The 72,089-nt window shown below is 43.6% G+C and overlaps 1 protein-coding gene across 1 annotated transcript; it reads right to left on the minus strand.

Moving 5' to 3' along the window:
- Positions 1-8,932: 8,932 nt before the first annotated feature.
- On the minus strand, positions 8,933-40,282 carry pax2a (paired box 2a). Its single transcript, XM_037124988.1, has 13 exons — positions 39,443-40,282; positions 37,865-38,030; positions 36,551-36,748; positions 32,878-32,963; positions 32,623-32,742; positions 31,604-31,648; positions 24,146-24,321; positions 21,599-21,719; positions 14,915-15,130; positions 13,332-13,433; positions 11,874-11,960; positions 10,867-11,665; positions 8,933-9,531 (listed from the first exon to the last, which is right to left on the minus strand). The coding sequence occupies exons 1-12, from the start codon at positions 39,483-39,485 to the stop codon at positions 11,544-11,546; spliced, it is 1,482 nt and encodes a 493-aa protein (XP_036980883.1). The 5' UTR covers positions 39,486-40,282; the 3' UTR covers positions 8,933-9,531; positions 10,867-11,543.
- Between the last annotated feature and the right edge of the window lie 31,807 nt (positions 40,283-72,089).

Genomic DNA, 72,089 nt, shown 5'->3' on the forward strand with positions numbered 1-72,089 from the left:
GTGTTGCATTGACAAGCCGCACTAAGGCTAGATATTGAGCTGTCCGCTTCGCAGAGCGCTGGCTGCAGGGCCGCGTTCTGAATGCTGTTGTGTTGTGTGTTTTCCGGGGAGAAAGTTAGATATAGATTCTCGGTGTTTGGCTCTGATTGACGGCAGAAAAGTTTCATCATGCTCTTACTGTCAAAATGGCTCGTTCTCTTTGTCTTACTCAAGCCAAACAGCTGCTTTTGTGCTATACTACCGGTTCTAGTCACGGAGAGAGAAGAATTTTCCTTTTGCTAAGCTTTAGAAATGACTGACTTCCAGCTGGAAGTCTTGAAGGAACTGGGGATTATTAAATCTCCCTAATACACTGTGAACACTTCGAGCAGTTTGACTTATGGAGAATCAACCCAGTTGCTAGAATAAATGTCAGTGATGTACATCTCTGCAAACCATGAATATGCAGTCCGCTGAAACTGCATGTTTCGCGCTTACAAATGTTGAAACACAGTCTGGGATGGCGGCCTCTCATTTGGCAGCTGTGTAAATTCAAGCACCATGCCCTCCACCATCCGACAATGATGTTCGGCTGTTGTCTGAACGTGATAAGACGCCTACTGTAGAAGTCTTGATAAGGAAGAATCCATTGATATACATGACACATATATATGAAACCGAATGTGTCCGCGGTCTGCAGATATGTAAAATGTGAACATTTTAGCTGGCTTAACTGTGAAGAAATGAGGTTCACAAATGGTTTTGTTCACTGAAAAATACAGCAAAAGATGAACAGGCTAACCAAGGGAATCTATGGTGGATCTGACGTGTCTTTGTGTGGCTTTGTTTTGCTGTGCGGTGCAGAAGCTCACTCACTTTGTAAGCCTTGACACTGACATGGGTTTTTTAGTTGGCGGGGACAAGTGACATTTTTATTTCTGGCACTGTGCAAAGAATTACTTAACCTCATTGTCGAGAGCAGGCAGTGAGAGCAAGTACAAGCTCTTTATTCGTCTCTGAACGGTGTGTTTGGCCCTTTTGGTCTTTTTGGCCTACTTTCTCTCTAAAAGAACACAGTGATGAGGAAAATGGACAATACATTCTAGATGCTCCACTAAAGTACAGGATGTAATCCATCTGACTATCAAAACTTTGTGATATGATTCACTATAATTTCATTTTTGATTTATCTACTGACTTATTTAGCATTCAGTTACAGACAGCTCGCAATTAGCTGTAACTCCAAGTGGCTACACCCTGAGTGAGTTAAATGATAAAAATGTACCCCCTGGTACATTTGTCACAGAGGAATAAATAGGTACAGAGGCTAAAACCATCTTTTGTACCAGGTTGTTAACAATTATTTTTCTGCTGTGAAAGGTGGGTATTTCAACATGGGACTTCATGGGGAGCCTCAAATGGCAATTAGAGGAACTGCAGATTTTTTCCCTTCCTCATTTTCCTCCTCTCCCAGTCCCAGAAGTTGGTTTTGCTTGAAAGAAATCCAAGTTAATGTCCTCTTGTTTCTTCCTCAGTCTGACCAGAGGTTCAAAACTCAACTCAAAAAGGTCCGATTAACAATAATCTAAAATACAGGAAACAGCAATTCTTCACATCTGAGAGGCTGGAACCAGCAAATGTTTCAAAAATGTATAGCCGCCTATATTCTGTCAAACAAATATTTGTTCTGGTTCTACTTTATTTCTCAGTTGGATGACTACATACACTACAGAAAAGAAGAAAAAAAAATTCTATAATTTTGTGTTACATTTTATCCATAACACTGATACAAGTCTCTGTTTTTGCCACATAACAAATGATAATAAATTAAGTTTATTTATTTCATTAAGTCTTTAGCATTATCGACAACTCTTATCGTCCCCGTTACATCAAATTCAAAGTTATGGATACATTATGTGTCCAAATTCAGTTTTATCGGCAAAATAACTGGATTTATTACGTTATTTCCAGTTAAAAAACATTTATTCATACAAGAAACTTTTTCCAATCCATTTCTGCCATATCAGATTAAAATTCATCCTTTTAAATGCCCCCTGTCGAGCAGCTCTAGAATGAGGAGCATTTTCAGAGGTCTGAGAGGAGGAAAAGCGCGCTGCGATTTTTTTTTTTTTTTTTTTTACACTGCTGGCAGTCTCGAGCAAGTGCTGAAATAATTAGGGGAAGAAATCTTTGGCTTGTGCAAACTTCCTTCCACCATTGCAGAACAAAATAATAAAGAGAATGTGTGTGAGACAAAGGCAAGAGACCCCCACGGTGCCTGGGTCTCTGCTTCCTGTCAGGAGTATTCCTGCGGGGTTTCACATGACAAAACGCAGAAAGTTGTTTTGTCCCCGTGCCTGTCACGATACACCCTCGTAACCGCAGCTGTGTGTTTGTGTGCATGTGTGTGAGTGTGTGTGTGTGTGCGCGCACACACGCGCGCCCGTGTGTGTCTGGTTGTGCACTTGCACGTGTGTGTGCGTGTGTATGGCTGTGCTTTTCTTTTTTTTTTTTGTGCTGGCATGTTGTCTCGCTGTCTTCCCTGTCAGCTCGTAGCCTGGCACCTGCTCTCATGTTCCTAATTAGTCCCATTTAATTAATTATATTCTACAGCACATCTCCTCTCTGTTCCTATGCAGTTTCTTTCTGTAGGTGCCTCTCTGCTCCTCTATTTCCTTACTCTTAACATGTGTGGAGTGTTTAGAGTCTTTGCATGTGTGCAGTGGCAGTGGGATGGGAGTTTGTTTAGAGGCAGAGGAGCTGGTTAATAAGCTGTCGTCCGAGGCGCTCTCCGAACGCCTTTCCCGTCGACGGAAGCAAAAAAAAAAAGAATAGAAATTGATGCTTACATTAGATGACCGTCAAAGCTGCACTTTCGCTACCTTCCCAATTGCATGCGCGTTTTTTTTTTTTGCTGGCGAGACGCGCAGACAGCCAGCTGACTCACAGACAGAATCTCTTCGGTAAGCTGCAGGAAAACAAGTCAAGTTTCCAGCGTGGTGAGTAAACAGAAATCAGGAAAGCACTTTACCTGTGACAGTTGGCCTAAGCACCTCTTTCTTCTCTGTTAGCTTTTCTGTTCCATTTGTCAGGTTCACTTGGCTTGTATGCCAGTGGTGTCTATTAGGTTTATTTTCACAGTGCTTAGCACTACAGTAAAGGACTGAAATGGGAGGAACGAGAGAGGGAGAAGAAATGAGTTTATTAGCCTCAGAGTCACTTGAGTAATTGCTCATCATCTGGCCGCAAGAAATGTGCCGGCTGTCAAGATATAAATACGCGATATCTGTCGGTCTAAAATCACCTTTGTGCTGAATGAGGTGTGATAATTCTTTTAAACACAGTGACACTAAGAAGGGGGCATCCAAGGTACACGAGTCCATCAATGAACGACAGTGGAAACAGCGTTGAATTTCACTTCCTGATGTCAGAGAAGTCGCAGGCAGCCTCCCAGCTGCCCCTCATCCCGTTTTTTTTCCACTAGAGGATCCTGCGCTTAAAGAAAAGATGCCGTTAATAATTCAGAGCCCCGATGAACGCCGCCCAACCCCACCACAAAAGACAAGATCAAACTTTTGGCAGAGCCAGCGCCGCAGCGGGCCGATAGTGTTTCCCTGCGTCGCGAGCTGTACGTTGACCATATGGACATCATAATCACCCGTGGGATGAATCAGCAGATTCTTGATCTGGAGCCCAAAATCACACGACACCTTAATTAGCTGGTGTTGATATCGCCCTTCACAGTGCTAATTTGTCACCGCCAGCAAAACAGCCCCTGGCATGCACGGTTCTGTTGCGCTTTTTGTCGACGGCGCCGAGGAAACAGAGACGGAGCGTTTGAGGTGACAAACGCTCGAGGTGCAACAAAGATTTCACATTGAACCATGTTACATATCAACAGTCAATTATGAGGAAATCAGCGTGAGTTTGTCCCGGCTATTTCCTGAATAATAAACGCGGCCGTCATTAAATTATTTGGGCCCGTGTTTGTTCCCGGTGACATGCAGCGTCCAATAAGGTGTAAATAATTGCTGCCCTCCTCGGGAGGCGTAGCCACCATGAAGCAGTGAGTTGAAAAGGTCAGACGTGTTCTGCACGCTAGCTCCAAAGTGGTTTATTAGCATCCCGACGACATATTCAGGAGATCGTCTGAGACATAATTACCTGGATAAGGTACAGATGAATACTGTATTTGGGGGAGAAGGCAAGGTTGGTTGGATATTGGCTTTGTCTCCATTAACCTGGAGCACGGTGTTAAAGGATCTGTTTGTGGAGAGAAAATGACAGGGAGTCGGGCTGACGGGGCTGGACTGAGACAGTTAAAGGCCCCTCACTGCATAGGATAATTAATAAATAAAATACCAGGGGAGCCCCTGCCATGCCTTCGTCTATGACAGGGGCTGTCTCCAGTGCGCTAAAGCATTAAATGACCAATTTCTGTCAGACTAACTTCCACCACGCTTCTCTCTCTCTCTCTCTCTCTCTCTCTCTCTCTCCCTTTCTTTCTCCCTCTCTCTTTAGCTTGCCCTCTCGTCTCCACTGCGCTCACCCCTCTCTCCCTCCCATTCCCTCCCTCGCTTCCTCGTTTTCCTGAAGTGGGGCTACTTTGCTCTCTTTGCACTGAGTTTTTCAGCGACTGATGGCTCTAGTTCATTTCTGCTGAATTAATTGGTCCCTGAATGAATTCTGTTGACAGGGCAATTCATCATGTGTTTGGCCTGACAGTGACTGGGTGTTGGGTAGGGGAGGAGGGGGTGGAGGCGTCGGGGAGTGTGTGTGCGTGTGTGTGTGTGTGTGATGGAGGGGGGGTGAAGCGGTGTGTGGGGAGCCAGTCAGAGGTGGTGGGGGTTGGTGATTGTGGCCTCCCACTTTTCTTTCTCCCCTCTTTGCCTCGTCTCTTCTTCTGGAGCTGCAGAAGCCCTGGATGCTCTTGTTGTGCCATATTTTACCCAAACAGCTCCGACTCAAACAAATCAACCCCCCCCCCCCCCCCACCCCCCCATCAGGCTGAGCTTCTGTCAGACAGACGACCCTCTCTCAGCTTGAAGGGGGCACGCAGGTCAGTGCTGCCCCATTTTACACATTTTGGCCTTTTGTACACACTTCCTCCCCAGCCTCAAATCCCTCCCCAGCACTTGATGTGAGCGCCGTCCCTCGCCCCACAGCTCCTCATCCCTTTTGGAGAGTGACATAATCAGGTAGCGAGGCATATTTAGTGCTTAATTACACAATGTGTCGCACAATGGCCATTCAAAACGATAATTTAGCTCCTGAAGGGGAATCGCTCTGCACTGCTGACGGATCTAACCGGAATGGGAATGGTATAATAGCATATAGTTGGCAGACGAGGCCTGGGTTGGGACACGCTGCATTTCTCCAGACGGCTCTTCCGCCGCTCATTACTCTAATTGTGAACCACGCTACAGTACAGGATGCAGCCCGAGCATCCTCTTGTGCTTGAACATGGAGGAAACCTCTTTAGGCTGCTTCGAGTCAATCAATGCTCACTCATTACAAACATCACAAAGTCATGTTCTTGTCGCCTGGATGGTCTCCCCCGCCGACAGTGAAAATAACCTCATAATCATTGTTCTGTCAGGATCGGGATCATCGGAGACCAGGCTTGAACCCTCTGACTCCCCCCCACCCCGCCACACTGATATAATCTTACTATGAAATGATTTATTTCCACCAAGACGTTTTCGCAAACCTTTGTTTTGTCCCCGTGCCTGTCACGATACACCCTCGTAACCGCAGCTGTGTGTTTGTGTGCATGTGTGTGAGTGTGTGTGTGTGTTTCATCCTTGGGCCAGGGTGATAGACACGCAGTGGCTTCCTCAAGGACACTCAACACAAACACATTCACTTACAAGATATAACCAAGAGAAGAAACAGCTCCGCATTATACCTCTGGAAGTGCTGCCTCTTGTCAACCCAAATCCATTTGGGATTAACGGAGTTAACGAAGGCGCCGTTGTGAACAATACATGCGCCCGTGCAGCCACTAATTAAAGCCGCTTCTAATGAGGGCTCGTTGATTGACACAGCGGGGTTGGCCTCTCCCCCTCGCCAGCATCAACTATGACAGCCACATGATGAGGCTGATGACAGGCTCCCATGCAGGCAGATGACAGGACGTCACCGCCAGACCACCACCGCTCCTCGTCTGTGAACAATACGGCGCTCGTGTCACACCTCGAGATTCGTCCAGTCCCGCTCTCTGGTCGTCTGCTGGATGTTTACACAAAGAGAGATGATTAAATATTGAGCTGTTCGCGCTGTAGTTTGTTCCCGTAGCTCTGTTGAGAAGAATCGCCACTGGTGTTTGACCGCTGGTGCACAAGCACTTAAAAGTTTTACTAAAAGTAGCAATCTGAAAATACTCTAGAACAGAGCATTGCATTGAAAAGTTAAGCAAAATTACACGTTTTATGAGGAAAAGTTTAAATGGCTGATAAGTGATCATGTATGACATTTTTGGATTGTCGATGCAAGTAGCATTTTACTTTTCTAATTTGGTATAATTATTTTGTTTGGTATTGTCCAGTGTTTCCTAGTCGAAAAGATAAATCTGTGGGACGAGAGGGTGCCACACAGATTTGTTTTCATTTTTTCTCCAATTCTCTCTCTTTTTTGCAAAATATTGAAAATGTTATTATTTCACCTGTTTGGCCTTTAAAAGTTAGTTATAGTCATCTGAGTCATCTGATGAGATTACAGGGCAAACATCTCTTTGGTGGGACTGCTAACATCTGAAACCTGTGACAAAAGGCCCATAGTAAACACTGAATTGTATTTAATAAGCCCAAGCATATATTGGAACATCTTTGACCATGAACCATAACTATCAAATATATATATGGAAATATATAAACTACAATATTCCCCTCTGAAGTGTAAAGCGGCAGGGAAATACTCAAGTAAAGAAAACGATGATCTTAACAAACATTGTACATATTAAAAGTGTACTTGCGTGTGCAACTGAAGGGGTCTCTCAATCAAAACTTAACAAAAGATGTAAGTAGGATCATGGGAGTTGTTGTCTTCATTTTCAACCAACCAACATTCCCAGTGAAAATCTACTTGTGTGACTCAGGCAGAATTGTTCAATGATGAGGTTATAACTGTATGTTTTAACCAGGTTACGTTTAATCATGTTTGCCGACTGCCTCTCTCACTCTCTGACTCTTTCCTGGAAGTTACAGGGACGGGTCGACCAAAAGACACACACCTTTACCTTGAATAAAGCTAGAGATTTATTTGGGTCATGTAAAGGGAATACTTAATCAGGATGCAAAATAAAGGTGACTGCATTTTGAAAAGAGATACATTTATTCAAAAATAATATTGCACTTCTTAAATTAAGAATGATATACTTGCCTGTAACCATGAACATGTGCTCACATGATAACATACACAACATCACTTGAGACCAAATACTCAGATAAACTTAGATGCCACGCTTGTTCTTAAGATGTCTTTATTTGCGTATGTTTGGTGTTGATCTAATCCAAAAGTAATGGAAAGTAATCAAGTTACATTGTTTTAATGAATTTGATTATGTTAACAGCAGTAACCCTCCAAACCCTAAGTACACAACTCAACAAAATATTTAATAAAGGTCTAGTTGTTTTAAGACATTCTAATGTTACATACTGTATCACATCTTTAAGTAGTCAAAGTTTTTTAAAAAAATGACACAAATACATATATAGATATAGATATAATTGAATCCAATGTGTTGATGTCTGAATAAAACTTTAAGTTTGCAGGGGATTGCTTCAGACTGTGTCCGTCCACCAGCTCTTTAAAATGGGCTTACTTCACTGTATATATTACCAGTGACAGACATGAATCATGCCACAGAAGCCTAGCTGTAGGGCATCAGCAAAGCCAAGTTGACAATGAGGGTGAAGTGTTTGAGTAAATCTTTGCATGAGGCCCGTTGGCCCCCGTGGCAGGGCCTCTCCGCGCCACGTTTGAGAAGCCCCGAGGATGACAGGTGCTTTTCGTAATGCCTAACTGATGAGAGCCAATCAGCGCGCCCCATTCTGCTGGTGTGTGTCTCTTCTCCTGTTGTTGTCATCTGGCCCGCTAAAGTAAAGATGAGCTTGACTGACAGATGCATCCGGGGTTCACAGTTTATTGGTTTCTACGAGAGAGCCAGATATGCCAATTTAGACAGGGTAGTGACAAAAAAGTTCCCATCTAAATGGAATAATTTTACCACTGGGAATTCTCAGCTGGGAGAAGAAGGGGTGTGTGTGTGTGCGCGCCTGTGTGTATGTGTGTGTGTGTGTGTGTGTGTGTGGTTTTTTTCTTATCTTTTAACAAGGCCTGAATGACAAACACATAGGACAGTTAGGGGGCTGACAGAAACAGCAGCTTTTGATGCTTCACAGGGGATCCATGAAATAAACAATAGGCAGAGGAAGCAGGGAAATTGAATTACAACTGGCTGGGTTTGTGTGTTTCAGAGTCGAGAGTGTAGAGAGGAGGTGAGGCGGCGGCAGCAGTGTGGTATAGCAGGACGGAACCAATGCATCATTAAATATACTGGAGTCGGAAGCTGGGGCAACGCTCTCCTGCCTCTCCGACTGTCCTGCCTCTTTGTTTCACCCTCTTCTCTCTCCTTTCCTTTTTTTTTTTTTTTTACTTTCTCCCTTTCTCCCACTCCCCTTGTTAACATAATGCGTTCTTTTTTATTGTACACTCAGGCTACTTTTAACAGGAATCGTAATATACATGCGTTTCCTACACTCACAGAACGTAGCTCTGCAGCCTTCATGGATTTCATATCTGCGAGCTGTAACCCGTACGGGTGCGCTCGGTAGTCCTGACTGTTCATAAAACCAAACATCAATACACCGGCAGCGGCACTGCTCACCGGGAACCTTGAACTCTGAATCATTTTCTTATGGGGTTAATAATGAGGGGACACCGAGTCAACGACTGACATATAAAAGAATTTATTTCTCATGTGCACAAAAAGAATTGGAACAGAACTGAAACAGAACAATGATTGAGGCCACAAGGCTTTCCGTATAGATTTTCATCAGAAACCCTTTTTATGTCCATGACACACATCCTGTATCATCTTTACAACAGCAGAAGACCCATTCCTTCACAGGTGCTCGAGCCCGAATGACGGTTGGCTTGCAGTCCACGTGTGCCAGCGTTTCGTTTTCAGATAGCTACGTGTAGACGGAAATAGGCAAATCCCAAGTGCAATTTGTAGAGGATAGCTTCTCCCGGAGAGCAGGACCGCGGTCTGTGTTCTCTGTTATCTGACAGTTAACCCTGGTACCAGATGACGCGTTTTGCTTGTGTAGAGTCAAAGTAAACTTCATCGTAAAGAGCGGGGGGGGGGGCAGACGGGTGGATCTATACATGGAGGCACGGATGACTGTAATTTGGGTTAACATAATGATCACAACATCTACTAACAGCAAACAGGACAGTATCTTTGATTGTTGCCAAGGACTTCAGTTTGAAAGAGAGACCGCTTCACGCTGGAGGTCTGTACGCCGTTCTCCGTGGGGATTACCGGTTCTGAGCCCAACAACAAAAGATGATACAGAAAGCCATTTAACTCATTGCATAGTGACATAAAACATCATCGTGACAGTATCATGAAAACAAAAATAAAATGACAAAGACAACCTATGTGATGTTAGCATCTGAAACCTGCCGCCACAGCGCCTGTAGCCGCAGGTCAAAACAGTAGTTGTGCCTTTCTTCTCAGAGCACAACATTACATTAAGACACAAATGTAATGCATGTATTTTTTCTGTCTGTATATCTACAAAGGGAGCCAGTACATTAGAATGATACTGCAGTGGTGCGTGTGATATTATTTACAGAGAAGAATTGTCTTCACATTATTCACAAATCATTCTACGAAGCAGCATTTTGTTGCAACCGATGGATTATTGACTCACTGAATTTCACCTTTTTCCCCCACGCAGGCGCTCTGGTCGCGCGCCCGTCGCAAAAAGCCACGGCACACATGTTCAGTGTTGACTACTTATTTAAAAGATAATACTGCTTTATTTATGCATACATATACTGTAAATAAAATATTAAATATCCAACTAAGTCTTTGGCAAATGTAGTTAAAAGTACATTCACAAAATATTTTCCAAAAAAAAAAAAAAAAAGCAAAATCAAATCAGTATTTCCTTTCAGTTCCGATGGAGAGTGAAATCAAGGAGGGTGGTGGATGCGTGTCGGTAAAGGCAATTAATTTTGCCGAACAGGCATGAATTCACGTTGATAAAACAGGTTTGTAAGGCAATTGTTGAAGCTAATTTACAGTTGGTTCGCTCAACTGCGTACAGCTTTCTAAACTGTGTAGGCATCTAGTGGTATGACTAAGTAGCTGAATGAAGTGTAACCCAGGAGAATGTGTAGCCACAGGGCTATGGCTTGCAAACTGCTCCAAAGATGTTCACACAAAAACACGTCTGTCTGTCTGTCTGTCTGTCTGTCTGCTTTGTGTTTTTCTACGCCTACATTATGCAACATAAATAGTTTCCACTTGCGTTCAATTAAAATCGGTTGGTTAATCAAACTTAATTTGAAGTGAATGTACTGAATAAATTAAAAACAAAAAAAAAAAGCGGAGGTTATAGTGCAAAGAAAGAGCAAAGGATGATCATGCTGGGACACGGACGCGACTGGAAGATGAGGGAAATGAGACCGAACTACTCTGACGTGAAGAAAAATCTTTGATCGCCTTTTTTTTTTTGTTTTTACAGTAAAAAATTGAGACAGAAAAAAAACAAAAAAAACCTCCCAATAATTTAAAGTATTTAAAATTCTGGCGAGACCATTTTCCGGGGGGGGGGGGCACCATGCTTTTTAATACTTTGCAAAATGATTTACATTTTTACATCTGATTGTTTGCCACAGGGAGTGTGATGTTGCCGCTGGTCTATAGGGTCAGTAAACGTTGTGGGACATGCTGCGCGTGTCTGATGATGTGGGTGGGACTGGAGACATGGGAGCAGAAGACGTAGCCAAAGCACCAGAGTAAAGCCCCGCCCTACAGCGTGGAGTCTCGCTGAGAGGCCCCACAGCACTGCTTCAAAGTCGCTGCACCATCAAGCCATTGTCGCCTCCCCTGGACTTCTCTCGTTAGAGCAGAAAAATACTGCAGTTCGTCACGTAAAAGGAATGTGAGGATCCATGAATAAAATAACAACAACAACAACAGCAACGAAGAAACCAAAAATAAAAACCCACAACATTTTTTTTTCCACATGGAATTCTTCACACTGTTTTTCTTCAATTTATATTTTATAATATATATATTTATATAATCTCTTAAAAGTCATTCTGGAAATGTTCAGGCCTGTGAGAGATTGAGGGCATGATGGGTGAGTTCTGAACGCCCAGCGGGCCCTTTTGTTTTTTTTTTTTTTTTAGACCCCAAAGTGTGTGACGCCGCAGCTGGGCTAGGTGCGCCGGCGACGACCTCGCCAATCCTTCCTCCACGTCACGTAACATCACGGGCTTTTCCTTTAGGATTCCACCTCGCTTCCCTTTGACCTCAGAGTTTCTCAGACGGGGACAATATGGAGGCCGAAGCCATGGCCCTGCAGTTTGAGCTGGTCTCCATGGTAACTAGTGGCGGTCGTAGGCAGTGGCAGCAGTGGGAGGCGCGGAGCCACGGGATGCGGCACTATAATAATAAGGGGAACCTGAAAGTTAACAGAAGAGCGAGTTGTTGGAAACCATGAGGTCAAATGTCGTGCAAAACACAGATAGAGCCTTGAGATTATTTATTATTGTTTTTTTAAAATCATTTTATTTGCGGAACATGTCTAGGTGAGGCTGAAGTTCATTCATGAAAACAGTATGTTTGACAGCTTCAAGAGAGAGTTGCTTACTTAGTAACGCTGGATTGCTGAACCGCCATGCTTCGTTGTAAGTGGTGTATTGTGGATGAGAGTACGGGTTTCCGGAAAAGTCCCCTCCTGGTGAACAAATCAACACGAACAAACATGAGCAAAGAGCTGCCAGAGTGAAATGACTGACAGCCTCCGAAAAATATCAAGCTGCTCCGTATTGTCTCCACAGTCTCTTCAGGAGAATTGATTGTTTTATTAATCCTCTGTTAGTCTTTAGGATTTCCTCTATTCTCTCCTTAACTGCTATTTTCCCCTGCTTTTAAAGCGATGATGCCTCGCTTCAAAACTCCTTAATAGGTTCTCGCAGATGCTCGTTCGCTCTTTGTGCTCCCCGTTGCAGGTCGTGGAGGAGAGGACGGGAGGGCGGAGGGGGTGTCAGAGAGCGATGCTGTGGGTCCACAGGTTTCCTTCTTTTACGAGACTATAAAGGCCGGGTTTTATATGAAGCTGCTGAAGAATGGCCTTTGCTTTAACAGTGTTTGGGGCCAGTCACTAAATCTCAGTCATTCACCACCAGATGAGAAAAAACCCCCCCACTACAACCTCTGGATTATGGAGGCGGCTGTGCTCGTGTGCTTTGCGTTCGGGTGAGTTTATCGGCGCACACTCGCACCCGTCCGATAAAGTGATCTTCTTAATTTGAGACATCAGCTCTCCCCGTCCTAAAATGTCGCGTGCACACCGAGCTCGCTTGTAAATACCCGACGCCTGCTGTGATTATTGGTCAGCGTGAAAGGTACACGTCTCCGAGCAATAAAGGGAATTGCGCTTTCAGTTGTGCGGAGGAGAGATCTACACAACGCTGGCAGCTATAGCATCCTCACTGCTGGTCGTGTAACTCGAGCTCATCCCTGAGAGAGATAGTGATTTAAATATTTACAGGCCCTCCACGCCTCTGTGTTTTGACCCTTAACTGTTTGCTGTGAACCTGAACTGCAGGTTAAGTAGAGGGGAAAGAGATACGCTCTGCAGCCCTGGGTGTCCGGGGAGGCGAGGAGAGGCGCAAAAGCAGTGTTTATCGACGGGGGCTGGTGAGAGTGCGCTGTGTGGACACGGCGAGGGTAATGAGCGCTGGGAGCTGGAGTGTAACTGAGAGGAACTGTCCTATCTCACGGCCACTGATTGTGGTGATCGCCTATCGAGTTCATCTAATGTCCTCGCCCGCACACGCTAACCACAAGCTAACCACAGTCTAACAAAGCTATAACAAGCTCGCTTTCAATCCTATGGGTCAGGAGCAACGCTTTAAGCATCCGTCGGTCTCTCAATATTGAGTGTGCAACACATACGCTCAGAAAAGCCTCGCCGCGCGTTTGGCGCGGCTCCTTCAAAGACGATGAACCGAAGGGAACCGTCTGGTGAACAATACAACCCGTGAAAGTAAAATGAATGGCGTCGTTAAAAAAAAAGAAAAAAAAAGGGAGTAGTGTCACCTACCAGGAACCATTCCAGCGAGCGTGGAGGTGGGGTAGCTACCTTGCCCTGTGGGGGGCACATGAGGCGGGTAGCCAGGTAAGGTGGTGCTGGCCATGTCTCGACCTGCAGGAACACAGCGGGGGGGGGGGAAAGTCTTACAAGGATGTTCGAATGCAGAAAAGAGAAATTGTTACGTTTCCTTGTTATGTTGATAAAAAAACCTTTTCATTACGTATAGACACGTATAGAAATCATCATCAGTACGACTGAATAGAGGCCCTTTTGTTCCACTTCACGCCGTGGATGTTTATCATTGTAGTAAAAGTGTCACTGTGCTTTTGTATTTTCCTCCCCTGCACCGTAAATGCTGCAATTATGATCTGTCATAAACAGGGTAAACACAAGTGAAGTGATGCGTACGGTCAGTGAGAGTGACGTTCGCTCACAATGCTTCAGAATCTTTGTTTTCTTACAGGAAAAAACATCTTTTTGCAAGATTCTAAAGAGAACTTTCTAAATCCTAAAAATTGACTGCCGAATCGTAAAATGTTGCAGCATGTCTCTTGAAATCGCAAGTTGTCTGTTTATCTTAAATCACGGGTGAAAGCCAGGTGATGGATACGTTTTTGATCTAAAATATCCTTATGAATTAAAGACTGATTTTGCAACAAGGGCTATAGGAAAAATGGCACCGTTGGCGTTTAAACTGGTTTCCTATAAACCCTGCTTCCTCTCTGCTATTTCATCTGCCATCGGGTATGACATCTTCTGGGAAAATGAGGGCAGAATGGTGATTCAGCCAGGCTGGCAGCTTGGCACCACTTCGGTCTGTTTTCACATCTCCATTATCAGCTAAATGAATGAATAAACTCAGGTTTTGTCCTGTGTTGTTTGTAGCTGCTACTCTGAGGAAAAGCAGAAAGCAACCTGCTTATCTTCGAGACAGCGGTGCCAACAATCGTACCACTTGGAAATGTTTTTTTTTTTTTTAAACTGATCTCATCAGAGACAACAACTGCTGTGGCATTATTATATCAACATAATAAGCAGCTTTAAAACTGACATCAGCATCAAGAGCTCTCTCTGTTCTCCGCTCCACATTCAGTCCTGTAATTAACAGTGACAGTATCGGGCCTGGCTGGGTGAAGGGGGCACACAGGACGAGGAGGTGTGGGTCCAAAGCAGGCCCCGGCATCAGCCCTAATGTCTCTGCCTCTGCCTCTGCCCCCCCCCCCCGCCCCCTCCCCCCTCTCAGACCTTTTGGGCCTAGCTGTCACGAGGCTGGAAGGACCTGGAGGCCTTTTGTTAACCTGAGAGAGGAGCAAGGGTTCAAAGCTGGTGAAAAGCCGGGTGAAAAGGGGGACAGAGAAGTCGCTGTTAATGAGGGGCAAACAGTCCCCCGCTGTATATGCTCCCGTGTACACAACAGCAGGGCCACAAAGCCTGATGGGAGCGCAGGATTTGCGGCGTAAGAAGTGGACGCTTTGAATTTAAAAATCATCAAAAGTGAACACAGTGGTAAATCAACTGAACACAGAGAGCGTGATTGGATTTTTTTTTTTTTTTAGATTTTTCTACGCGGCCTCATGGGCCTTAAGTTGTACCTGCTATAAAGGGCTGGCTGGCATACTGGCTGTAGCAGGGGCCATGGGCATGGGCAGGGTAGCTGGGAGTAGAGGCATCTACAGAGAGGCTGGACTGGTGGGGCAAGATGTCAGCTAGAGCAGAGTCCCCAACAGAGGAGGGGGTGAAGGGGGCAAAGGATGCCTCATGGGGCTCACGCTTTACACACATGGAGGGTGGATATGACGGGTGAGAGTCTGCCAGGTGGGGAAAAAAAAAAAAAGAAGAAAAAAAAAGAACTCGATATGATGTAGTCAATGCAACTCCACACGTACTGTACATACAATCACTTCAGTCACACAGATGTATGGTGGGATGGATTTAAATGTACAGATGAGCATGAGGTGAAACTACTGTGCGGAAGCAAAACAAATTAAAGAGAAGTTTTTTAGCTTTGTCACGCAAGCAGCCGGACTCCAAATCCTGAGCAGATTCGTGGTATGAAGTGAGGAAAGTGCGATCGCTGCCGCACACCAACTCCTTATCTTTTGCCGACTTCCAGCCAGACGTTTGGTATGAATTCTGAATTAATAAGCAGCCTTTAGAAGTTGATTTGTTCATTTACATAGCTCATAATAATAATCTCATACGCACCCGGCAGTAATTCACTCAACTAAGTGGAAACATACACCAGTGAAATGTTGCAACAACACATCGCGCCTGATCAATCAAGCTCAAATGCGTAAAAAATTTCCCCAAGGTTTTGGGGAAAACAAACAACATAATCTCACGGCTGCTTTCTCACAACAAAATCACTCCGGCAAATAAAGCAAACAGTCGGCTCGCAGACAGTTCAGAACTCCACACTTTGATCTAATTTGGCTGATGAGTCTTGGCATCTTTCGTTTCAACCGGCTCTGCCTCTTGAACCTATGCAATCAATGTGAGCTCTGTCTCCGGCCTCTCCACGTCTGCCGCAGAGGCTGCTCTGTTCGCTGGGGCCTGTGGGGAGAGATGGCTCTTTCCCGACACCATGATAGCCTCATTAGCTGCTTTCCCCCATCATTGTTATTTTACAACAGGACTGTGTGTTGCGATTCCTCATTAAGATAAGGTCTGTTCTATGGAAGGGGGTTGCAACCCTGTCAGCCAGGGAATCAGGCAACCTAACTGACTGCTTTCCCATAAAAGCAGGTTCTCCAAATCTCTTTGTCTTCGTGACAGCTGTAAATGTGGATTTAGACAGAGGTACCGCAATTACACCGACCGCTTTCATCTTATTGAGACAAATACCGCTGTCACAGAGGGAAACGACACGATTTTTTTTTTAACAATGCCAGCTTTTAACTTATGATCAAATCATTAAAAAGATGGTTGACACGAATCTCCGGCGTGAACAGGGATATTCTAACGAGTGGGCTCTGCATTTAATTGGACGGACCGAAAGTTTGTCACATGCAGCGCACAAGTATGTCATAAACTTAGTGGAAGCAGGGTCCGACTGTAGGAATGAGTGCAAATGACTGGCGCTCAGTTCTGCTCTTCAATTAATTAAATCGAACATGTAGTCTTTAAAGTTAAAACAGCCTGCAGAAGTCTAGTTAGCGTGAGTTTGACTTTAGTGCATAACAACCACCACCCAGCCCAGAGACAGGAGGCACTCCGAGGGGTTTAGCTCGGAAACGGCTGTATTCTAGAGCTCCAGCTATTATGATAAAGTGATTAATCAGTTGAATCCAGCTTCTTAAATGTGAGTATTTTCTGATTCTTTGATGGTAAACAGAATGTCTTTGGGCTGTGGACAAAACAAGACATCTGAGGACGTCATCTTTGGCTTTGGTTAACACCGATTGACATTTTTCAACATTCTTAGACATTTTTGCAAGAAAATAGTCAACAGAATAATGGACAAGAAAAACATTTGTTTGCTGCAGTTGCACCATATTCAACATCCGCCTCTCTCAGCGCCATTGCCGTTTTTAACTCAGTTTTATGGTAGAAAATGCGCTAGAACTTCCAGTGTGTGCCAGAAATATATATATGTATATAAAAAAAAACAGGCATGTTCACCAGATTACTTGTTCAAGATGCAATATGTGACATTGCCCTAAATGTTTCTGACAGTGATCCACATTAGAGAAATCCATTTCTGCCTCAGTCACGTAGATAGACGCAGCTTTTTTGAACAGTGAATACCACAACTCCCATGATTCAGTGCTATTTATCTCTTTTGTTTTGTTTTGACTGAGAGATCGAAGTCTGTGTTGAAGCAATCCTTGCTCATGCTGGTAGAGTATTATTATTGATAAGCGGGAATTGCACTGTTAAGTGGGTTGACACTAACCTATTGCACATTAACCTGAACTTCAGGATAAGACTGAGCGGGTTCACACTGTATCCAAGGCTTCCGGCAGACTGCTGTAGGCTTCTGTTTTCTCAGCGCCTGAGTAACCGTTGTCAAACAGACAAGGGGTTACGACGCAACAACAACCGATACAACCGCTGCGTTCAAGACCACTGAACTCTGAAACTAATCAGACATGGTGTTGCTTATTGTCCTGGAGACGAGGCAGAGCCCGGGTAAAGGGAGCCTGTCAAATCACGGGCCCTGATGATGGAGATGGAAGATAAACTCGGGGTCCTTGGGGACTCTTCTCCCCGGCAAACACATCTCTGAGAGAGTGGAGACGCTATAGAGTTCTCCAACATCTGTCTGTGCTCCACCACTGATGCCACGTCTGCAGACCCCATCAACCATAGAAATGAACTGTTAAGAACCTACAACAGCCCTCGGAGCGATGCGTCCAAATATAGCTGCAACAGCCTTCTCTCAAGTGAGCATTTCAGTTTTAAACGCACACCGAGGAACTCGGCGCGCAGGCCATTTATTGTTGTTTTCAAAGGCTGACGTTCAATCTTCGGAGAACTTTTTCATTCCGACAGATCAGGGCAAAACTTCCATCCTCCGTCAGGCTGGGCCAGTTAAACCTCTGCCCTTCAGTCTTCTGCATTGTAAAAAGTGGTCATTTTATAAGCGTTCACACCAGACGGGCACGAATCGCCAACAGCTACATCCCATTGTGAGCGAGCAAAGGATATATGCAGGGCCAAATAGCTCAAATTCCCCATACACGAGGTTTAAAGTCATTCATTATCTGATGTGTGCTCAAAGGTTAGTGTGCTATCGTGGGGGGTGATATAAACATTAATTTCCGAGCTCTGGGCTGCGGGCGTTAAACGAGCTGAGACGAGCCGTTTGTCACACCGGGCATGGCAGGTTAGGTGGCTGCTTGTTGTCCGCCACCCGGCAGAGAGAGAAGCTGGCACTGCCCAGTCGTAAACCGGGGGTTCGGAGTGTGGTGTACATTTCACCCCCCACACACACACTTCTGCTCTCTTTTCTCACTCATCGGAGAGGGACACAGGGAGGTAAGAAGGTAGATAGATAGACGTAAAGAACGATGGATTTTCACATCTGCTATAGTCGTAGAGGTGAGAGGGGTGCCCATTTACACCCAGTCTCCCCACAGACTCTGGTGAGAGTGACTATCGAGCCCAGCCTGCACGGAGACTTCGGCACTCTCGTTGGGCGTAACCTTATTTAACTTCTGATAAATAGCTACAATATTATACTATCATTTGTTCCACTTAAAAAAAAGAAAGCATAGATAAGATTAGCAAACCTTGCTGGACGCTGCGTGTTGCTTACTCTGACCAGGTATAATCGGAAAACTCTACAGACACCAGCGACCGGGGTTATTCCTGACACGCTGTTCTCTCCATTGACTGCGCTGAGCAGATTACAGTGTTTGTCTACCACACGTACAGCAGCTTCTCGACAGCTCGTTCACACCGGAAATAAACCCTTCTCTTCTCCAAATCAGACATTCTTCATATAATCTACTCACCAGAATTCGCACGAGGCTAGATTTGTTATGTATCGATGAATTTAGACACGATGGTAACGTTCTTTTACGGAGAATCTAAAGACAAGTCATGTTGAAGGAAGGGAAACCATTTTGCAGATGATTGGTGCGTCTTACTGAATCCCAGCGGCGCGTTTCAGTGCCCTAATTCTCTCTCTGTGTTATTTGGCTGCCGCCCTCCTTCCTAGGTAACCGTCTCTTTCACACATCAGGGTAAACAGAGGACACAAAAGATGGCCGACATTGCTTTCGCTATGGCGCCCTTGGAACGCAAAACTGAGCACTTCATTAATCATTCATCTTTAATAGATTATGCAAATTCCAGGACATAAAAATCAACAAGATCAATAACTGTATGAATTTTAATTGGGAGCAGAAAACATTTAAGGAGTGAATATAATCTCGTGGCTCCATCCAGTATGAGAGCGTAATTTATTGATAATTGGATCCCGGCCTAAATGAGGAAGGTAATTTAGCATTTTTTTTTCAGCCTTGGCATACATTCCTATTTACAGGGTCTTGCTAATGGCAGAAAAAATAATATTATGCACTGACAAGCTACACCCAATCAAACGCTTCATGCATTACTTTGCATAGTCGTTAAAATTAAATAATAAAAGTTTACTGGATATTACTTCTGGGTTGATTCGGTGCTCAAAATACTCACATTTTTTTTATTGCTTACAAAGTGCTAAAGTATGTTGTCATATTTAAGAAAAGTTTGCTTCGCGCGCCTCCTCATTATGCAATCCGTGGCCCTCACACATATCGCTTTAGGAGGGCCCCCCCCCACCCCCCAGGCCCCCAGGTGGCTTGAAGGCCACCTGCTATGAGTGTGCTCCCCAGAGCGAGACCGCTTTCATAGGAGGAGCCCAGCGTTAAAAAAAAAAAAAAAAAAGGGACAAAAACACACCTTTCTTCTCCTGAGGCCCAACTTTCTGGGGCAAATCTACCTCCCACATATTCAGGAATAAAAAAGGGGTCTTTCTTTTCCCATAGCTCTCTCTATGCCTGGGTCCGGGGCTGGACTACAGGGATCATTTGAGAAGGGCTGCTGCAGTTTTCAATCATGCTGTCCTCCTCCTTACTCTCGCTCTCTCTCTCACACACACACACACACACACACACACACACACACACACACACACACACACACAGTGGACTCATTGACTTTGATGCACACGGCATAATTATGGGTGTTTTATTAAAAGGCTGGTATATTATTCTCCGGTCAGTGTGGCCGTCAGTAAACCTAACCTCTCCTGGGAAAGAGCCTCAGAAGCCACACTGAAACAATATTTCAATTAAGCGGGCGGCCATCAAGCTCGACAGCAGAGCAAAAGAAGCCTCAGTGCAACACAGGGCGGGCTGATGCGTGTTATATGATACAGATAGTTAATACTACAAGATATTCAATACGCAGCACCTGCCATTACCTGTTGGCTCTCACTGGAAGTTGCTATTTGGACAGCAGCCAGCTCACAGGCTGGAATAAAACCCTGTAATTTCAGTGTTTCTTTCATTGTCTCATCTGTTTCAGGGTCTCTCTCTCTCTCTCTCTCTCTCTCCGTCTCCGCAACGCGAGGCAGCCAGCCAGCCACGGCTGCCATTCCAGCCACTGTCAATCAACAGGCTATCATAGCCTTTGATGACAACGTCGTGTCGCGGCGAGAACAGCAGCTGTCTCTTATGAGAAGTGCTCCCAGTCAATCTGTTAGCGGGCCAATCCAGGCTAACACAATAGCCAGTTAGGAGCAGCGTGTGAAAGGCCTGCAGGATTTAATGGGCTCAGATGATATATGGCCTCGCACAGTCCATCTGAAATAAACACCACCAAAAGTGTCTCGGAAGAGCTTTGCTTCTGTCATTTGGTGACGAGAAGTTATCATAGTGGCAGACAAATCTTAACGAGTCAATGATGATGCAATTTCAAGATGTATTTTTTTGCTCCCAGGTGAAAAAGTGTATTTAACTCTGCAGAGTTTTGGATTTTAATACTTTGATCCACCAGGAAAGTCACGCTACAAACATCTTGCTGTTTATCAGTGTTTCCACTTTGCATTCTTAAGTGAAGTAAGTGTAATCAACGTGTAAAATGACAGCAGGAAGTGTCTTTACAGTGAGTTCAATAATGCAATATTGTCAAGATTTGTCAGCTGCTGCCATTTTCACCAACTACAATGGTATCGATCATGGGATTTAGTTCAAATGACTACAGTAGAGCTCCAACGGTGGACTGATTACTTTCCATAGCCAACTTTTTTTAACAATCGATTTTCGAAAGGAAAACTCAACATTCTGCAACTCCAGCCAATCTGAATACTTTCCGAGTTTCTTCACCACTCGACGACAATAAATCGAATGACTTTGGAATGTGGACAAAATAAGATTTGAGGACATTTTTCACCACTTTCGGACATTTTATAGACTAAACAACTAATTGACTAATCAACAATGAAAATAATCATTAGTTGTGCCCCTGAGCAGGTGGATAAGGAATGAGAAAAACTTGGAACACTGGTTGAACAGATTCAGTTGGCTGCTGAGGGGCAGCAAAGGGGAGTTTGTGAAAAAAAAAGGGATACATTAAATGTTATAATCATGAATAAATTTATGCCTGGTTTTATTCTAAACTTTAAGACAGTTGCCATGCCATGGAACAATATGAAAATGCGCCGTAGCAGGAGCAGCGTGAGCACACTGTGTTTGTGTTCGACCACCTCGCTGCAGATGTCTCTCGACCTGCTGCAGCTGTGTGTATTCCTTTTAGGGATCAATCTAGCGTGAGTCAGATTGTACCTGTCACAACAGAGTAGCTCTGGGAGACGCTGGAGGCGAGGTCGGAGCTGGCGCTGGTGGACAGGCTCGGCTTCACGTCTTCCAGGCCGGGGTTCAGGGGTGGGAGCGAGTACTCATTCGCCTGCAGACACACACACACACACACAGCAAATGAGGAGAACGTTGTCAGTGGAGTCGAAAAAAAAAATAAATATGTATTTTCACATTCCGCTAGATTGCGTCACGATCTGGTTAGCATCTCCTGTGAGCTCACTTTGGGTGCAAGAGTGAGAGCGGGCATCCCACTTCAGAAGAGAACACACAAAATATGTGTGAAGGAAACCCCTGGTGGATCTGAGGAAGCTCTCTGTGATCCTTTCCTTCTGAATATTTCCTGTGAGCACCACCAAACACCCGCACACACACCCCCCCCCTTTCCTCTGCCTCACCAACCCGTCCCGTCCCCGCTCCCCATGCTTTACCAAGACCTATGATGTATGCATGCATTAGGGCTTGTCTGAGGAGAAGGCAGAAAGGGAGAGAGGGATGAGAGAGGGATTGGGAGAGGAGTGAAAGGACGGGGTGTCAGCTGGCTCTTTGTGCTCCACTGCAGTCATCCCTGTGACCAGTCAAGGGAGGAGACATTCAGGGCTTTGTTACAGGAGAGACATGTGGTGTGGTTTTTTAAAGGGGAGTACAACCTCAAAATCAACCTTTGTGCTCTGCCTCAAGGATGAACACATAAAACGGGGTTAATAAAATGATAAATATAAATACACGTTTTGCTGCAATTTTTTCGCCTCATGTCGCAGGTTTTTTTCGTCGCATTTCGTCTCGGTGGTGCAGCTGCAGCCATCTTGCACGATTGATTTCTCGTTCACGAAAAAAAAACAAAAAAAAACAAAAATGCAGCGCCGGAAAACTTCACGTACGGATCGACCACCAACTTGTTCTCTTTGGTATTTATTCTCTTTAATCTGAGCCGGGGACTCTTCCAGCAGCTGTGATGAATCCTGTTTGTTAATGAGATGACACTTCCTGACCCGACTCGTCTTCTTTAAAAGGATAAGTGTGTGCGCACCCATTTTGTTTGGACCCCGGGTGCGTGTGTGCATCTGTTTGTCTCAATGGGACGAGGGGGTCCCACAGGGGCGAGCTGGTGACCCCAGTCTTGTCTGCCTCTATCCCAGATAAACTCTAATTGTCTGCTTACAACTGTTCCCTGGCACTAGGCTGGATGTTCCTCTCTATTCCGCTGGGCCTCCGCAGCACAAGAGCCATTTTGTCATGCAGATGGGCTGTGGGCAGGGCTGGGCAGGGCTGGGCGGAGGGCGAGTGGCGAAGCACAGAGGGGCCTGAATGACCTGACCACATGGCTGCCAGAAGTGTGGGAGGGATGAGGCCTATTCAGCCTGGCCTCTTCAAAATGGCTTTTTAATGCCCTGACGCAGACACCAGACAAGCCCCTAATAGCCTAATATCCCACCTTTTCACCAGTTTAAGAAAAGGAGGGGGTGTTGGAAACGGGGAGAAGAAAAGGCGGCGCGCAGAACGAGTGGAAAGCGGCCTGATTAATATTACATTAAATTAAAACTGATTTTTCTGGACCATTCTGATGCCGTTTTTCTTCCCCCCCTCCTCCACCTTTCCTCGCCTTTTTAATACCTTCTCCTCCACTCTTTGTGATTGCAAGTCATTTCCAATTCGTTTTGGTATTGATCTTGCCGTAGAAATCACTTTGGTAATTAGCTGCATTAGGGGCCGTATAGCAGGCTGAGGGGCTGTCCCTCTGATTTATCGCCGCTGTAATTCCCCGTGATCGCGCAGAGATGAAAATGAACTCAATTAGGCACTGCTAAGGCTGCATGGGCACCCACATAGAGTTCCAATGGAAAAATTAATAGTCTCTTGTTGTTTAACAGTGTAATGAATGTAAATAAAGGTTATCCGCTGTAATAGGCTGTAGGCTTGTAGGTTGCTTCGAGGCAGAAGTTGCACGGAGCTTTTTGTCACCAGTGTCAGTATATGTACCAGTTAATTCAGTATACGCTGCTACAAATCAATGTAAATCATTGCACGGTTGACAACCACAGTTTTAAGGTGCGATATAAGTTGCCTCTCGATCAAAACGGTGAAAACAAAAGCAGTTTGTTGCATCGCGAAGTAGTGTTGGAGCATGGGTGTTGTCAGCCATCATCGCCAATGACCTAGCTAGCTGCAAGGCAGCAATGCTCACAGGCGAGGTGATGTTTTTCACGTTTCACTCACGTTACGCTCCTCCCTCACTCTCTGACTCATGTCGGTGTTTTCCTGAAAGTTACGGCGACAGGAGACTAAAGGAAACGCGCCCTTACTTTGAGTAAGATTATGATTTCTTTCTGTATTCGAACATGGTCGGAAACACTTGGGATAACACATGCACACGACTCAAAAAAACACATGACAATGACCTAGTTGTTTTTAGACAGAAATGTTGCGTGTCATCCCTTTAAATGACAGACGGGAAGAAAGAAAAAGAAGCTTGAGCTCTAAACATCAAGGGTGCGAAAGAAATCTTTGTGGCCAAACCTGTTCGGGTTTGATGTGTTCTGAAGTGGGGAAGACATCGGGGTAGGAAGGACGTTCAAACACACGGTCCAGGGCCTCCAGCTGCTGCTGGGTGAAGGCGTCTGCTCGCAGGTGCTTCCTTAAACTCTCCACGCTGCCCTGAGAGTCGCTGCCGGGGCCTGAGCCATCAGAGCCATCTAGAGAAAGAGGGGGAGGAAGAAGGGGGGGTGGGGAGAAGGGAGAGGGAGGGGGACAACATTCTGCATCAGGGCATAGCTCCAGTCGTTTCACCAGTTATTATTCTAGCAGTGTGAGATAAGCATGAGGAGGCATTTCTTTCGGAGCTCAACGGGTGCGAGAGTGATGGCGCGAGGAGCAGGAGTAAATTCGGGGGGAGCCACCGACGTGTTTTATCTCCCTCTCCTGTTTCCTCGCTGTCTCCTCCTCCCTCGCGCGCACATATACACTCACTCAAGCGGCGGCCACCCTGCCTCTCCTCGCGGCCGCCATCAGCGCGGTCATCATGTGATAGGTCTATGGTAATTGATGGATTACCTTCAGTGCAAATATATACTTGTAAGGGAGAGCGCGCGTTTCAGGGGGGAGAAAGTAGGGCTGGCGATTACATACAGAGCCTCTCATTCTGCCAGCGGGAAATGGAGAGCCATTATTTAACTGCACTATTTCCTCCTGAACATATTACCCTTCCCTCTCTCTCCCTCTGTCTCTCCTTCTCTCCCTCCCTCCATCCCCCCCCCCCCCACATATTGCCTGTCTTCTGGAAAAACAGAATGGAGCGGGGACGGCACTCAGGGCCGAATGGGGACGGGGCGTCGAGGGCAAGCTTATGCATTTCCTCACTCGGTCACACTCTATATAAACAAATGAGCCTGTGCTTCCCTCGTCCTCCTGATCTCTGACCCTATCAACTCGGCCGGGGAGCCCGCAAGCTCTCCCTCTGCCCGCTCATCAAGTCCTGAACGCTGCAAAAAAATAAATAAATCTGCAGCTAAAACCTCCAGCCAGCATCCAAGGAACCTCCACTCGGCTGCCTTGCCTCCCGCCGCCCTCCCTTCCTCCCCGTACCCCGCCGCCAACAGCGGATGAGGGCTTTAGCTCCCATACAAATCTGTCATTCTAAATTTGCAGCAGATTATGTTCTCTCCTGGGCGAGCCAGCGGTGATATATGATATGCAAGGCCGCTATTGATTGCCTGATCCGCCAGCAGAGGAGGGAGGCGAAATGAACTTGGAATGAACATCATGCCTCAACTCATTGTGCGTATAATACTCTACTTAATCCCACATTTTTCTGTGCTATGGAATTCAATTGATCAATCATGTTCCACTGATGGTACCATTTCAGGGGCGTTATTGCCATTCTGCTCGGCTGCTTGACCTTTTTTCAATGGCTGAGGCCAGAGGATGAACCCGACTCGCACCAAGAAATAGATCCATGGAGAGAATGGAATAGAGGGCTGCAATTGGCTATGAGCGTGCGTGGAGGGGAGGGTGCGTGTATGTGTGTTTCGTTGCTAAAATATATTGACTTTAGCTTTGTGTAACATTTATAAAGGAATCAGTTTTTTTCTCCTGCCACATGTGTTTTTCCCACCATCCGTTAACTGAATATTTTAGCACCAGGCTCCTTTCTTTTCCCCTTTTTTTTTTTTTTCCCCCCCTCCCATCTCCCTTGGGTGGAGGGTTTGGTTTTTGCTGCTGGTGGAGCAGCATTAAGTGCTGCTGTATGAAACTCAATTGTTGTCTGTGGTACAGAAGAAAATGGAGTCATTAATTACCTCGTATCAGCTGGTCTGAGAAAAGAGGCGAGCTCGATCAATAGCAACTGTTTGTCATTCACTATGGAGGAGCATGCTTATACTCAGCACCCCCCCCCCCACACACACACACACACTTAATCAGGTCTCCTGAACTGGCTGCAAAAGGACACAGGATACTATATGCTGCACTTTCCTGTGATCTCAATGTGATTCAAAGCCTGAAATTAAAAGGGGGCTCCATGTGGTTTTGGGGAAGAAATTCAAACTCAGAATTTTGATATTTGAAATATAAATGATGTAATAACACAAACTCCTATTTTTTCCATAACTGAACAAACAAGCTGTTCTCAGAGGAAGAGAAGGTCCCCAGAACACTGTTTGAAGCTAGAAGGGTGGCAGGGTCCGCCAAATCTAAACAAAGTAAAACAGTATAAACTGTGTTGTGTTCATTAATTTTCCTGTGAGAACAGCTTGTTTACTTAGTGGTGGAATTTTTTTTAAAAATGTATTTCTGAGTTTGTGTTATTGTAAATACTAAGTTTGAATTTCTTCTCCAAGCCAACTAAATTTCCCCTTTAAATGTTTGCTAACATGAAACTGAACTGAAATGACACAAGCCCAACTTTTAATCACGTTTCACACACAATTTTCTTCCTACAGTTGCGTATGTGAATATATATCAAATGTATGAGGCCAAAGAATTACTGATTTGGCCGTTATATAGAAATACTGGTAAATCATTTATTTTCAGAAATCGCCATAAGAGGTTCATGTTTGACATATATCATAAGATAGCTGCAATAAATCAGATTCATCCTTTGACAGTCAGCGTGTCAAGCGGAGTGTGAAGCCCGACTGTCAAGATCGCCTGTGTGTGTGTGTGTGTGTGTGTGTGTGTGTGTGTGTGTGTGTCTCATTGACTGTCTTGCTTCATTTTCTCAGTGTTTCTTCAACCCCTTTGGGTGTCTCAGCAGGTATTCTCTTATCACTCCCACAGCACCAGCTGACTGCGTCTCTTCGTTTTAACACCAAAGTGTGAAGAGACGAGCCGAGATAAAAACAAGACGCTCCAGCAGTGACACTCACACATCAACCCTAAAGCAGCGAGCTTTCTGGCAAATTCTTCCTTTGTTCATCTTGAGCACACAAGCGCTGGTCAGCGTGGTTGTGTCCAAAAGCATTTAAGCGTTTTAATGTTTTAAGTCCAAAGACAAAGTCGACCAGCAGGCCTGAAACTGCAACTTCGACGTCTAACAACACCGTGATAAAATAACCTAAAAGTTGCTGTGAGCCTTTCACACTCATGCACGTCGAGCCATTTGTGCACATACACAGAGAGAGAGAGAGCTAATGACAATGACAGCAGCTACCGCGAAACAGACCACAATGGTATCAAAAGCTGTTCTGTTTTGCTTTGTCTCTAAGGGGGATGTTAACGTCCTGCGGTGGCATGGTGGCACTTTATGTCCCTCTTTCATCTCCCCTGTTTCTCTGATAAGATAACTCAGAGGAGAGTGGTGGTGGTGGTGGTGGTGGTGGGGGGGCTTTCTTGTTTGAAAGGCAAATGAATTCCTACACACCGCCTGGCTCTCTGCGTAAATCAATGGCACGGGGTTTTCCTAGATCAGCGGCTGCGAGTCCTCTGCTGATGGGCGAAATGATGCTATCGCAAATTGTGGATCATTTGTTGGTGTTTTGTTTTTTTTAAAAAATGCAGTTATGCTTGAAAAAAAAAAAAGAAAAAAAAGAAGTAAGAGAGAGCACAAACAAACTGGTATACCCAGAGGGTGAACACTCCTCCCCTGTAAGCTAGCTATATTTATGAAACCTCTGAAGCGGAAAGGAGAGAGGTGGGTGGGGTGGGGGAGAGAGAGAGAGAGAGAGGGAGAGAGGCAGCAACACTGCCATGGCTGTTAAGATCCTGTTATGTTGTGGCGTGTTTAAGAGCTTTATTAATTCGATTTAGCACCACCGACCAGTGTACTGACTGTCAGCAGGCACAGCGATGCTTATATGATACCGCTGCCAGCACTGAGGCTCTGTCCATAATATTTTGAATCACTCGAGCTATTTCGTTTACCTTAGTATAAATGATCAGATATAGGCCGGCACACAACGTTTTAAATGAATAAATAAAAAAAAAAAGCGCATTATTATTCGGAAACAGTTTGATTGAGGGTATATGGTAACAGGGCGAGTTGGCCTTTAATCACGTGGTTTGGTGGTGCTGTTGAGCAAGATGCTGATCTGCTCTTGATGTGTGTGTTTGTGGGTTAAAATGATTAGGAATTGTGCCAAAAAATGTCAGTTTTAAAAAATAAATATATGCCAGTGCAGCCGGACTATTCAATACTAATATGAAGTCTTTAAAACAAGGAAGAATAAAGTGGGTTGCTGCACCGCAAAAAAGAAAACTGAAACATTATGTAAAAGAAATCCTCTTAAAACAGATTGGGTTGCATTGGACACAACTTAAAATATATATTTTTTCCATTTGTTTTAAGAGAGTAAGAAATTTATGACTCAATTACACACAAAAATGACTTTATAAGAGGGATATGTTTGCAGTACAGCCTCTCTCTCTCTCTCTCTCCAGAATGACTCTGTTCCCATCTCTTCTTTCTCTTTGTCCTCCTCTGCTTGCATCTCTCCCCTCCTCTGGACCAGCCTGTCGTTCAGCGCTTTAGCCACCCTGCATGTGTGGCGAGTATTTGTGGAAATGCAATTAACGCATCCCATCTTTTCTCTTGCCTTTTTTTTTTCTCCCTCCTCAAGCTGAGTAATGCATCGCTCCATTAATTCTCGGCATCGCTGCCCGTAATTGACTTTTCTCTGACATGATTCCTCTCCATTGAGTGAATTCCCTCTCCTTATATTTTTGTGACGGATCTCATTGTATATTGTTTACAACTATATGTGGGGTCTCGTGCGGCCGTGCCGCTGAATGCAAATGGTTAACCCGCAAGACTCGGGGAGAGGAGAGGAGAGCGACGATAAGCGGAGAAATTAAATGCTGAAGAGGAGGAACGACGGCGAGAGAGCAGAGGAGGAGGAGGGGGAGAAATGCAATGTCGACCCTTTTGTGTCCTCCTCTACTGTTCGGGGCCCTAACAGCTTCTTGTCTCTGTGTTACGCTCTGTGGCCCCTCTCAAACCTGGGCTTTTCTCTCTCACACACACCCCATCAGGGCCATCATAGTGCTCATGATTCCATTTATTTCTGTCTCGCTCTGGATGCATTTATTTTCTAAAGTGATCCTCTATTGACTCATTGTCATGGACTGGCTTGGCTAGCCAACCAGTGTGGGCCCAGGTTCAAATCCATACACTAACTGATTCAAACTCCACAAATGGGTCACGTGTGTTAAAAGATACACGCCGGACAATCTCCAAAAGGTCCAAATATCAAATCAAAACAGCGACTGTATTCATTTTTCCCTCTGCCATTGAACAAGGTTGATGTGACTCCGGCTGCCGCTGCTGCTGCGTACGCTCGTTCCTTTTTATGTCATGAATGAACAAACCTGCTGGGCCATATTTTTTTTTCTCCCCCGCTCACACAGTCATCAGCTCTTCTACACTCATCCCACACCCACGCTACAATCACAAGTTATGACCTTTGCTTTCTCCGTCTAATTTATCACTGTATAGCTCCCAACTGCCTGTCCTCCCTTAGAGAGCTGCACTGGGCTCCATGCAGGACATGGTGAGCCAGCGATGAGAGAGAAAAAAAAAAAAAAAATACACTAAGGTCACAGCAACCTTACAGCAAACAGCAGCAGGGTCAGGGGGAAGCTGTCACCGTGCGCTAAAGCTAGGAAAACACTGAATTTAAAACAGAACAAATAGGCCAAATTAGAACAGATGCATCTCGCACGAGCTCAAGATCGACGGGGAGGCCCGCAAACTTCATGGACCTCTTGCACTGCAATACACATTTGACAATCACGCAGCAGTTGTCACCCAATCCCCTCTGCCTCCTCTCGGCTTCCGCTTCCACCATAGGTTTAAATGACTGAGTGAGAGCGCGCTGTACAACAGGCTAATTTCCCCACTTCACTATTAATGCATTTGGCAGGAACAACATTCCATTTCCTGTAATGAGATACACAAATAAATCTGGCTATGGATAGATTCGGGGTGGTGGTGGTGGTGGTGGTGGTGATGGTGGTGGGAGGAGGAGGTGGAGGAGGAAGAGGAGGGGGGGGGGGGGGAGCAAAGGAGGGGGCGCATTGAGACGCATTCTCCCAGCACTGGCATAATTGGTATCGCTGCTTGCAGACATGCAAACCAATCTCTCCACAGATAGGGCTGAGACTCTCTCTTTTCCCCCCTTAAGGCTATTTCTTTTGTCTTTTCGATAGCTTGCACATCCAAGATAGAAGGAGGGAGGGAGGAGGGGGGGGTGGGGGGGGGGGAGAGATGTTAATTTGTGAATTAATAGCTTTTCTCTGCAGAATTGCAAATTCTTTTAAATGTCACTATGTTCACTGTGCGAGGAGCATCTGAGAGTCACAAACAGACACACTTATTGCACACATTCCCGTGCATAGGTGCGCATGCACAAATCCTAGAACCAACCCTTGCCCTCTCACTCCTCTTCCCTCATAAACACACTTTTTTCCCCCCCTCTCTTCATCCCCCTGCTCCTCTCTCTCGTCCTCCTCCTCTTCACTCGAAGCCGTCCAGTGTAACATGCTACTTTTAATTTGCAATAACACATGACAAGGGCAGATTAATGGCTCTTATGGCACCTATGTCCCTGAAGCTCGTCTGACGGGGACCCGGTGTACATAACGCGTGTCACACTACATTATCTCTACAGCCCTCCAGTAATGGGGACCTTTTTCTTCCTCAAAGGGCAACCGCCGACTTCAGCCACTGCCAGGATCACAGGATCACACGCTGCAGTACGAACACTGTGCAGTGCTTTTTTAAAAAAAAAAAAAAAAAAGATGATGTCAAATGATCAGAGTGAAGGCACAAACATGGGACGCTTTCAGGCTTCAAATCGGATTGGTTTGCACACATGCAGCAGAGTCCAGAGAGTTGCATGTAGAATATTCTAAACAACATGGAAACTCTTTATCTGCTCATTCATTTATGTATTTTATGATTTGTCTGCCTTTAAGCAGGCAACTCTCTGCTGTGAGTCCCGTTGACTTCAGGTAGATGGTCCTCCTGAGCTGAGACCATGCCTAAAGATTTTGTTTTGGAAAATATGAATGATGCCGAATTCATTTTTAAAAAGTGGGCTGTGGGAAATAACCATGAATAACCAAAAACAAGAGCTGCTTGACATAACGGGACAAATTAAGGCGAACCAGCAAATTTAGAATTATGAAAAAAAAAAAAAAACATACTTCTGGTATACAATAAAATCCACAGCAATCTTTGCCTGATAACAATTTCAAATAAGCTGCACTGTGCATTACTGTATATTGAACTGCATGCCATTACATGGAAAATAGGATTTTCCACAGTCACTTTAGCTTCATTTATTTTAATTTCTCGGGAGATTATTTATTGGAAAAAATCCCCCCCCCCCCCCGCCTCACCCTCATAAACTCATAACCCTGGAAGAGCAAAAATAAATAATAAGAAGAAAAAGACAAACAAAAACAAAACAGCAATTGAGAGGAAAGTGTTGTCATCTGATTGAACAAAGCAAGACAGAAGGTTGTCTAACTTCAACTTACAATGTCCTATTTTCCTTCCATCCAAGTGGTTGCCACTCCAGAGAACTAAAGAGACAGAAACATAAAAGAAGGAAGTGGCCCGTTTTGATGAGTGCTCTTTGAGATCATTTTCAACCATAATCATACCATCAGCCAGCTCGAAAGCAGTACCAGAGGATCACACACACGTGCACACGCGCACAGAAACACACACACACGCACACACACACACACACCCACACACCCACTCACGCATGCACACCCACACACGTGCGCGCAGCCCCCTCCCTGCCTCCACCGGTCTGTTCCTACACCTGTTCAGGCCTCCACCAGGGACATGTTAATTCATAGGCATTAAAAAAGCCAATTGTTTGCAAAACCGATAATCTATTAGCCCTCAGGCCGTGTGTGTCCACTCTCTTGCCTTGAATGAGAAATTCTGGCTTGGACCGGCTAGGCTTCCGCTTAATCTTTGAGCATATCTAGGTGTGTTTTCATGCCAGTCTCCTGGTAGTATAGAGTCCAGTAAGTACTTAGAAGCTACTTTATTATTAAATGCTTTTATTTTCAGTCAAAAATCTATTTATGCATCTAGAACATCAAATGACTGACTGATAGCATCAACTGCTTTTTCTGCCCTTTCTAACGTTATAGTAAAGAAAGCAGGGAGCAGCGGCATTGATGCCTTGCCAAGAGGGATTAGAGTTGTTTGACAGCTATACGGGATATCTACAGTACATCTGAGCATGGTATAAAATTGAGATGCAGCTCTGTGGGCGTATGGTAAAACGCAGGGCATCAAAAAAGCTGATTGAATCGCAACACTCTCTCAACATTCACCCTGCCTGATATACAACATAACAAGTCACTGGAGACGGCACACAGACACACACTCGGCTGCAGCACTGTCATAAACGCCATCTTCTTCACACACACACACAGGAGGAGGAAAAAAAAAAAAGGCAGAAGAAGAAGTGGGAGACGAGTGATGGAGAGAATTAAGAGGATGGAAAAACAAAGGGATCCTGTGTCTCCCTTACCATCGTCTCGTTTCCTCTTCTCGCCGTTGGAGCGGGGGATACCCAGAATGCCGTTGATGGAGTAGGATCCTACGGGATCGTTGGAGGCGCTGGTCACAGGGGGCGAGGCTGTGCTGGGCACTGATGGAGAGAGCGGGGTTAGTGTGTGTGTGCCGCTCATGTTGAGTGGGTTTTTACTTTCTGGTTTCGGCAGCCCCGATTGGCTCATTTGACTGTGTTGCCACCTGCGTGGGGGCCCTCCACCCCGCAACTCACCTATGGTGTGGCCGGGCGTGGAGAGCGGCGTTACGGATCCGTCGGGGGACGGGTGGAATGGCTGCTGGACTTTGGTGCGGATAATCCTGGCAAAGTGAACAAACAGACACGGATCAATCAATACCGCTTCCAGAGCATGGAGATTTCACAGCAGACCGGCCCCGGGACACTTAAACACGCCACATCAGGTCCACTTAACGCCCGTGCATGTACAAGTGCTCCGCGGTTTGGGCCGCTTGTATCCTCACATTCGGGGCCCCTGTCACAAATAGCCAATCTCGGGGCTTTAGGGGCAATCTCTCTGCTCCTGTGTGAGGCTGAATAGGGGCTGCCCCCTGAGATTGTGGATTCAATCTAGCTGGATTCTGAGGTTAGAAATATGATAAAGTCCCCATACCAGTAAGATGTGATGTGGCGGGAAAGTCTTCATTGCACTTTGGTCTGAATGATCTTGCAAACAAAGCATGAAATCACATCAATTCACCTCAATGATCAGCTTCACTGGCTCTACCTGGCCAACTCTAATAATCTCCCTCTCCTGCTCCACACTCCGCCTTTTCTCCTCGCTCTCTCTTTCCCTCTCCACCTCTCAAACCTGATCTTTCACTCCTCTCTCCCCCCGAACCTCATCCCCCCTTTTTCTCATTTCAACTCCCCTGTCCAATGTGCTCTCTCTTTTACTGTACCTGCACGATGTCTATCGTTCAAAGCCCCCCCCCTTCATCTCTTTCTTTCCTTCTCTATCTCCTCTCTGATTCATTTCTTTATTCCTCTGTCTCCTCTCTGGTGTCTGTTGTAGTTTTTCGGTCTTTTTGCTCCTCGGTGTAGCACCCAGGAATCCTCCGGGCTCACTGAGGATCACAGCCTATTATTGATTGGGACTCCCGGATAGAAAAGTTGACGACGGATGGCAGCGAGGAACGGCAAATGCAAATGGTGATCTATAAATTACACGTGACAGGAAAGCAATAGTGTCTTCCTGGCCAATCCTGAGACCCCTGCCACATCCAGTGTGTTTTCATCTGCGCTGCACAGAACAATTAATTGAAAGATAAAAGATGATAAATAACGAGAGGCCTCCGAGATGATATTACGTTTGTAAATGTGAGGATTGTTGTGCCTCTTTCAGAGGTACAGTAGGATTTACACAAGCTCAGCTTTGGCTCTTATGGGACATGATCGTATTACATTAAAGCATGACCGTGGTAATCTTTTGATTGACAGACGAACGCGAGATCATTGAATAACAGGCAGCGTTGTGCGCTGACAGAAATCCCACGCGGAGGCCCCTCTCGCCTGAGAGGTGTGACAAAAACACACTCTCACAGGCTGCAGACGAGGCGAGCGACGTCCACGCGCGCGCGTGCGGCGCCGAGCTATCAGCTCCACATCAGGCAGCGACGGGGTTAAACTTGCTCAGGGGCAAAAATGTACATCAGACTCTTTTCATTCCCCTCACTATCTCATGTGTCCTCCATACTCTCTCCTCCAGGCGGGGCAACAAAGGCCGCGCAGCCTCCTCCAGAAAACACACATCAATATTTTATTTGAATTTCTAGCATCTCACCCACAACAGTTATCTGACCTCATGACTCGAGGGAGCCTCATAAATTCAAGGACTTTGTTTCAAGTCTGTGTTGTTGATATTGAATAAGCAATTTGGATGGGTGAATTAACGACTTCGGTGTTTGGGTGTTGTAAAAAAAAAAAAAAAGAGAGAGGGGGAAAAAAAAAAAAAAGTCTCCAAAGAAAGATTAAAATGTGGATCGATATGATTGAAAGCCGCTTAGGACTCGGCCTGTGGCCACTGGGCACGGTGCAGCCGGTGGAAACTCCTCTCTGCGGCAACAAAACAAAGTGCAACCCAGTCCCTGTGTAATCTTTAATAATTCATGCAGGAAAAATGTGTTTAAAGCCAGGACATCCTCTTTAGTCAACAGAGCAGAGGTCAGCCCCTTAACCACAGAGACCACCAGGGGTCCACTGTCTCGTTCTCTCCCCCTTCCTCGCTCTCGACCTCCCACACATCTCTCCCAGTCCTCCCCTTAAGGCCGACAGCAACGTACGAAAAACAACATTCAAAGCAGCGCGTGACGAGGAAATTATCGAGACATATTTCTGGAGTTAAGGTTAGATTAAGTAAACGTTTTTACGCTGTTAAAAAGACAAAAAAAAAACCCAAAACAAAACAGAAAAAAAACCCCAGAAATTAAGTGTTCTTTCATGCCTAAATTGAATATTTGGAATAAAGCTTAATGTCATAAGCGAGGCCATACTTTAAGACAACAAAGAAATGCATTTTTGTGCATTTTAACGAGGTCTGAAGTTAATTATTAACATGCAGGCCAGCCTACAGTTTAAAAAGGACACAGTTTCTCCTAATGGTCTTGTTCCACACAACTCAAACAAAGCAAAATATCAGAAGAGCTTCCACATGGTGTGACACGAAACCTCCATTCTCGCTTGGAAACATTTATACTTGGTTTCAGGAACAACAGGTGTAAAAAAAAAAATAAATAAAAAGAAGGAGAGGAAAAAAAAAGAGAAGACCTGTTGAAACCAGCCTGATTTTTTTTTTTTTCTAAAAACGTCTCTCCTTATTCTTTAGTAATTCATCTCCTCCATCTCCTACATTTAGCTGGATGTGTTATGAGACTCTCTTCAGCTCATTAAAATGTAATGCCGATGACCAGCTCTCTGGAACAGTGCCTCCTAACCAAAGTTCATCACTCGAAGGCACTATGGGGCTTTTTTTTTTTTCACTTTGCACACATGCACTACTGGGACTTTTTCTTTTCGTTTTTTTTTTTTTTTTTTTTTTTTCTTTCCACCATCGTCCTCTGTCTAAAGACACTTTGTCCACTGCTGTCCCGCTTCATGTTGAAAGGTGAAGGTGTAGGGTGTCCGCTCCAGTGGAACAGAAACTCTTCTATAGTCCATTTAGACACAAATCAACACTATTTCAGACGGCTGTTTAAGGCTGTTTTATTTTATTTCTACTGTCATTAGCCCGGAAAAATAATCATATATATCCCAGTGAAGCTGATAATAATTATAATAATAATAACGTGCGATTAAAACAGCAACCGTGCCCCTCGCCGGAACGTGTGACGCGTTGTCGCTCCACATGCACCTCGATGTTGGAAAAACAGAGCGATTGCTTGGCAATAAAGAGGCTGCAGCCGCCTCTGTCGCAGTGTGGTCCGCGTATTGAACGACTTTGTTGGGTATTTCCCTCTGCCTCTGGATCTGGTTACGCGGTATTGATCGGTTTTTATCGAGACAGATGTGATTCTTCGTGGCCCCGGGCTGCAGCCCCCGTGCTGGCTGTGTTGCGGAGGGCCGCACAGGGGATTGAATTGCACTTGTGAGACCACCCCGGATATATGGGCTCGGCTTTGACTGACTATAATCAGACCTGAATGTGAAGATAAAATAGCTCTCTGGTGCGGATGTATTCCTTTTACGCACGGTGTATCCTTTTTTACGCACATCCCTGATCTGATTTTTTTATTTTATTTTATTTTTGGCTTCATTCTCTCTTACATGTATGCACACATTTAGATAGCTAAATACATGTTTTAGCACGAATTTACGAGCTTTGGAGCAATTCGGCATGCTTTTCTTTTCTAAAATATCAAAAATCAAATTAAAAATTCGTGTTTCCACCTACCTGTTGATGGACGAGACGCTGGGGACGGTGTCGTTGTCGCAGACGCCCTCGGCCAGTAGTCGGTCCCTTATCTCCCAGGCGAACATGGTTGGATTCTGGCGCTTATATTCTGCAATTTTATCCACCACTTTCGGAGTTGCAACCTTTGGTTTGGAGCCACCAATGACTCCGGGTTTAATACTGCCGGTTTCATAGTACCTGCATGGGGGACAGAGTGAGTATAGCTCCTGAATGGATCCCTCCTTTAATTCAACAATTCTGTCTGATTGATGTGGCTTAAAAATAAAATAAAATAAATAAATAAATAAATAAAAATCGTCTGTGTGGAAACAAAATCTCCGCCGACCGAAAGGAAATAAAACAATACCTACAAATATGATGGCGGCTTGGATCTATTAATTGGTGTGGAAGTGTGCAGTTATATGGGCCTAATTCAGTGTCAGCTGGAAGGTGAACAGGGCGGATTTTTCAACGAAAAAGCAGTGTAATTAAAATCACACAATATAAGCAGTGAGACGGACAGAACAAAAGGACAGTTTTAGCTGTTTAAAAAAAAAAAAAAAAAAAAAGCACATAGTTTGGACCTCATTTTCCAGTTTCCATGAGCTTACAGTAGCATGCACGACATGCCACCATGACCTATTGGTAAATGTTGGTGACAAAAACATTCAGTGTGTGTGAAATGAAATACCTCTGAAATGCCTTCTGATAGCTGAAAAAAATATATTTCAAAATATTAGCTATCTCACAGCATTTGTGCTCTGAAGTAAAATGATGTAGAGCTAATTTATCAGGTTTAAAGTCGACTTTACAGCGGGGGGGATGTAGGAACGTAAACTATGTATTTATGGTGTTTTGGTATTATAATATGTGGGATTTTTTTCTTAATCTACCATAAATATTCTCTGAAAAGTCAGTTTTCAGTGACCTCGTGTTACTTTATACACTTTTCTCCACAGCCTCGTATTCATCTGGTATATATGTATATATATATATATTTTTTATCCTTGATGTTTAGCTGTAAACTCTCCTCCCAGAATTTATTTCATGATTATGATGCTTCTCACTCGCAAGGCTGCAGGTGATGGATAGAAAAAAAATCTCGGACGCAGAACTGCTGTGTTCAAGCAAAAAAAAAAAAAAGAAAAAAGAAAAAAGAAAATAAAAGAAAAAAAAGAAAGAAAGAAAAAAATGACCTGCCTATATAACCGATGACTGGGGCTGAAATAGAGCTGGGTGCGCGTATTACGAGCTATAGAAGATTGATGTTTGACACACACAGGGCTCTGTCGGTTGTGGATCCCCTCCTTTTACCTGCCGAGGATTTTGCTGACACAGCCGTGACTGACCCGTAGCTGTCTGGAGATGTCGCAGGGCCGGACGCCCTGGTGGGCCAGCTCCACGATCCGCTGCCTCACCACGTCCGGGAGGGGTCTGCCGTTCACAAACACCCCGCCGAGCTGATTCACACCGCCGTGCCCTGCGTGGGATACAACAGCAGCACAGGGGAGCATAACATTACATACCTGCAGAGGACGGCTTCTCTTCACGTCCACTCAGTTTAAGGATTTCTTTTCTTTTCTTTTCTTTTCTTTTCTTTTCTTTTTTTTTTTCCTTACTCGTGCGTTTTAATTCGTGCCTTAAAGGTCACACCACGCGCAGAAGCACACACACGCTTTGATTTGGCTCCTGAACGCATCCTGAGACATCCTAAATGTGTAGTTGATTTTTTTGAAAAAATATAATAATGGGATAATAATAACACACGTCGGGTAACACACGATAAAACTGAAGCGCAATGGGGCTAAAATTCAAGCAATCGTGTTGCTCTCAAGACTGAAAATATAAGCAGCATGGAATCTAAAAACAAACGCTTTAACGCTCCAAAGAGAAATATAAAAACCCTCCTCTGTCTCTCCTTCTCTGGCCTGCTTAGGCAATATTTTCCAGGAGCGTCTCCTCCAGCGCAGCCTAACACATGTCGCGCAGATTACGTTTCAACCTGTTTAATTTTCCTCGCACAATTATTGTAAATAATTAAAATGAGCTTTGATAACTCATATTACAAACGCGGATGGTGCGAATGAGGAGGAATAAATAATTTACGCGCAGCCCGGGTCTTCTTTACCCATATCATATGGAGGAAAAAAAAAAAAAAAAAAAGAAAGAAAAAACACGAGGAAAATGATCTTATTTTTGAAACACCTGAATCTAAAGTGAGAGCAGGTGGTGAATAAATAAATAGAATAAATAAAGTGACACCTTTCTTTCAATTTACACACAGCCTGCTGTTGTCTCCCTGAAGTCATTTCACAGGCAATAAAAAAAGCTTTGTATTTAAATCGGGCTGTTCCTGTTTTGTCACTCAGCAGCCCACGTTTAGCCATTTTCATTAACTTCTTTGTCAATAAAGGTTTACACACACACACACACACACACACACACAAACAAAACTCCAGAGAAAATTAGAGATAAAAAACAAAACTCCTCGGTGACCATGTGCTTTTTAAAAATAACGCAGGGAATGTTCCAGTGTGGACACATTTCAGCAGCCATCTGTCTGCGTCTTACTCTCCTCTTTATCTTTACTATTATTATCAAAACTAACCGAACTAAATCTATTTTTATTTTCAATTTCTAATTCGTGACTCCTTTTGACCAAACTTCCCCGATGTTTTTAAGGAGAAAAGGGGCATTCTGAAAAATTCAAAGCTAGTCTGGTGACACGTTGGAGCCTCAGTGGATTTTAAAAAAAAAAAAAATAAGAAAGCAGGACCACATTTTTGAATAATTTCTGACTCCTCGTATGCGTCAATTATTGCAAACACCTTCGGTTGAATTAGCGCAGTAAAACAAAGTCACAACACACACAAACTTATCCAGTATACTCACGGTGCATCGCCGAGAAGGGGTCTGCTTTGCAGTGAATATCCATGGGATAGCAAAGGAAAGAAAGGTAATCGACTGAGGTCGCCGTTTCGCCTCTGTGGTGCAGCTTTTAAGGGGTAAAAAAAAAAATGTACAAAAGACACGGGTTTATGTTCTGCTGTCAAACAGTCCGTGTGAGTCCGCAGGCTGCAGCGAGTCGACAACTTCTCTTGGGGGGCGATGCTAAGTTGTTGTTTTTTTTTTGGTTTTTTTTTCTCTCCCTCCTGCTCAGGTCTAAACTCACAGGGACTGTCAGGTGCGGAGCATGACCCACGCGTGTGCAGAGCGCACCAGCCGCAGCGACGTGGAACTCAAACCGGGTCACTGTTTGTGTTTAAAGGACATCATGAGGAAAACAAAGGCAGCAGCTGAGTGTCCACACTGGGGTCCGCTCTGGGAGTCTGCGGCCGGGGAAACACAGGGAAGAAGAAGAAGAAGAAAAAAAAAAAGAAAAAAAAAATCCTTCTCCTCTGACGGCGCTGCGAGGACCGCGGGGCTCTGTGGCGCTTTTAATCAGATAGGGGCGGAGATGACAACAACATGGACACGGCGAGGTACAGAGCAGTGCGTCCCCCTCTCCTCCGGAATGGGCTGTGCCTGAGCGAAGCTTTGGGCTGAGAATGAAACCCCTCTCCTTGTGTGTCTGTTTCTAAAAGCTGCAGTCCCACAGATTCGCCCCCACCTCCTCCTCCTCCTCCCTCACTCCCTCCCTCCCTCCCTCCCTCCTACCTCCATCCCACAGATCCCCTCGCATAGAGATGGATGACTTGTCAGACAAAGGCAATAGATTCCAACACTTTGTGATTCGCCCACGTAAAAACCTGCAGCTCAAATGAGGAGGTCCCTGCATCCGACAGCCAGGAAGGGGAGGGAGACGAAATGGGAAATGATGAGACTTTGGGGTGAAGAATCAAGGAAATTAAAGGCAGGGGGGGTAGAAGAGAGGTAAAGCGCTGTCAGGCTGCTGTGTGTTGTTTAAAGAGACGCTCCTCGAGTGTTTAAGAAACACACACACACACACACACACACACGGTGAGACTTTGACACAAGGGATGCTCACACATGGAGGTGTTTGTTGCTGGCACAACATTTCAAAAAGTGATATTGAAGAAACAGAAGCAAGATGTTTAAAGAAATTCGAGAACACTATAAAGTTTATCGTAAATTGAATAATAGTGAAATGCAAGTATTATTCCCCAGTAACCCACTCTGTGTGCGTCTCATTCCGAGTGTTCAAATCTCAATATCACAGTGGTTTTTTTCTTCTTCTTGCAAACAAAAACGGCGTAAGATTTTGCAGTGAACTCTCTTTCAGTCTGCTAAGTGTGTTGTGTTGTGTTGTGTGTATTTTTTTTTTATTTACTGAATCAGGAAACAAAACAAAACAAAACAAAACAAAACAAAACAAAACAAAACAAAACAAAAAAAACACATCGGATCTAAAATCTGCGGGGCTTTCGTGTTTGTTCTGGCCGCGGCGGTCACAGCGAGGTGTGCAAGGTGAGCTCTCAGCCTGCAAGAGAGAGGGAGAGAGTCCGTCAGTAGGCCATCATCATCATCACCATCATCATCATCATCATCATCATCCACTCACCGCCTGTGTGCAGCGTCGCTCTGTAGATGGCGCTCATACAGTGGCTTACACAGCCCGCTGTGCTCCCACAGGCGGGCAGGCAGGTGAGCAGGCTGCTGCTGCTGCTGCCGCTGCTGCCGCTGCTGCCGCTGCCGGGGCTGCCGGGGCTGCTGGGGCTGCTGGGGCCGGCCGGGTCAAAGGTTGGCCTGTTAAGCCCACTGTAGCTGAATTGTGCACTCTTAATCTCTTCCGGTTGAACTCAATCCACAAAAGAAACAAAAAGGGTGGTGGTGTCGGGGGGGGGGGCGACGGTCATTCGAGGGAGATTCATACATCCACATGAAGCATCAACTCGTGCAGATAATAACTGACCGCTTTTAGCTGAAGCAGCAGCGCTTCTCCCCGCGTAATAGCGTCAAAAGTCGGTACGCGAACAGCTGATGTTGATAACACGGAGGGTTTGTGCAGTGTTTCATTGTGGTGGAGTTACAAAACGCAAATCTGCCATCTCTTGTCATTTATTTGAATGCATGTATTTGCTGATGAGAGGCCACAGCACTATGATAATAATAATAATAATAATAATAATAATAATAATAATAATAATAATAATAATAACAATAATAATAATACTTCATAGCGCAGGACTGTGTTGCGTCCAGCTGCCCTCTGGACAACTTTGAGGACGATTTCTCTTTTTGTTTTTGTTTTTTTTTTTTCTTTTTCTTTTTTGGGAGGGGTGGTGGTGGTGGAGGAGGAGGAGGAGGAGGGAGCTTCTGGTACAATATGTAGCACCATGGGCTGTAATTTCACACGTCAGTGCACTTTTGCCCTAAAGCTGCTGCTATTTCCCCCACAACACCCCGATTTGCCCCCCGTACCTCTCCCCGCACCGCCACGGTGACGTCCCGGTGTCACAGCACTACAGCAAAACAAACGGCGTGATAATTAAGAAACTGTTAGTCCTGACTTCACCCCTTTTAAAAGCCCAGCCACCGAGGACCTAATGCCATTATTCTCTTCGATTTTCTTTTCATTTTTCTTTTTTTTTTTTTTTTTCAATTTTTTTTTTTTCTGGAGAGAGTCTTTGCAGTTATCACACAGTTGTTTTTAATATTTTTTCAGATACTTAAATAATTACAGTCATGTAAACCGTGTTTTTTTAAAAAATGTATTTCTTCATTTGATATCAGTAAATTTGAGTCTTGTGTCCTCTTGATCTATCCCTTTAAAAAGCACACTATTTGCAACTTTTAAGCCACACAAATGAGCTAATACTGAAAACAATAAATCTGCTGTTACATCTGAATATTGCAGCGGAGACACAGTGCAGACAGAGAGGGAGGGGAGGATGATGAATTTCCACGGCAGGACGGAACAAATCCTTTTCTTCCGTTTCCAGAGACATATGGCCTGTAACGCGCGTCCACGTCAACAATCGATATTTCTGTTATGGTTTTTTTTTTTTTTTTTTTTTTTTTCTCCCCCTCCCGGTGGTGTCCTCACGGCGTGTTTGACACGATGCAGGGGCTCCCACACACTTTCCTGTCAGGGTCCCCAGATCACCTACTTTCACTGACTCTGATATCATTAGGACTTTATTTGATCTGAGGCCAAATATTTCTAGTGTATTTTTTAAATTTTTTTATTTTTTTATTTTTAGCAGAAACTTGGGATATATCTGAGGACTCCCCCACAGTGTTGGATCAACTGCAGGTTCAAAGTTTGACTTCGAGTGTGTGAAGCTTTTGGAATTTCGTTTCGTGCAAGAATTTGTTTTCATTCTAATGATGATACACTCAGTTATCATCAAAAAAATGTGAGCAATTCCATTCTGTATCATTTCGGTTTAACGACCTCTTTAGGATGAGCAAATCAAATCAAATGATCTCACTGAGGACACCCAGGTGTCAGTGAAGTACACGCCGACAGAACTCACCTGCTATGGGCGTGATGCGTTCACGTTCAGCCCTCACCTTTAATATATTTAAAAAGCTTTTTTTTTTTTTTAGTGAGCTGTAATTCTGCACACGCCTCCCTTGGATCTATTTTCCCCCTATTAGCCAAAACATCCGCATCATACCGGGAGTCACTTGTAATATCCCACAATGATTTGGTGTCTCCTGACACCCACAGCCATATGGGTAGGCTATGGCGAACTGCAGGATATCAGCTGCGTCCTTAGATTGCTTATTCATGTGCTGTATAACGGGAGCAGATGGATATCAATTTGACTCTATCCTCGACACCATCGCAGATTGATTTTGTACTTGCTTTTAATTTTGCCATAATTAATTAGATCATTACAACTGTTTTCCATTGATCTTCCCATCTAAGCCCAAAATTGAGAGGTGAATTAGATTGTGATCTATGTTTTCAATTACAGCCCCCAAGCATAGAGGTGATGTTAATGGTCTATTATGCTATTATTTGAAACAACAACACCGGTAATAATAGTAATAATAGCAATTAGAATAATACACATTTTTGACTATTTTTTCCTGACGTTGTACAGTTACAATGGGGAAGTCTGCTCTAAATGGAAGAAAAAGCACCCTACGCTTTGTTTGCTCGGTTAAAAATAACAAAATGAAATAAATGAAATAAAAATGCAACCATGGAGCTGGAGCCTCCTCACGGTTCTGTCCCACACGGTGCAACCAGCCTACCTGCAAACAAACACCGACATTAGTCTGAGGCGGAGGGGGAGAGAAATCCTTACCTGATCGACCAGCGCTGTGAGGCATGGCTCTCCCCTTGTCTACTGGTGCGTCTCCCCGATGCAGCCCAGTAGATCTGTCCGGCCTCCTGCGCTCCCTCTCCGGCTGGGCGTCGTGCTTCTCCCCGCTGGTTGTCAGAATCTTTGACCGATCATCCAAAACTAAACGGTTTAGGCGACAACAAAAAGCGGAAGCAACCCTGCTCCAATGAACTAGGAATTGATAAAGCAGTAAAAAAAAAAAAAGAAAGAAAAAAAAGAACAGATATGCAGGTGCTGAATTAAAAGGAACTGTAAAACTTACCTATAATGGTGCGTTAATACAGCTCGTTTTGTAAACACCATATTTCGCACTCATTGGTATGTATTTGATTATTATTATTATTATTATTATTATTATTATTATTATTATTATTATTATTATTATTATTATTATTATCAAACTTCATATCAAGCACTGTTTTCTCTGGATACTCTGAAGTTTACAGGAAATGCATTGAGCTTGTGGTTGATGAGCTTTGTCAGCCTGTCAAACGAGGAAATGCAGTGTGAAAATATTAAAATGTTGTTAAATTATTTTATTACATTTTTTTCGTAAAGAGGTTTGAACGTGCAAAAAAAACAAAAAAAACAAAGGTTTGGCACCACCGGAAATTGATAATAATAATTTATTTAAAATGAGAATAATTTATTTGTAAAGTTAACTAAGCTGTAACACTTTCATTTGCAGGCTACTGGCAAACACTGATAAACATTGCAAAGAGTCTCTCTCTCTCTCTCTCTCTCTCTCTCTCTCTCTCTCTCTCTCTCTCTCTCTCTCACACACACACACACACACACACACACACACACACACACACACACACACACACACACACACACACACACACAAACAAACAGAAAAGTGAGCTTGTGCACCTGAGAGGTGTGTGTGCCGGAAGAAAAAACTAAAGGCATACACACACACACACACACACACACACACACAAGGAGGAGGAGAAGTTAAGTTAATTCAGGTAAAGTTTGGGAATTTAAAGCTCCAATCACTTCGGTTATTTGGAGATCGTACTCCTTTATTGCTCCAGATATTTATTTTTTACTCCTATCAAACGCAGTTTTGACACCTTGGCTCTGAAACAGTTATCTCGAAGTGCTCCTCTCAAGAGATTGGGCTCGCTCAGATGTCGCTCAGATACATAAACTCTGCCGACTTAAACTTTCTCTGTGTGTTTAACAGTGTGGGGGAAATACAAAAAAAAAAAAAAGTATAAGGGAGAGGATAAAACTTAGTAACTGGAACATTAACAGATGAATAACCAGTAAAAATGCAATATTACAATATCCACAAGAACGACAGAGCGTAGTAAAGCTATAAAATTCAACATTAAAAGATTATAGCTTCTCTATCGGCTATTTAACAAACATTTTGTATTATAAGTCTCTTTACAGTGCTTGGAGTTCAGAAATGGCAATAAGGCTGCCACTGGACCAAGGACCAGTTATGGATATTATGGACCACTTTATATCGGAGATACTCAGCTTAGAAAGACCTGTTCCTTACTCAAAAATGTCATTTAAACAGCCGACTACTTCGCTCTCTGCTTTTTAAAACATCAGATGTTCATGAGAAGTGCACATTAATGTCCATTTTGGTCATTTAAAAGCATGATATTATGTAGAACATGTATGAAAAACAAATATATTAGAATTAAATGCATAAATATAGACTAAAAACAGTCATCTTTATATTTGTGATGCGCCAGTTTCTATAATCTATTTATCCAATATAAAGCCCATTTGTGTGTAAGTTTCTTGACAATAATCTATAACCCACAAGAAACAGCCAACATGTCTGATTCATGCCAATTTGCGACCTCAGATTTACACACTGACACACAAACACCCTGACACGCCACTCTATTGTTTTTACAGTCTCATTGTTTATTGCTGTGAGTATTAAAAATACATTTCCAGCAGTAAGAGCTGACTCTGCCTTGGCAATCTCGACATTAATGATCTTAATAAGTGTCTTTTCCCCCCCTCTGTCTGTTCAGGCGACACACTGGGGGTCTGCAGGAACATCCGAATGGGAGGAACCCAAATCGAGGAGCTTAAACGGCCATAAAGCTGTGTGGGCTGTCAGTAATGGAACCTAAGCTCTTCTCAGAGCCACACACCACATTTGCGGGTTATGACCGGCGTCTGCAGGCGAGGCAGATTGAAAATTGAGGGAGAGGAGTGATTTTGGTTGGACGGTGTTGTGTGTGTGTGTGTGTGTGTTAGGGAGGGGGAGATCTTATGGCATAGTCCATTAGAGTGGTCAATGGTATCTACTCTGTCCAAGATTGCCAGGGGGCTGAAAGGAAGCGAGGGAGTGTGTGTGTGTGTGTGTGTGTGTGTGTGTGTGTGTGTGTGTGTGTGTGTGTGTGTGTGTGTGTGTGTGTGTGTGTGTGCAGTGGGGGGGGGGGCAGGTTAATGTTGAAGTATCTTCATACCTCTCACTTCCTGTCTCCTCTCCACGGACAGACAAAGTTCTCACCTGCACTACCACCCTTCATCCTCCAAAACCTCCGCCACCCGTCCCCTCTCCCCCCCCCCTTTTTTTTTAAAATAGTGTCCCACTTGCTCATGGGCTGAACATTAAATAAGCCTCCCTCCTTCACCTCCCGTCCCCCATCTCTCCCTGGCAACACCTCCTTCCCTTCATTCGGAGGCCACTGTAACTCTATGCACCATCATTTATCACAGCAGCACAAAGAAGTCCGATGGGCCCGCGTGTTTTTTCAGACAGCGTCTGCGCAAGTCGAGCGATATCGAACGATTATTTTGTGCCTACGCTGTGCACGAGTGGTCAAAAATACAGTTTGCATCGCATTACTTTTCATCTGGACGGACAAACTGAGACAACACCAGGGCAATATGTTTCCTGCCTGACGTCTGGATGGTTTGTTGGAAATCTGGGCTGAGCGACAGCCAGTATCATCATCATCAACTCTTGCCAGCTTTTCATATTTAAAGCCAGCAAGGGTTTAATTACCAAATGATGACAGTGTCATATGGTACCATGATGGCACAGAATGAGGGGTGTGCAGTGTGCATACACGCGTGTGTGTGTGTGTGTGTGTGTGTGTGTGTGTGTGTGTGTATCTCCCTCTCTTCTGGTCTCTGTTGTGCACATTTGTTTGTGGCAAATGCGTGAACACCTTTGTGATGGCGGCAGGTAGCTGTGGGGTTCCCGGGCGGAGAGGACAGGCAGCGGGCAGGAGGTGTTGTGGGAGAAAAAAGGCAAAACGGCACAGTAAAACATCTGTAATTTGTAATTCCCTGGCATTCAATGGCTGCTCATGGATTAAAGATTAAAATCTATTGTCTTGACAGATGGGAGAGAGAGGGAGAGAGAGGGTAAGGAGAGGGGGACACTCATGCACATCCCATTTCCATTTGTATATGAGCGGCACAGTTTGGCTAATCACACTGGAAAAAATAAGCTGTCTGCCTTGCCTCACTCTGGGCAACGCCACCACGAGCCTCCATTCCAGCTGTGGAGACATTAGAGACGGAGAACTGCGTCAGCCTGCGATGACGAGTATTTGTTTATTCATATTCCAGTGGGAATAAAGCACAACAGGAATGTCAGCACAACACAATAACTTCCACCTTCCCGAAACATTAAAGCAGCTGTGAGGAAATGAGCTACCAGGGTGCAGTGGATGACATCAAGAGATAGTAGTTTTGGGGAAGGAATTCTTTTCTATACCGACTCTTTTTTTAATGACTGGACAAACTAAACGAACAAAAAAATAAATAAATAAAACTCTTTGTTTACATGACTAAATAAACGGAACAACCTGACCTAAAAGTACAACACAACACAATTTCGTACTGTTTCACTTTGTGTATGTGTGGCAGACCCTGCCACCTTCCCAGCATCAAACAGTGTGCTGGGGACATTGTTTTCCTCTGAGAACTGCTTGTTTATTCAGTCATGAAAAAGGTAGTTTTTCTGAGTGTGTATTATTACCACATTAATATTGTAAATACAAAAATTATGAGTTCAAATTTTCTTTCTCCCATAAAGCATAAAGCAGGGAGTAAGGTGACTGTGTGGTTACAATGAGGCAACATTTTCCTCTAATTAAAATGTGTCATCGGCTTGTTTGAAACATTGATAATTGTGCAGAAAGAGCACAAGACGGTGCATGGATGAGTTAAAATTTCTTGTTTAGTCTGTGTGGTCTGCAGTGTGTGTGTGTGTGTGTGTGTGTGTGTGTCTGTCTGTCTGTGTGTGTAGGGGGTAATGGTCTGGTCAGTGGAGTGAAGCAGACCACCTGAGAGTTGTTTTTGGGCATTAGTGTGTGTTCTCTCTCTCTCTCTCTCTCTCTCTCTCTCTCTCTCTCTCTCTCTCTCTCTCTTTCTGTGTGTGTGTGTGTGTGTGTGTGTGTGTGTGTGTGTGTGTGTGTGTGTGTGTGTGTGTGTGATATATGACACTGGCCATCTGAAGGAGGTGCCTTGCTCTCCCTCTCCAAGCTGCATGAAAGGGAGCTGAGAAGCCTGATGAATTAAAGCCTCTCTTCAATAAAACATCAGAGTCTTTCAGTAACACACGCTTGAGATGCCCCAGTAATTGACTTTTGGACTTTAGGATTTACATGAACCCTCCAAAAGCAGCTTACCTGTGCAGCGATGCCCCTTGAGTCCGCATCCATTCCCTGCTGATGTGGATTTCCATAAACTCATGCAATCTCTTTTTATTTTATTTTTCTCTGCTAAATGCAAAACTACCCACTGTAGATAATTTGAGGGATTTATTGAAGTGTTTGAATTTATTTATCTTGAATAAGAAATCTTGCCAGATAAATCTTAATCCATCGATATTTGGCACAGTCGTGTTAATATAGTCAGCCAACGGATTCCACTCAGTGGCTGTTTGCTCACATATGGAATTCAAATTCAGAATTGTATTATTCAAAATAATGAGGCATTTATGCAACCAGAACACTGTTTGAAACTAGAAGGGTGGCGGGGTCCGCCACAAATAAACAAAACAAAACAGTATGAAATTGTGTTGCCCTTTAAGGTCAGTAATTTTATTCACTTTATTTGGTTGTGAAAACAGAGCGAGTTGGTTAATCAGTTTTTTTTAGGCATACAAATCAGTCAATAAAGATCATTCTCTTCTTATTAAAATCACTTCCCCAAAACCACACACCACACCTCATGCAAACATCTCACAGGATGATAGCAAAAGACAGACACACATACACAGCAGACAAGTACAGGATATTGGATGACAAAAACACATCAGTTTTATGATATATCTGTCCAAACATCATTCATTGCAGTCAGAGGCTGTGGCACCTTACTGTTGCCTCACTAGCTTTTAAAGAAGGCGGGACAAGTCAGAAGTACCATTTGCTCATCATGTCTTTCGCAGCATATATGACATGTGAAATGTGGACAGGAATAGGGGACAAGAAATCACAATAAAAGACATCAGATCACAGTTGGAATCGCAGAAATCTGTGTTGTGGAGCGACGGCACTGGACAAAGTTGTGAATTCACTCCTCATCTCGCACAACACATAATAAACTCTTTAACAAGATGGGGAAAGTAAGAATGAAGGGAGATCTATGGGAGGGGCAGAGTAGCTTGGCAGATTTAATTAATTACTGCATATTAAAATGTTTGTTTACAGAAGTGAGCAGCTACAAGAGGTCCGATGTTAATTAATTTAAGGCGTACTTCCCACCAGCCTCAGCGATGTGTCACAAGCTGCAGAGCTACTCCCTTTGGCAGGAACTCTGCGTCTCATTGGATATCCATCAATTGCTGTGAGGTGTGTAAGAAACAAAGATGCGCCGCGCACAAATTAGACCCAATGTTAACATGATTGCATATTAAGATTTCTAATTAGCGAGCGGGAGGAAAAGGTGAAGTAGCGGAGGTGTGCGGTGCATGGATGGCCATCCAGGAAACAGCAGCCGAAGCGCGGATGTTTGTCTGCGGAGCGTCGGCACGGTTTCTTTTTTGTCTCACCGTTTGAATCTCCCCTCCAGACGCCTGTGTCCAAAGCACTTTGTTGACGAAAAATTCAGCGGCTGGACAAAGTCAGACTGCTTAACACATGTGCTGCTGCCTCTGTCCAGTCTCCAGAGGTTCCCCTTCGGACAATGATGTATCTCAGTCCCCTTCGAGGTCAGCTGGACTGAGTCCAGAACATCACCTGCAATCAATAGTGTGGGTAAAGCAGGCCCAACTGAACGCATGTGAGGGCAAAGACTCCACTCAGGAGCCCACTGTGGGGAAAAAAAAGGCCTGCATGGCCCATTGCCTTGCTAAAACCAAACCACAGCCAGGTTTCGGCGCCTGACACAGCGGTGTCTTTAGGAGAGAGGTGGGAAAATAGAGACAGAGGCAAAAAGAAGAGTGCGGTTTCGAGAAAATCGCGAAAAATACTTCAAACAATCAAACGGCACCTTTTAAATGTCAGTAACAGCGAGGGTCTATTTGTTGCAGTGGGCTGCACGAGGATACCAGGAGAGGGAGAGAGAGCGAGAGACAGACCCATAGAGGGGTTGTTCATTGAGGTGAAGAATGGTTGTATTTGTGGGGATGCGTGTAATTATTTCACTTCTTAGAGTCATTATTGGCCCTGCCTGCTGCACTGTCAGCGGCTAAGAACCCTCACATCTACACGCCGAGCACCAGTGTAATGTTCCACTGTGGCAATCTAACATGTGTTTCCCTCAAATTGCTCTCTTACCTCTGATCATGATTATCAGACCAGAGCTCCAAATAAGGGCAAGCACCTCCTCCGTCTTATACAAATAGGCGACAAGACAAAACACGATTAGAAAGAAGGAAAAAACAAAGCAAAACAGTGAGACATGATTCCAATTTCAATGATGGAGAGCCTGGAAATATTGCTGTATTTCCTTTGAAACCACGAAATCATCAACCGCATACGTCATGTTTTAACCCCTAATGTGACACGCTGTATTCCGCCATTACACATGTATATTTCTTTCGAAGTGTTTTATTTGATTTAAAGGTTTTTTTTTTTTTTCAATGCCCAAACAAACTAGATAAACAAACTCCTTCTGTTTCCATGCCTGAAGAAACTGAGAAAACAAACTGACCTTAGAGGACAGATCAGTTTATACTGTTTTACCTTGTTGATACGTGGCGGACCCTGCCACCTTTCTAGTTTGCAAACAGTTTTCTGGGACCTTATTTTCATCTTCCAGCAGCTTGTTTATATAAAAAAATAATATTTCAGAGTTTGTATTATTATTTTATATTATTACCTCAATGATAGTGTAACTATGATAACTCTGACTTCTTCTCAAAAGCTATATAGTGTCTCTTTAATATATGTACGCCTTTATTTTGAAAGTGAACACTCGAGAGGTGACAGGAAATTAAGATCCCTATCTGCACACGGACCAAGTATTTCATTATAAAATACTGCCTCTAGATACACCATAGTCGAGTACTTTTATTTAGAAGTGCATGACGCCCCAAATCCTGTCTGAGTTTTCTGTCCCGCCACCTTCCTGCCGTCTGAAATAAAAAATAAAAATAATAAAAGGTCAGTGGCTCACCAGTCCTTCATTAAAAGAAAAAAAAAAGCTAAGCTATTTGAAACGAATCGATAAAAAAAACCGTACCACCACATCTTACTCACTCTCTCTCTTTTACACACACACACACAGACACACACACACACACACACACACACACACACACACACACACACACGAGCACACTCCTTTAAAGGATGTGACATAGAAAAACTAACCCATTTATCCAGTATAGACTCGTGTTGCTTCTGCCCAAACAGCCATGGTGTATTTTTTATTCTTAACTCTCAGCTGCCGACAGAGCTGAGACTGCTTCCTCAATCAAGACCTTCGAGTGCCACGGAGCAGACTCCACCGCAGAAGATGCCTGGGACACAGAGGCTGTGGAAAGTGGCAGATGCTGTGCAGTGCGTGGTGTGCAAGTGTGTGTGTGTGTGTGTGTGTGTGTTTTGTGTGAACTCCTACTGTAAGTGGGATTTGAAGAATTGGCACAGTCATCTGAGCAGCGCTCCGCATCTCTCACAAACAAATGAAGGCCTGGAGTCTCAAAGTGAGATTGATATCTCTTTCTGAACTTCACAGGGAATATTCTGAATATGGAGAGGGGTTCCTCTGTCCCGGGGGATCCAAAGGGCGCCTCCTCTCTCCTTTTTTCCCCACCTACACGCCAACAATAACAGGAAAAAATGGCCCGGGTGCATCTTTTGTGTTCATCAATATTCACTCATTCATCGTGTGTCCTGGCAGCTGAGATGTCGACGAGCATGGCGCAATGGATGGGCCAGAAACCCACTTTGTCTGAAATTGAGTTTGGAATTAAAATAGAACAATCCCCAATTTTTTCTGGACCGGAGGCAGAGCCATACATTTCACTTAGCGACTGAAAACTTTTCAATTTGTGCGGCGGGTCTTCAACAGAACCCAGCCATTAAATAGGTCAAGGATGGATGTGCCCAGGCTACATCGCTCTCTGAGCCAAACAAAGAAAGTTGGGGGCACGTCTGCAAAACATAATTTGTTTCACACAGAGGGAAATGCTCGCAACTAGAGGTTTACACACAAATAATTCATTGAATGGATGTATGAGTTAGGGTTTTCCAAAGCGACATTAAACACTGTGCAGGGTTGGTAGCAGCTAACTCCTTCCAAACACGACTAAAAATAGAAAATCCAAAGTGCCCCAACGCATATTACCAGCGCAGTGTGTAGTCAGAGGAAACAGATCCTCGGGTGGGATTCATCACGGCTCGATGTAACGATTACCACCACATCGTGACTTTGACAAAGCTGGCCCTGATTTGACTCACTGACCTGCTCCTGCATGGGTCACAAACTAAGCAAAAGTTTATGACACGGAGGCAGCGGACCTCTGAACACGTCTCTGTTAAATCTGTCTCTGGGAAATGTGGTGATATGAGCCCGGATCGATACAACGCAGCGATATGTTTGTAATCAAAGTGATGCTATTTTGGCTGTCATTTCCATGGTGGATGCACGTAGCTGCTCAGAGCACATGTCCACTAATGGGGTCACTGATTTCAACTGTTTCAATATTAATTAGCCTCAGTTTGTTATACATATATTGTTTTAGATGTTTTTATCCGCTGATCATTGATGACCAATAATGATTTGTTATGTGTTAAAGGTGCACATTGTAGTTTTGGGGAGGAAATTTTAATCAGAAGAGAAAGATATTTATGGAACAATATATTCTGCCTAAGCAAACAAATAAAACAACTCTGTTTTTATGACTGAATAAACAGAAAAAAATATAAATAAAAATACGAGTTAGGGTTTGTTTAAATGTGGCGGACCCTGCCTCCTTTGTAGAGTCAAACAGTTATCTCGGCTTTTTTTATTCACTTATGGACTAATAAATATCTTTTAGTTTGTATTGATATATTCTTTAACATTTATATTGAACAAATTGAATTTCTCCTCCAAAACTGCATATTGCCCCTTTAAGGATATTCATCCTTAATACTTGCATATATTATATAATTTCTCTTCATTTGGAGCTCACTGAAGATTGTATTTATATCTGAGAACATGTACAACTGAAGTTAATCCCATTTTGCCCCCTTTTAATCCCAACCTCCCAAAGCCACTTCATAATGATCTCCCCCTGAAAGGTAAATCAATTATATAACGACCACAAAAGAACCGTTTTGTCATAAAATGGTAATTAGTTTGGGTCCCGACCTCCCTCTTGGCACCTCGACTCCCCCAGCTGAGGACCGGGGCAGGTCCGCAGTCCACACTTAACGACAGGCAGGCGTAACACACTGGCTGAGCATTGTGGGGCCTTTGTCTTCATTCAGGGGGAGATGAAGTTCTCGCCGCCACGTTTATCAATCATGGAAGGGGCTCCAGCTGTTCCACGGGCTTGGGCCCGGGCTTCAACAGCCGGCCTAACAAATTGTCTGTGAATAGCAAGGAAAAGGGACCCCCACCGCACACACAAACAACATTAGCATCAACATGCGCGGCCATATACTAACGCGCAGACCGGCGTCACGTGTACGCGGTCACGCAGTTCACTTAAACGTGAACGCATCGGAGAGTTTCACGCACGCAGATGCACCAAAATACATAATGCCTCCCATTGTTCACGCCTGGTGACAAATGTTTCTCCGCAGCCTTTTCACAGACACGACCAGCCCTGCCGTCTGCTCGCTGCAATTACAAGATGGATTAACAGCTCTTTCTAACACTGTCATCATCACCTTGCATGCCTTGGAGGAATCGGAGGATGCTGCATTCCTGGATGGGAATCACGTCCAATTACAGCTTAATGAATGAAGGAGCGACATATACTACAGAACAAATCAGGCATACCCAAGCTGGAGTTTTGAAGGCATGAGACACCACTTATCGATGGCTCAGCGCTGCAAAAATCAACCGGCCTCCCAAATCAAATGCTGCAGATAAAGAATTATGACCGTGTGATTCCGTGAATGATCTGCAGGCTTTCCCCGACATGAAAAGTTCCATGTGTCAAACACAGAGATAGATGAACATATGAATTAGCTGTTCTCCAAGGTCAAATAGTGATTGCGTTGTTACTCTCACACGCCGCGGTGTCAACGCCGTCCGCACTCTCACTTTTTCATCATATTCTGCACATCAACAAAACAGCAAGAGAATGAAGTGAAGGAGACAAAGAGGGAAAGAGGAGAGAGGGAGAAGGAAGAAGGGGAAAGAGAGAGAGGGATACAAATTGATCGTTTGGTGGCGAGATCAGTCATAGTCATCCTGGGCGGATGGATGAATGTCTTTGATGGCCACTGCAGGTTCAGGCAGGGAGAGTGTCTGAAAACAAGAGAAATTGGTTTGGGCCCTCGGGAGGGGAATCAATGTGTGAGGGGCATGTAAGCGCTGTGGTGTTGTTTTGTGCAGGGCTATGGGGGTTGTCTAAAGTTTGAGGGGTCTCGGATGTGACAGCTGAATTCTCTTTCGTGTCCATGTTGCGTTTGCTCCTGTCCAAAGAAAAAAAGTTCCAAAGTTGAAATATGAAGACATTTAGGGCCCGTTTCCAAATTAATGAGATGTCTAACTGCAGATTTACGGCGATAAGATAGCGGCAGGATATAGACATTATATACTGGTTTCAAATAATGACCCAGCAGCTCACTCTTTAGAAATCTACTCACAGAACTATGGTGAGCATCTTGATAATGAACCAGGGTTAAGCAAAGATTGGGTTGAGGCCATTTGCCTTCTCATCTACAGTTTAATGTTGTTAGAAAAAGTGATGTCCATCCTTTTGAGGTTGTAACAAATGGGACCATAAGGAAATTCATACTTATTAAAACAGAGACAAATGTGTCATTTTTGTCGCCTTATGTGGATTGGATAACAGAAATCCATACAAAACAACATAATAACACAGTCTAACCCTTCAACCTAAACACTGGATGAGCTTGGTAGGGTTGTCACATTTATAGAGGACTGAGTTCAAATGAGGACTGGCACGTTTGTTTCCTGACTTGATTTAACTTGAACCTTGATTTAAACCTTCCTCTTATCTTAATATCTTTGATTTGCTTTGATTTACACAGCTTTTTTTTGCTTGATCTAATTCATTTTTGCTGTCTTTGATACCTCCTCCTAGTGTCCTTTTAATCTATATATTCTAACTATCTTGTCTGCTTTAATCTTTTGTTAAGCACTTTACTTACACATTACTTTAGGACAGCTGTATTTTTTTTTAAAAAAAATCAGCAGACATCGTTACTGTTACATTAACCCTTCCACATGTTTCTTCCATGGTGGTTAGGTGTCATCATTTTCTGTTCAGCATGGCTCTCTTGTTCCCAATTTTGTAACCAATTTATTTGCATTTTTGAAAAGCAAGTGTTCTCTTACTGTCTTATTTTTAGCATATTTCAGGGCCCTTTCGTATTTGTCGTATGTGTCTAATTGTTGAAAATAAATGTGCCTTGTCTGTTGTAGTGATATTGAGATCAACAATTTCTGGGGTGGTCTCCAAACTCTCCTGGTGATGCGTGCTCCCCAGGTCCCCCCTTTTCCTGTCAGGATCTCCGTTGTCCTGTATAATAAAGGCACAAATCCCCCAAAAATAATTAATAAAAAAGGCCTATTGTTCTTACAGACTGTTTTTATTTCATTGATTTCAATGGTTTGAATTTTTGCCCTCACATTCAAACAATATATTTATTACAAAACATAGCACCGCCGCCTTTGTTAGGTTCCGTCTGTTTATAACCAACACAGAAGAAATGAGTGTCCATAAATAAAGCTCCAACCTCTTAAGATTCCAAGTTTTTGAGGTGAAGAAACCGCATGTAAAGCAGAGGTACAGTACAATTTTAAAATATGTATTTTTAATGTCCATCTAAATATATCTGAGGGCTATTTAAGTTTAACACAGACTTTGGCGTTGACATTAACTTTTACTCTCACCGTCCTCCTCTGACACCTGCTGCCCAGCAGGCCTGGGGAGGTCAGCAGCTGGCCCGGTCGCCATATTTCATTTTTTCTTTTATGGAAAATCTTGCAGCCCTAAATGATGCTGCTGCTCCTCCTCTGGATTGCAGGGCTGCAGCCTCTAAGCTTTGACCAGAGGTGGTGGCCGAGGAGGCGGAGAGGCCGGGCGGTGTGGGTGCTTCGTGGTGTGCTGCGCCAACAGCGAAAGAGCCCGAATCGAATCCGTCCACATCTCTGTGTGAGAGGCACCGCTGTACTCACAGGGTTTTTCCACACTAATGGCAGCCACTATCTCATTCACGGTGGCAGTAATAGAGTTTTATTAACTGATTAGTCTCTATTTTCGGGGTGGAAACAAGAATCAAAATCTCATGCTAGTTAATGAGGCCATTGTGACTTGAACAGTTATATCTGTTGGATTATGATTTTTTTTTTTTTTTCCCCTGCCAGATAGTCTCTTTGAACGATGATGCAACTGTCGCCTGTGCTCTGGTAATGAGTCATATGACAACTCCTGGGGTTTCTCCTAACTATCCAGGCAAATGTCAGCAGTCTACCCCCCATTCCCTTTGATGACCTATTAAATATTATGAGGACCCCCTCCTGTGTGCACTGTAGTCTCACTCATATCAAGATGGTGTTTAATGCCCATGAGACAAACAACAGACAGATTAAAGCTATTATACCCTGCTGCACTCCCACATTCACCCTCTACAAAGTGGAGTTGTGATGAGTTGTTTAATAGTTTTGTGGCTTAAAACCAGTTTATGCAGTAAAGCACAATGTCAGGTTATAAAACGGCGTCTGAGGATTTATAGCGCGGTGATCTTTCAAAACAAAAGGAGGCTTGCTGACCTCTGCGGCAGCTCTCTCTCTCTCTCTCTCTCTCTCTCTCTCTCTCTCTCTCTCAGCGTCTCGCCGTTAGAGGACTCACCTCCCTCTGATCCAGCAGTTGTTATTAATAAAGCTACTGAAACCTAATCAACTTCAAATGCTGCCTGTCAGACAGACATTATATTAAGACAAATGATGATTTTTATTTGCAGCCAAATGACAGACTTCACTTTTCTTTCTTTTTTTTTTTCCCCCCCGAACATGGTCATTTTCTGGCTTGTGAGCTAATTATATGACGATCTGAGCAAAAATAACTTCTCATTTTCAAGAATAATGGGAGAGAAATGTTATAGATTAATGGCACTATTTATCTTTTTTAAATTTCTGTCTTTCTCTGGTGATGGCAGCGCTCCCCAAGGAAAATATTCATAAAATGAAATTGAAGTCATAACTTAATAGGTTATTAAAATTTTTGAATGCATATCACTTCTCCTTTTGCGGCGCTGTAAATTTAAATTGAAGTTTGTGGCGTTCGGAGACACCGGCAGGAGTTTTTTATGGTGGCACAAGAGAGGGAGGACATGCATCTCTGTCAGTGGGGTATTTGCTATTCTAATTTTATGGCAGGCCAGATTATCAGGCAGGAATGTCAGTGTGCGCAGGCAGACTGCTGACAACACCTCAGCCCTCAGCCATGTGTTTCCATTAGAGAGAGCCAGCGTCCAGGGGTTTGGTCCCTCCATTATTTTCTATTTCTGTCTTTTATCTTGATTTAAACGGAGACTTTCTGCATATTCCTCTCCTGTCATTTCTCACCCTCTTGTGCCTCCACCCCTCGCACTCGTTCTTCCCTCCCTTCAGAGCAGTTATTTCCTGTATTCCCACTCCTCCTCTCTCTGTCTACCGTTACCCCTCACGGGGGGGCTCAGGTCTCAAGACCGAGAGAGACGCACAAATCTCAGGGGGTCGAGAGGTATAGAGCGAGTGAAGGTGGGACACCTATCTTTAGCCTACTCTCTCTGTATGGACACAGTGCCAAAGAAGGTAAGATGTATGGAGGTGATTGAAAAAGAGAGAAACATGGGGGGGGGGGGGGGGTTGATGGAGGCAGAGGGGTCCATCATCTCAGCTGGAAGGGTGGGAGGGGATTTTTTTTTTTCTTTTTTTTTTTCCTCAAGGTCAGGGGGCAAATTTATTTATTTCCCTGGAAGTTACAATGAAATTTTACTGAGTACTTTGCTCTGATGATGAGAGGGATCAGCGGCCATAAATTTGTCTTGCCATTTGGTTGCCAGTGATGAACCATTTATTATGCCGCCTTCAAGGACACGGCACGGTATTTGTACGATAGTGCTATTCTATGTAATGATATCCATTTCATTGTGCCATATAACACAAATGAGAAAATTAAGAATAAAACTGCTCGGTGCGGAGCAGGTCTAGCTTTATTCATAGCCATCTAATGGGATATGTACAGTAAATGTCACATGATATTTGTGATGCCCTTGTCCTGGTTTTACAGTAGCGGTTAAAGTGTGGATGTTGTCTTGCCTTTGAAAAAAAAAGGGGGGGGGGCTTTTGGGAAGTACAGCCCAGGTGAAAAGCTTGAATTTTGGTAAATGTTTAATTCAAGAAAATAAAAGGTGAATCTGTTCTTGAATAAATCTGATAACAGGTCACCTCCATTAACAATGACTTTAGCTCATGTTTGGTTTCTCACATTCATCACTCCCAGAGAATAGGCCTCTTGGCTGCACGTTTTCCCCCTTTTTGTGCTGCCTCTCAACACACAACAGACACCTCCAGGGTCCCTCGGAGGGCATGATGAACTAATGCTCTTTATTGATTGGCCATTTAAAAGCCTCTTGTAGCCTTGGGAGTATGTTAATGCCATGAGGCCCTTTCCCCCCGCAGCCCCGTGCTCCCCAGGGCCCTTGTGTGTATTCCTCAGTGGGCTATCATAGGGAGTTCATTAATGGTCAATTACTAATATCTGAAGAGGCTCATTGTGTTACGACGAGGCCGTAACTGGGCATCTGTCTCCCCTGCTTTGCAAACAGACATCACGACGACGCGGGGGCTTTTGCTGCAGCGGGATCAGGCTAGAGATGAGGAACATCATCCCATTATTTAAGTGTCCGCAGCTCTGATGTGGATTTAATGCCATTTATTTGATTTCTTATTTCAAGCGATACGCGTGTTTCTGCCGAGGGCCCTGCAACAACACCTCTGGGATTTTTAGTTTTTTTTTTATTTTTTTTTTTTCCACAGTAATTTTCGATTTCTGTTTAGTGATTGTGCATGGTGAAAACCTTAAAGTATAACATATTGGAGCGCTCACACGATCCTGACCTGTTTATGCGAGGAGACTTGATAGGCTGTCAGGCCCCAAGTGGGAAGAGCACCCCTGAACGAGGCGAGGCATCCTTTGACTGCCGGGCTGATATTTGTGGATAATAAAAGGAATAAATCAGACAATGGGGCTGAATATTTCATTTGTTATCCATATTCCTTATGGGAAAATGATACAGAAATGTAAAAACAGCAATTTCCCACCAGCCCCTGCTGGGATTGTGCCAGAGCAGAAGGGCTGTTTTCATGTCTGAAGATAAAGTGCATCTTTACCAGCCTATTCTCTCTGGTATAAATCTAACAGGCAGCTTATACATTACCTGTTCCAACACAGCTCTGCATAAATATGTTATTGTAATACGTTATTATTCCCAAGTTTTTTCCTCCTCTCACTTCCTGTCTGTCAACATGTCTCTTTCTCTCTCTATAACCGTCCCTCCTGCTGCCCTTTCATGTCCTATATCCACTCTCCAGAGGACAATATTCAATCTCTGGGACTTTGGGGTCGGCAGGATAACTTGTGATGACATTATAATGACCTTCACTTTTCGCTCCTTCTGGTGAGAGATCCCCCCCGAGTTATCTCTCCCTTTGCTGAGAGGTGAAGATTATCTGAATGAAATGGGCCCGTGAGGCGATAACCACCACGCATTGTGGGCGCTCGGCTACTTTACAAATGGCAGAAAATGTACGAAGCAGAGTAAAGAAGAGGCACTGTGCTCAGCTGGCATCGGTCCCAGACTCAGTGAAAGTTAGGAATGAAGTTTTGAACGTATCCCAAAGCTGATAAGAAGCTTATCAGAAGGCATATTAAACTGAGTGATACTAACAGGAGTCACCTTAGGAGCAACAGCGCTTTTGTCATCTTAAATCAGTTGTTTGCAGTTCCACTCCTAAAACAATCATTATCTGTTTTAAAAGAAATAAATACACTTTTAAATGTGGTATTATTAGAAAGTGAAAAGGTGGGTTTCACAGAAATCTAAATCAGAGGAGAACCTCTGCCGGTGATGAATGCAAGGCAGTAACAATGCCAACGGTAAACTATTTGCGCAGACCTCCAAAGCCAAGAGAAAGGCCTATTTGGTGGGCTTTTTATGCCAACTCAGCACTCTGTCTCACAGTGCCCCGTCCCATCTGTCAGTGGACCCTTTAGTGCCGCCGAGCACCGGGGTGGCAGGGGCTGAAAGCAGGGCAATTGGGATCAGTCTGTGTCCCGCCGCCATTATCAGTTTTGCCCTGACAACACATCTACTTTTCACTTTCACCCCAGAAATGCGGGAGGGAGGCGGAGGGGGCCTTCACAGAGGCAGTGGCAAGAGAAGGAGATGATGGACATGAAAATGAGCTTACCACCCCCCACCCTCCCTTCACTGAGTGGATGGAAGAATATGTGGTGTCATATCTTGTCAGAGCTTGGCTCCTGGCCAAGAGGATATTCATGCTGAAGTGCGTCCAGCCACGTTTCTGCTTCTGGTTCCATTGTTAAAGCAGACGAACAGTCAGGAGAGCGCTGCGTGTTGGGTCAACTGGAATTCATCAAAATACACTGCGTTGCAAATGTCTGAGTGGTAACTTATGTTGGAAACAAAAAATCTGGGAACTCGACACGGTCAGTCTGGTATATTTTAGATTTTTTTTTTTTTTCACATTTTGAAATAGATTAAGTTTGCAGTTATATTTACATTACATGTAAAACATTACCGCGGTGACTTCCTCTTCTCTCTCCAGTGTCAAGCAGGCATCTCACTGGGTTTTCTAGCATCCTGTTTTCCGTAGTCAACCACGAATATCTTGGAATAATACTGACCTTGTTTTGTTTATGCTGTTAGAGATTGGATACTAAAATACATATAGACATCCCTGTCTCGTGGAAATTACTTTTACTTTTACTCACTACCCAGAGTTCAGGGTGCACGTCCTGCTTGGGGGCTTTTTCCCTTTTCGACACCCGTGACTGGAATGAATGGGTTGTTACCAGGCTTCAGCAGAGCTTGGTGAAGAGCCGATCATTTGAATCAGGTGTGTTGGAGCAGGGAGACATGTTAAACATGCAGTGGCAGGGGCCCCCAGGAGCAGGACGGAAAAACACCGACAACAAAGGTTCTGTGGTTAAGATTGGTGAAAGGTTGGTGAAAATCTTGTGTTTTAAGTTGCCGCTGACTTTTACTGTGTTAAAACAAATGATCTTTCTCTAACTTTAACCAAGTGCTGTCCTCTGTGGCTCTTCGTGAGGATTCTCCCACCCCCCTTTTTCCTGTTAAAAGATTTTTTTTTGTAATATAGGCAGTTTTTCATTCCTTGAATCAGAAGGTCTCAGAACAAAGGCCACTAAGGGGAATGTGACTGTGATTTTGGGCAATAAACATAACATTTATTTGTTTTGATTTTAACTATATTTCCTCTTCCTGTTAATGGAAAATGTAACTCAGTCTGTAATACATTTGTCTCAATCATATTTACTGTTGCTAATACGTTGAATGTATACATAAACTTAATCACAAGTAGACAGGGCCGAGGATGCATCGTGAGACACATTTAAGCGAACAGTGGTACAATATAACAAGTGGAAACATTTACAGAAATATTGCACGTTGTCCTCTACAACTAACATTTTTCCTGTTTTTGTTGGAACATAAAAACAATAATGTTTACAGGTCTCTACTGGGTGTAGTCGCATCCATAGGTGTGTCTACAACCATGCTGAAGTCAGATGGTGAAATAACTTAAGCAAAACGAGCGTGGCTGACAACACTTGGATTGGCACGTTTTATTTAATGCAAACCTGAATCATTGAGAAAATGTGCCAAATTGTAAATGCAATATTAAATGCTCCAATAATGGAACCACTGTAAATGCATTTTGCAGTTTCCCCTGTTTTCTCACAGACACCACAGGTGCAGCTCCTTAACACCACCCCTCTGCTGAATGATTTGGATCTGCAGCGCGTAGAGGTGTGGGCGAGGGTCCGCTCTTCTGATCATTGATGACCGTCAGCCGGCGAAGGCCTCTGGTGATATGTGGGCCCTCCGAGCTCCGATAGCCCCACCACACCACACCCTGGGGTGCAACAAATATCAGCATTGTAATTTCACGCCTGTGATTATTATCGCGAGCTCTATCTCTGACTGGGAATCCTCCACCCATCCTCTTTAGTCCTCCCAGCTGAGATACTGTTTAACAGCCTCTCCCCTGGACCTGTGTACTCAGACACACACACACACACACACACATGCTCGCGCGCGCTCACACACACACCACACACACACACAAACAGACACAATGTTTTAATGTCTGCCCTCCATGGGCCCGTTTTAGGCTTTCTCATTTCTTCTTCTCCCATCTTCTGTTAATTCACCACCATCTGCCTCAGCATCTGTTTGAGGAGCCAGAAAAAAAGTGTCTGCTGCCATGCCGGAGAAACTCTATGCTTTTTCTCTCTCTTGTTTTGTTTGTTTTTTTTCTTCTTCTTTTTTTTTTTTTTTTTCTTGCTGCTTTCCTCGATTCCTCACCCTCTTGCCCATTTAAATGCCAGTGGCAGCATCCTCCTCAGTCTTTGTCTGGCCTTCTGCTCCACCCCCTCTTCTAACTGGCCCTGATTTAGCATAATCTCCAAAAACCTTGAGCCCTCCCCCTCAGCCTTCTCCAAATACACACACACACACACACACACACACACACACAAACTCTGTCTCTCTACTGAAACTCTCCCTCTCCATTTCATTATCTGCAGGGAAATGACAAAGAGGGCAGTCACATCCTCTTCATATCAAAGCACCTTATTAATGTTTTTCTCGTGACTAAATATTTCACACAAAGATTCCAACATACACACAAAAATCTTTTGGGAAATATTACTCAAGTCTGCACAGATAATAAGGGTTCAGCCGGGACATCGGGGGAAAGGTGAGTTTTAGGAGGAGGATTAAAGGAAGATGCTACCTGCTCCTTACCGTCAACTCCACACCGTTAATCCGTCCATCCCTGCTCTATATTTAACTGCTTGCAGAGCCCTTTTCCTCCCAGTCCTTTTCTTTCCGCCTCCTGCCTGCATGCCCTCCTATCTTCCCTCGCTCCTTTGAGGTTTTAGGCAACAATAGGACTGTCCACTCCACAGCCGGCCTGAGCCACAGGATCCGTCCCTGCCAGAGGAGATTACAAGCATTCTTCAGCCGGGCCCAAGTTGTCCGGGAGACCTCGGATGCTGGGAGGAAACTTCTCTGAACGTGTCTGCGCCTTAAGGTGGACATTTTTTGTTGTTTTCGATGGGTGCAAGGACATAGAATTTAAAAAGTGCTTGTCATTTTTGAAAAGAAAAACATTTCAAAGATACATTTGAATAACTTAACTGAATGCCAGATTAGCACTTTGTAAGATGTAAGCTGTAGGCAAGTTAGCATCCTGTTTTTAGATTTATTTTGAATATATATATTTAAATTTCACATAATTTTGATTTTCAGTGACTGTTACCTCACGTTTGCTATCTAAGGATAATTAAGAGGATCTCTGCATGCAATGATGATGTTGTTTGGCTGGTTGTTTTGTCAGCAAGATTACACAAAAACCACTGAATGGATTTTCAAGAAAACTTGGTTAGAGGGTGGGTCTCGGCCCAGAATAGACCCCTATTAACCTTTGGTGTGGATCCAGCAAAACGGACGGATCCAGGGATTTTTTTTTTTTCTCTCACGCAAGATCGGGCGTTTTCAACAGTTACGTTGATTTGTCATGGATTTCTCATAGATTTGATGAAAAAAAAATCAGGTGAATTTCGGTGGCTGGTATCTTTTGAGTGGGTACAATTTCACGCAGACACAGACACAATTATGGTTCCAGGTGATTCAAATAGGTTTTATTTGGTATTGGATGAGGCTTGGGTTTGATCAGGGGAAAATCAGCTGTTTAATCACATCTTTTAACAGTTACTGGACTGGAATGGACTGGAATCATTATCCATCATACTTATCAACATTTGTACAATATGTTGCCAATGACATGTATATTAGTCTTTTTTGTTTTTCCATATCAGGAGGTGGAGGGGATGCTGTTAGGCAAGAAGGCTGTCAAACCAGAGACCATGAAACGGCGTGCCAAGCCACCGCTGGATCTTTTTAACAAGATGTCAGGACACTCCAGCTGTGTTTGTCGTGACAAAAGCAGATATTTTTGACGTAACGCCGGGACAGTTTGCAGCTGTGTTTGTGGTTACAACCCTAACCCCGTGTTTTTTTTTGTTTTCCTCGGCTTAAGCCCGACCAGACCGTGAAGACAGCATTGTCACAACACAAAACTGAAACGAAACTGAACCTAAAGCAACATAAAGGTGCAACATAAAGAAATGGAAACTTTTGTCTGTGTTTAGCGGAAACTAAATTGGGTGATCAGGATGCTTTGGTGCTCCAGCCACTAATAATGTCCTTAACTCCTCTGTTTGTCTATTTCTGTCTCTAATTCTTTCTCTTTCTTTCTGTTGTGTTTACATCGTGGGAGTGACACGCGTCCTCTCAGGCCCCACTGGGACCGGCAGTGTTTATTTAGCAGCGCTTACAGACGGCAGTAACATGAACACTTCAGGCCGTGCCACAGGCCAGAGGTATTAGCGTCATCTAATTAAATACAGGGCTGGACGTCCTCTGCTCCCTGCCTCCCCTCAGGCCGACATGGATTGGACAGCTTTGTGCAATATGCTAAAACATATGGGCCGATGCTTGGGACTCTGAATAGACATGTGATCTTTGACACGGCAGCCACATCAGATAATTGTGATTGTAATAATTCTTCATTGTACTATTATATTATCCGGCAATTCTGTCGGAGGGCAATGATGTCTTCCTCCCTCCCTCTCTTTCTCTCATTTCCTCATTCTCTGTGGGGAGCTTTTGTCTGATAAGTTGTCACATTAAGTGCTAACTTTTGGGTGATCGCCGGGCTTTTCTCTCTATCTCTTTATGGCCGGGCCCTCTAATAGCTGTCCTGCGGCAGCGCCCGAGGCAATCATGTTAGAAATAAACAGGCTGACACAGTCATTTACTCAAATCGTCCCTACACTATTCACAACCCTCCCCTGGTGATGATCCTTCGAACAACAATTATTTCAAATGTCAAAGATCCAAGCCTTCGGGGCTTAGACAAATGAACATTAAAAATCTATTACCAAACACTTAAAAATATATATGTGGGCTTTCTTTATTTTCCTAAATAAAGAGAGCATGTGTAGCCAAGCAGATTTGGACAAAAACAACCCAGTTTTGCACAATAAACATTGATTTTGGTAAATTCTTTGGAGTTATGACAATGTAATGAGGCCATACGTCACCGGTGCCGCACAGAGATCTGAGACGGTGGAGTTTGCCCACAGGAGGTTTGTGTTTGTGTTTCATCTCCTTGTTTCCTTTTGTTTCACGTGGCTCCGTCCGGAGGGGTGTCCTCTGATTCGCTGTCACACTGAGCTGTTCTACATGACCTCTCATAACCTCATCTCATCTCTCGGAGGACTCCCAGGAACCTTCGGCCGACCCTGCTGATGAGATGAAGATATTTCCACCACAGCCGTGTGAAACCTCTGGGCGATAACAGTTTCTGAGTGATCACACTGGGTTTGAGCCGCCTGATTCTTTGATTATCACATTTAAAGTGAAACCATGAAAAAAAAAAAAAAAAAAAAAAAAAAGATTAAAGTTGCCCCCCGTCTGTCTGAAGAGTTGCTTCGTTCAACCCCTTCCTGTTTTGCCTTCTCGTAAGTGAATTGTCCAGTTAAGATATATAAGCCTTATATAAAAGTATTGCTTGCAGTATCAATCTATTCCATGTGATTGCCCCTCGTGATGGGCACAAAATCCATCCCGTGATAATGGCATCCATCTCCGCCTTTATATTGCATGTATTTGTTACCTTTGGCCCACTAGCAATAAATCCAATCTAGTCTCCTGGATGTGGACCGCTGACCACTGCGAACTGGTCAAGGAGAGTGGCCACAGTTCATTTCACATCAACGCCTGTCATGATTAAGGAGAGATTAAATGCCCCCCGCTCCTACTTTGCAGCTTCGCTCATCCCATAAGCATATATATATATTTCAGATCTAATGTATACTTTATAGTCCTGGGAGCATCCACTTTGACAAGCCTTTGTAGAATTAATTTGACTCTGCGGTGAGCAAAATCTGAGGGAGCTGACTGTGTCAATACAGTGTCAAGGCTTTACATGAACTCTGACAGTGTCATCGTGAAGTTTTATAACTGAATTATAACTATGAACACCTAAAAGGATATTGAGTGTTAATTGTTAACTCCACCTCTCGCCATTAAACACAACCTCATGAAGTGTAACCCCAGAAACGCACAGTTCACGTTGGACCTCTAATTCTTTTGTATTAGTTTGGCAGTTAAGGCAAAGGGATGAATGTGTCTGATCCAACAGCATTATCTGCTGTGTCTCAGTGATGTTTAATGTGTTTGCCTCACTGCAGAAAGGCAAACTCTATAGCAATGTGAATGCATGCAGTTTTTACATTTTTCAGATTTGGCCAGATAAAGCTGCGTGTTGCGAGTGTAATTTTCTATTTTGAATTCTAACCCAGCAACATTTCCAACACACGGTATTAAATGAATTAGCAGGAAAACCAAGTAATTACTTTGCTCCCCAGGATTGGGTAGTGTAGCCAAAGCACATGAGTAAAAAAAAAAAAGGATCATGTTCTTTGTGTACATACAAAAAAATATATACTATTCCTTACTCAAGTGAGTACTGTGTCTTATCTATAAAATCGATTTGCCATTCATGACTTCATCACAACATGTCTGGTCCTAATCCAAATACTGAGAGTACAGGAGCTTCTGGTTACAACCTCTGGCCACATCTTGCACAATTTATTTGAACAAATTCCGAAAAAGACAACTGTTGATGAAGTGCTTGCTGTGCCTCGCATAAAACACTCCACACATCTAAAAAACCATCTTCTAACCTCCACAGGCACATTAAATTAGCCTTCTTTGCACATACTAGGTGGAAAAGTAGTTTGCTAGCTAATCCCTCAGGCTTTTAAATTGGTGTGCTTTGGATATCAGTTAACCTCACATAATGCCAACTTGTGTCAGTGTCAGTCCATTTTCATGATTGAAATGTATTATTTACTGAATAAGCTTAATGATTGTTCCGTACTGAATGTTACATATTCACTGTAAAACACATCTTTGTGCGCAGCATACGGTGCTCTCGAAAAGACCCGACTCAACTTGTGAGCGCCCAGGACTCTCTTCAACGGTGGTTCCTTCAACCGATTATGACCGTCCCCAGGGGAGCTCTAAGTGGAGCAGATGGCAGACAAATAGCCTGCAAGGGGGGGAAAATTAAGGAGTTTTGCTGGATTTTCATCAATTACCTGGGCTAATGTATCAATATAGAGTAAAAAAATGTTATTTGTAATGTTTTTGACAGCACCATCAATATATTAATAACAGCCATGTAAGACATCAATCTTCATTTTCCAACTTCAGAGGATGTTCCTCAACAACAACGCACCTGACAGCGAAAGTTGCTCTCACAAGAGGCCCAGCCTGAATTTTCATGTATCATACAATCATTTCTGTCACAGCCCTCATGTTGGGCCTCTAGTATATTCCATAATAGCGGGCAATGAGCGAGTCATTGTCCTGCATTTGCATGTTACGGTACAGGGAGTTAAAGAGCCCAATTTCATCTCTGCCCCACATCCTTCTGATGGGATTAGCTCTGATGGGCTGGTGTGTTAGAGGGCTGGTTTCTAGCTTCATAAAGGATGATATGACTGTGTCATGGCTTCATAAAGCAGTAAGACATGCTTTTTGGAGCCTGGACAGATTACCAAACTCAGACCCATTACAAAACATCCCTGTGTTTTAGCCTTCAAACACTGTGACTGAAACACTTTAGCCTGAGAAAGGTGCAGCCGTTTCTTTCATTCTGGTCGAGAGCCTGCTTTAACCAGCATCTGACTCAAATGATTTATGAGACTGATTAACTAACCAAGCAAAAATAAAGTTAAATGGTGTTTCAAAATGACATTGAATAAAAAGACTGACCAATCTAATACCTGGGACAGTGTGTTTGGGTCCTTTGTGAAACCAAAAGTCTCCATTAATATAGTTCACTTGTGTCTGGAAATCAATTTACATAACATACGTAACGTCACTTAATTTACTAATCTGAACTCAAACCAGGATATTTGATCACCAAATAATGATTAATTTGATCAGACAATTTACCCCTGGTTCCTAAAAATAACAAAACTGGAACCATTTCACAAGGTTAATCTTGTGTTTATGATTTTTACCACCACAAAGGTCACCTGATGAAGATCACCAGATGAAGGTCGTCTGATTTCTTCCTTTCTTTATTCCGGTATGTCCAGGACTAATAGAATGTGGACTGTGTTAGATGCTACACAAAAAGCGTGGACATGACATACAAAATATCCTTATAGTTGCATTCTATTCATATGGCATGCCGTGATATTATGCTGGGTTGGGACTATTTCCAGCTTTTGGGAATAGTGGGGGAATATGGTGGGGGATGTAAAACAGAGTGTGTTAGTTTATATTAATCAATATTCCACACAGTGCAACAAAGTCTTACTGAGGTGTTTTAGAGCACTTCTGGACAACTATGGAGCTCTAAAGCACAGATGGCTGTATCAGAAGGGCTAAAGTAAATTATTTGTTAGTTTTAGTCATTTTATGGGATTTGTTGACATGAAATAAGATGATCCCCAGATTTATCCTATAAGCAATGAGTAGCTTTACATCAAACAACAGATGTGAGGCTTTGAAACTGCTACTTATGTTTCAATATGGGCCTGCTGATGGAATTACAGACGTAAATAAGAGATTGAAGAAGATGAAGGGAAGAGGAGTCAGCACAAAAAAACAGAGGAAAACAGTCTTCATCTCAGAATCTTCAAGGTCCAAAAGTTATTTTCCAGGTCTTTACCTCCAACTATTATGTTCCTCCGGAGTCCTAATGAATATGTTAAGACTTCTGTAATTAAAATGCTCCTGGTGTAAATGCAATATTCAACAGTTCTCCTGACAGTGATATATTCTACACGGATTATCCTCAGTGATTTTGACTTGCTAATTAATCAACATTATTTATGATGATAAAAGAGGGGGGGAAAATAACTTGCTGATGAACAGACTGCCTCAGCAGTCATGAGGTAGTCAGTCAAGTAAACTTCTGAAATGTTTATCATTTGATGTAAATGCTCAGAAGTCGCTGTGGCCTCCAGCTAAGACTGAGGTTAGACCAGGTCGCTCATGTGGATTTATTTCCAACTGACAAGTTCATGTCAAGAAAAAATGTGGTGAAAATATACAGTGTGCTGCAGTCTTATAGCTTTCAATGAAGTCTGTCTAGGGCTTTACTGCAACCCCCATTCAGCATTAATAATGAGCATATAGACACTTCATAAGTTCTTCATAACACACTATAAACTGGTTGTAAACATATTTAGGGATGTTCAAGCTGTAAGTTAATGATTATTAATGCATTAATCAACACGTATCACTCATCATGTGAAGCATCTGTAGCAAATTCATGAACAGTTAAAGCACTAAAAAGTGTTTTTTTGCTTCTAAACACACTTAATTAATGCATATATTAAATGTAATAAGTCATGCAATATAAGTTATATTCAAAATGTAATTACACAGATCATAATTCGCATTCTTGAAAAACTGTTATATTGTCGTATTATCTGTTACAGATGCCTCATATGATCAGATATATGTTTTTTGACAATCAGCTAATACACTGATGCACTTATATTTGCTTACAACTACATTTTAGTGTGTGATACATCATGAATTAATTGTTTGCTTACTGCTTACAAATACTTAATACAGGGAGTTAAAATAAAGTGGCAGCCCAGTTTGTTAAAACAGGAAGACTTTGGGCCAACTGTCTGACGTTTCTCTGGATTCCTGGTGGCCTTCCTCTTACTCTCATGAGGGCTCATGATCTTTAATTATTCCAAAACAACAAAGGCTAATCTACAATTTTAAGTTGTTTCCCCCCCGATATAAACGAAATATGCACACCCACTTCCCAAGGCTTCCAGGCTTAGTCCTGCCCATTGTGTTTTTTTCCACAGTTTGTCTCTATTCATTTGCATTTTTTATGCAAAGTTGGTGGTGAGAGAATTATATTACCGCCACGAGAACATTAAGAAAACCATTAATCACAATGTAACACGGGCTGAACCAGAGCGACACACCTGTCCTGCTCGCATTGGGGGTCCTTGTTGCTTATCACTCACACTGGGCAGGACAGGGACATGAACCTGAGGCGGACACGTCCAGACCTGCCCTCTCCAGCAAGATGGATACAGTCATGGTTTCAAAATGTTTTTCAAAACTTGCTATGATGTTTTTTTTTTTCTCTTTCTTTCTTTCTTTTTTTTTTTTTTTTCGTTTTTTAAACTTTCTTCTTTGGTGGTTCAAAGTGAATCTTTTTGCTTTCCAATAAATAATCATTTATCACATGCGAAATGATCATTTTTGCTGAAAAATGAAATTGTTCTAATCTGTTGCTGTGGCTAAATATAGCCTAACTGATGGTCGAAGCTACCGAACCATCAGAGCATCAATTAAAGGTTCTTAAAATGCATTTCGAACAAATAGGAACCGCACTTCTAAACATCATGAGAGTAACGACAGGAATTAGCCAACCATCAAGGAAATAAGCAAATAAACAGACAGCATAATGTAATAGTTGTGGTGCTGCTCCTGAAGTTGATGTTCCACCTACCTTTTCTGTTTTTGTGAAGGGAACATTAATCTGACGCACCAGTGGAGCTCTGTCTAATGTGAAAATGTAGAGGGGTTTTTTTTTTTTCCCCCCGTGCTTCTGCAAGGAAGAGGCTTCTATCACACTAATGATAATAAATGGCGACTAATGGGATGACCAAACATAACAAATGGAAAGTTTTAAAGGTATGGGACCACATTAAATCTGCAATGACATCCTCAAGTCAGAGCTGTGTCTGTGCTAAACAAGAAAAATTGATCACAGTTAAGAGCAAAGTTTCACTGATCATGATAATGTGCATCACATGCATCCTATGTAGTAATATTGTAATGTACTTATGTTCTTTATGATGTGTTGACTCACTCAACTTTGCTGTAATTTAACACTGTCCACTTCAGGGTGGCCTCATTTTAAACGTGAGAGATAAAAACGATTTTTCCTTAACACTAACAACTGTACCAAGACTGAGATCAGTTTCTGAAGGTGGCTGAGAAAGATACTGGGTCCAGTTCAAAGATGAACTAAAGAGATATTAACAAGTCAAACCATCACAGTAATACAACTCATGTATATTTTGTCTTCTGTGGATCCTCCGGCTGTTCATTTAGAATCTCAGTCCTGCATATAAGATTTGTTTTTCTTTGGATTTTGTTGTCTAATTCAGTTTTTCGATCATGTGATCTATACTTAATGTGAGTTATAATCTAAAAAGAAATCCAAGTCCATACAGCATTTTATTCATATGATTTTTAATGGCCTCTGTGATAGACCTGATGTGCTTAGAGAACTGGGGTACTGTCTCCTCTGAAGTCTGA

This window comes from Acanthopagrus latus, chromosome 15 (assembly GCF_904848185.1).
Source record: "Acanthopagrus latus isolate v.2019 chromosome 15, fAcaLat1.1, whole genome shotgun sequence".
Classification (NCBI taxonomy): domain Eukaryota; kingdom Metazoa; phylum Chordata; class Actinopteri; order Spariformes; family Sparidae; genus Acanthopagrus; species Acanthopagrus latus.

What these genes read in the sequence shown, in the direction of transcription:
- pax2a (XM_037124988.1), bottom strand. Translation starts at nt 39,485, where the DNA reads ATGGATATTCACTGCAAAGCAGACCCCTTCTCGGCGATGCACC. An exon ending in TGGAAGGAAAATAGGACATT is followed by an intron (nt 24,322 to 31,603) that starts GTAAGTTGAAGT and finishes CTCTTTCTCTAG; the next exon opens with ATGGCTCTGATGGCTCAGGC. An exon ending in CAGCCAGCCCTTTATAGCAG is followed by an intron (nt 13,434 to 14,914) that starts GTACAACTTAAG and finishes GTGTTCCTGCAG; the next exon opens with GTCGAGACATGGCCAGCACC.